The sequence below is a fragment of the Arvicola amphibius genome, chromosome 8 (assembly GCF_903992535.2).
Source record: "Arvicola amphibius chromosome 8, mArvAmp1.2, whole genome shotgun sequence".
Lineage (NCBI taxonomy): Eukaryota > Metazoa > Chordata > Mammalia > Rodentia > Cricetidae > Arvicola > Arvicola amphibius.
The window spans coordinates 106762583-106834671 of NC_052054.1; the positions used below are offsets into that span (position 1 = coordinate 106762583).

General features: G+C 43.0%; 1 protein-coding gene across 1 annotated transcript; it reads left to right on the forward strand.

Annotated features, from left to right (window-relative positions):
• Positions 1–8493: 8493 nt before the first annotated feature.
• Positions 8494–57677, forward strand: LOC119821949 (nuclear autoantigen Sp-100-like). The gene is made up of 19 exons (XM_042055624.1): positions 8494–8558; positions 16005–16164; positions 18181–18349; positions 19230–19304; positions 22071–22136; positions 23819–23908; positions 24234–24368; positions 24743–24850; positions 25639–25792; positions 27291–27421; positions 30049–30188; positions 31244–31315; positions 40564–40611; positions 43865–44015; positions 46127–46189; positions 52676–52780; positions 55303–55480; positions 56238–56355; positions 57441–57677. The coding sequence occupies exons 2-19, from the start codon at positions 16006–16008 to the stop codon at positions 57675–57677; spliced, it is 2199 nt and encodes a 732-aa protein (XP_041911558.1). The 5' UTR covers positions 8494–8558; position 16005.
• The last annotated feature ends 14412 nt before the right edge of the window (positions 57678–72089 follow it).

A 72089-nucleotide genomic window follows, 5' to 3' on the forward strand; every position in this document is an offset into this window, starting at 1 on the left:
TTTCCACCTATACTTCCTGCCCAGCCAATCAGTGTTTATTTAAAACATGATTGACAGATTACAGACAATTCTCCTGCACCACTTCCCCCTCAAAAAAAAAAAAAAAAAGAAAAAGAAAGAAAAATATCCATAGTCCATTTTTTGGGAATGTGGGCATAGTATTCCAGGCTACTTCCGGCTGGTCGGGGGTGCTGATAATCTTATGGAGACCTAAAGAAAATTTAGAGTTATTATCAAGTCCTGACTGACATATTCTGTGAGTCTTGATCATTTCAGGCAGCAGTCTTGAACCTGTTCTGGATGAAGAACTCAGACATCTGGGCCATCTATTCCTGCCAGAGATTTCTCAGGTGGTCTTCCTTGATCAAAGCTGATTTTTCTTAACTCTAAATAAAACAAAGAGCCTCTCATTTTCTTTTTTTCTTTTTTATTTAATATTTTAAAAATTTCCATCTCCTCCCCTCCTCTTTCCCCTTCCCTCCCCTCCCTTCCACCCATACCCCCACTCCCTCCCTCTCCAGGCCAAAGAGCCATCAGGGTTCCCTACACTATGTTAAGTCAAGGTCCTCCCAAGTCCCCCTAGGTCCAGGAAGGTGAGCAACCAAACTGACAAGGCTCACACAGAGCCTGTCCATGCCGTAGAGTCCAAGCTCATCGCCATTGTCCTTGGTTTCTCAGTCCTCCTCCACTGTCAGCCACATTCAGAGAGTCCGATTTGGTCGGATGTTCCATCAGTCCCATTCCAACTGGTCTTGGTGATTCCCCCATTAATTCTGTCCCGCTGTCTCAGTGGGTGAACACATCCCTCATGGTTCTGACTTTCTTTCTCATGTTCTCCCTCTTTCTGCTCCTCATCAGTACCTTGGGAGCTCAGTCTGGTGCTCCAATGTGGGGCTCTGTCTCTATCTCCATCCATCACCAGGTGAAGGTTCTATGGTGATAATGCAAGATATTCATGAGTATGGTTATAGGATCTGGCCTTTTCCGGCTCCCTCTCCTCAGCTGCCCAAGGAACTAGCTGGGGGCATCTCCCTGGATACCTGGGAACCCCTCTAGAGTCAAGTCTCTTGACAACCCTAAGATGGCTCCCTTAATTAACATATATGCTTCCCTGCTCATATGTCCACCCTTCCTATATCCCAAGCATCCCATTCCCCCAAGCTCTTCCCATCCTCCCCTTCACGCTTTTCTCTCCCCATCTCCCCTTGCCCCCATCCCACCCCACCCACAAGTTCCCAATTTTTGCCTGGCAGTCTTGTCTACTTCCAATATCCAGGAGGATAACTATAAGATTTTCTTTGGGTTCACCTTCTTATTATCTTCTCAAGGATCATGAATTATAGGCTCGATGTCCTTTAGTTATAGCTAGAAACCGATTATGAGTGAGTACATCCCATGTTCATCTTTTTGGGTCTGGGTTACCTCACTTAGAATAGTGTTTTCTATTTCCATCCATTTGCATGCAAAATTCAAGATGTCATTGTTTTTTTATCACTGAGTAGTATTCTAAAATGTATATATTCCATACTTTCTTCATCCATTCTTCCACTGAAGGGCATCTAGGTTGTTTCCAGGTTCTGGCTATTACAAATAATGCTGCTATGAACATAGTTGAACAAATGCTTTTGTAGTATGATTGGGCATCTCTTGGGTAAATTCCCAAGAGTGGAATTGCTGAGTCCTGGGGTAGGTTGATCGCAAATTTCCTGAGAAACTGCCACACTGCTTTCCAAGGTGGTTGCACAAGTGTGCATTCCCACCAGCAATGGATGAGTGTACCCCTTACCCCACATCCTCTCCAGCAAAGGCTATCATTGGTGTTTTTGATTTTAGCCAATCTGACAGGTGTAAGATGGTACCTCAAAGTTGTTTTGATTTGCATTTCTGTGATAGCTAAGGAGGCTGAGCATGACCTTAAGTGTCTTTTGGCCATTTGGACTTCTTCTGTTGAGAATTCTCTTTTCAGTTCAGAGCCCCATTTTTTAAATGGGTTAATTAACATTTTGAAGTCTAGTCTTTTGAGTTCCTTATATATTTTAGAGATCAGACCTTTGTCAGTTGCAGGGTTGGTGAAGATCTTTTCCCAGTCAGTAGGCTGCCTTTGTGTCTTAGCCTCTCATTTTCTGTGGAAGCAAAAGCAAAATCTCTTCTCCAAAGTAACATAGCTTTTGACTTCAATTTTGAAGTCAAGGTACTTTCAAAATACCTATCTTGAATTAATTCTGCAGCATTTATAAGCAAATATCTTTTAGCAGCTGTTTCTCCTTCCTCAGCATTCAAGCAATTTAAGAGAGCATAATAGCATACAGTATCAAGATTCTCTGTGTATTTTCCATCTTTATGTGGCTTTATTTTAACCTCTATTTCTTTTATTTTTATTTTTACTTTTAACTTTTGAGACAGGTTCTCTGTATATCTTTGTCCTGGAACTCCCTCTGTAGACCAGGCTATCCTTGAACTCACAGAGATCCATCTGTCTCTGCCTCCCAGGCAAATCCTACCGGCGTGTGCCACCACAACCAGCTACTCTCTTTCTTTCTCTCTTTCTTTCTTTCTTTCTTTCTTTCTTTCTTTCTTTCTTTCTTTCTTTCTCTTTTACTTTGAGAACTTTAACCTTTGGTCTGTATATATTTTTAGCACACTGTAAACCATTTAGAGGTTTTCTTTCTCTTTGAATCTCTCTTTACTGTATATCTCTCTTTTCTGACCATGTGGGTCTTTAATTTGCTAAGGAATATGGAGAAGATTAAAACCGTGTCTTTGACTACTAGATCCAGCCCATTCCTTAGCTTTATGCAATTCCACCCTCATGGTTGAGGTACCGGTTGTAGCCACATTTTTGCCACAATTCTATGGTGTTTTAAAGTCCTTGCCAGCAAGCAAGCTTCAACAGTTTGTCCATAAACAGCACTCAAAAGCTTCATAGTCAGGACTACTGCTTGAAAGAGTCAGAGTTTTTCCTGGCATGATGGCCCAGAAAGCCAGCATTTTTAAGCAGCACAGCTTTTTTTTCCTGCAACAGCTGAAAACTGAAATGCTTTACTCTAGTCTTTCCCAAGCTTTCTCAAGCTTTCTGTGGATGCAGTTATCCACGTGGGCGCCATTCTGTAACATGAGGGGCCTGCTTGTTGGGGTTTTCTGTCCTGCCCAGTCCCCACAGCTGTTTAGCCCTGAAGAAAATCACACAGAGGTCTTCATAAGTGATAAGCTGATTGGCCCATTAACTCAGGCTTCTTATTAGCTCTTGTGACTTATATTAACCCATTATTCTGATCTATTTTAGACATATGGCTCGGTATCTTTTTCAGCTGGCAGGTCACATCCTGCTTCCTCGGTGGTCTGCCCAGGACTGGGAGGAATCAGCTTCCTCCTTCCCAGAATTCTCCTGTTCTCATTGCATAACCTCTACTTGTTGTCTGCTTTTCCCGCCTATACTTTCTGCCTGGCCAGTCGGCGTTTATTTACAACATGATTGACAGATTACAGACAATTCTCCTGTACCAGGTGGGTAACTTAAAGGCTATTAGCTGAAGGTTCGCAAGACCGCGAACCAAACCCATGACACACAAACTTGCATATAGCAACTACTGAATAAGAGGAGGCTTACTTTACCATTAGTGATGGAAATTGGTCTCTGTTTGGGCCAACCTTGGCACGATTATTCCCATCTTTGTAATCTCACTCAGAATCCAATGGCAGCTGGCTTCCTGATCCCACCGGATGACACTTGGTGCAATGTGCCACTGGCATGGCTCTAAGTGTTAGTACCCATGTTTTAAAGCACGCTGAAGATTTCTGCATCCTGGTCCGGTCATAATAGTCTACTATCCTGATGACAAAATTTTTAACCAATTAGAAACATCACCACAATGGGAGAAATGAGAAGTCATTACAACTGTATTGGTACCTACCCTCCTAGGCATCAGCTTAGCTGGGCCATAGGTACTAGAACATCAGCTTTGGCCCTACAAGAGTCAGAACTACAGGACCTTGAGAATGGCAATAGATGCAGATATTGCAGCTTGAGAAAAATCTGTTGCACATTTAGAAGAATCACTTTCCTCTCTAGCTGAAGTACTTCTCCAAAATAGAGGGTGCCTTGATCTACTGTTCCTTCAACAAGTGAGCCTATGCAAGGCCTTAGGAGACCAATGTTGTTTTTATATTAACCATTTTGGAGTTATTAAGGACTCCATGGCTCTACTTAGAAAATGACTGCAAGACAGACAATAAGAAAGACAACAAAACAAAGAATGTTATGAATCCCCATTTAGCAGTTCCCCATGGCTAACTACCCTCCTACCAACCTTATCTGGGTCCTTAATCCTCTTACTGTTGGCTCTAACCTGTGGACAATGTATAATAATGCCTTGTTCAGGTTTATCAAAGAATATATCTCTATGGTTTCACTGATGGTTTTAAGATAACAATGCAAGATCTTCAGTAATTGAGATGATGCATTACTCGAGTGAGGAATGAGAAGGCCAGGGAAATACCATGACATGCTCCTAAAAACTCAGTTAAGAATTAAACCTCAGTTTCTGCCTCTTGAAACTGGACAGACAGCTTCTGAACAAGCCATGAACAAAGGGCAATCAATCACCAATGCCCCCGACAGCAAGGACAAGGAGATAGACCATACCAGGCCTGACCCAGCCCCCACAGTATCTCAAGGCATTAACCACATAAGGACAGAGTCTGGGACTTGTCCAGACTTGCCTGAAAATGGAAAAATAAAGCACTAGCCAGCCCCTGCTAGTTCTTACCAATTAGCAATGTACTAATATGATTGTCATGCACATAAGCCAATCCCAGATAGGATGACCTAACTGCTTTAGAATTCCTTTAGCTGTGTATAAAAGGAGCCTGTGAGCTACTCTTGAAGTCGTCCAATTAGTTTCTGTGTCAGATGTGTGACCCCAGACATGCTGGAACTCCTACTCTAGAGATAACAAATGCTCTTGCTGATTGCTTACATGGATGGTGTTTTTTTTTTCCTTTTTTTGTGGGACTTCTCTAGGACCCTAGCAATGACTGTAACCTGAATCCCTTGGAAAGTGAAGCCTACTTAGTAAGTGTCTCAAACAAGGACCAGACTGATGCTATCACTCCATCTCCTTCAGCAAAGAAGAGGAATTCTCAGGCTTTGCACAACATCTACATCAATTTTGTAAAGATGGCCTGTACTAACTCCAGTTCAAAGTCTAGAGCCATCTGTGACTTTTCCACAGGTGTGTTTCTTACTTACAGAAACTGACTCATTCCTGTGAGTGTGCAAGCACAAGAGTGTGTGGTTCTGAGCTGTGTCTCATCTCCTAAAGGCGTGCTTCACGTCTGCTGCTGCTGGGTAGAGGCTCTTGAGTCCCCAGAGTGGGTAAAGCAGCTCAGAGGGCTTTGTCTGGTCTCCAGAACCAGGCTGGCTGTGGGAATAACCAGGATTCCTATGCTGTGTTCAGTGAGGAATAAGGAAGCTTGGTTTCTTGTTCCTGAAGAAGCACTTGAGACTAGTCTGTTACTTGGGTAGTGATTTTGGATGCTATGTGAAAACACAAACAGTCTGAAACCTCTGCAGAAGGAAGAACTCAGACTGGATTGGGGAGAGAGGTCAGAACTTGTGAGTCAACTGACCTCGAATGAATCCTGTAGGGATGATGGCTCAGTAGTTAGGGTAGGTACAATGGCTCGGTAGTTAGGATAGGGATGATGGCTCAGTAGTTAGGATAGGGATGATGGCTCAGTAGTTAGGAACACTGCCTGCTCTTTCAAAGGACTGGGGTTCAATACTCAGTACCCACATAGCAGCTTACAACTGACTGTAACTCAAGTTCCAGTGGATCTGACACTTTCATATAGACATAAGTTGAAACACAATTAATAAAAATGCAGGGTCAGAAATTGTGGTTCAACCTGAAGAACTGAAATGCAAAACATTCAACCACTGGCTCTTACCTCAACCTCAGTCTGAAATGCCAGATCCTGCCTCCCAGAATCTCAGAAGGGGAGACTGTCTGAGAACTGTCTCTTCACATCTTATATTCCTCTTTAGGGCTGAGATTAAAGGCATGCTCCACCCAATTTCTATGGCAACTAGAGTGGCTACTGGGAATAAAGGTGCATGTCATTGTGACTATTGGAATTAAAGGTGCGTGTTACCAAAATCTGGTCTATAAGGCTAAACAGTGGGACTACTTTACTCTCAGTTCTTTAGGCAGTCTTTATTTATTAAAACGCAACTGAAATGCCACTACAATAAATGCTCGCAAACAGCAATGCATATAAAACAAAAGAAGAAGAGAGGAGGAGGAGGAGGAGGAGGAGGAAGAGAAGGAAGAGGAAGAAGAAGAAGAGGAAGAAGAAGATGATAATGATGATGATGATGATTTTGATGATGATAAAATATATAGGGAAGTCATTAGAACAGTGTGGTGTGCACACAGCCAGCCTCAGTGGCAGAGGTCTGTACAAGAAAGGCATCTGTAATGTCAGTGGGTTGCAGACTCTCTGGGTCTCTCACCTGTACCCAAGAAACAGGAAATCTCTGTCCTTGTCCACTTGATGACACAGAAGCTGAACTGAAGGGCTATGGGTGATGATGCAGACTAGAGGTAGGGACTCCCCAGACATGAGGCCCTGGACCAAATTCCCACCTCCTCCTGAGTGTTAGCAGGACCCTGGGCTTCTTCAAAGGTGTTTTTGAAAGATGGTCCTCAGATCTTCAGAAGATGGCAGGTGTGTCCCTGTCCTTGATTTTATCCTTCTCTGCCTTTGGTATTTCTCCCCTTCACACTTCCAACTAGAAATATGTGTCCTTCTCTATCTCCCCAGCATCTCATAAAGTTTGAGCCCATGACATCCCTTACCTTACTCCATCGGGCTCTAGGCATTGGTTAAGTCTCAATGCAGTCTCTAAGAGCTCAAATGTTGTACCCAAAGCCCACTGGGCCCTGGGGATAATTGCCTCATGTGATGAAATTGCCAGGGCCTCTGGCCTCTGTACTCTCCTGGTTCACAGGTAGAAGGGAACCTGAGGAAAGAGGCAGGCTTAGGCTTAAACAAGTTTAGGGCCTCATAGGCTCAAGCTTACCATTTTCCCTAACGTTCGTTCTGAACCATCTGACAGATAGGCTACATGAAAGGACAGGATTAGGATCAAAATGCTGTCTGGGGCTAGAGTAGGCTCAGTCGTTGAGTGTGTTCCACTCTTACAGAGGACCAAGGTCTGCTTCCCAACACCCATATCTGGTGACTCACTACTGGCTCTGAGTCCAGCTCCAGGCCTCCCACACAATCTTCTGGCCTTGTCAGCCACATGAATTCATGTGTATATACCTCCACACAGAAACATGCACATACTTTAAAAGAAAATAAATTCATTTTGAAATGGTTTGTTCAAAAAAATGGGGTTTGTTCATGAAATAAGTAGAATTGGAGACCTGGCTAAAATGTGAGGCAGTGAAAGGAGCTATGAAATCTGACCTCAGGCCTGGCCTCAGGCTGCTGCTCTCAGTCAGCCCCGCTCCAGCCCCGCACCTGCCTGTCCCTGTGCATTTGAGCTATGGATGAGAACAGAGCCCTGCTGCACAGGCAAGAAGACTGCTGGAGACCTGACAGGACAAAGGCTCACCCAGTCCCCTGGTTCCTCAGAGAAAGTCTTCCCAGAGGGAGCAACAGAGAGGAGCCTGGTGTGTCCTGGTGATCGATCCCTGAGGGTCTTCCTGGAAGGGCTCCCTGGAGGTGTCTGCCCAACTCTCTCCACGTTCACATCTTAGAACGGTGGACAAGTTCTTCGTCCTTATTCCCTGGTGGCCACTGTGGCAGCTTCCTCCCATCCTTGAATTCTAGGCTGGGATGACAACTCCTCAGTCAGTGCTCTGACGGAGAGTGTCTGTCAAGCTGGGGGATCTTCCTCTACAGCTCCACTTCCATTGAGGTCTGAGGGAAAGCTTCTCTTGGTCTAGATCCAGCTCTGGATTCTCCTGCTAGCCTGAGAGAGAACCTGAAAGTGTTTGGCCCTCCTTCCCCATCTCTCTCCCACCCAAGTGCTCTCCCTCTCAAGCCAGTTCAGCCAGGGACAAGATAAAATAGAGATTACAGCCAACCCTGGGGAAATCTGTTCCCGTAGACACAGGGGTGACTAACAGTTTGGCTTAGAATCAAGTTATGTTGTTGCTGTTATTTATTGCCTTTGGGTTGCTGCTTTATTTTCCATTTTTGTGTAAATAAGGTTACTACTAAGACCTGGCCCTGCATGCCCCTGGTGTGCCCCTTTGCAATCCACTAGCTCCCCTTTTCTCCTCCCACTGCCAGCACATTCCAGGAAAGAAAGAAGGGGCAGTATCTCAGAGCAGTCCAAGTGAGGGTAGAGAAATACTTTTGTTTTCCTATTCCCCATCTGGGTGGAGCTCTCCCTGGTGAGTTAGTACTCAGGCTGATTTGCTGCTCTCAGCTGTGGGCCACAATACACAGTCTGGAAGTCTGTGAGGAGACCAAGGATCAGAGCTCACCCTCCCAAGCCCCAAGCAGGAGTTGGGAGACAGAGGTGGCAGCATCAGCAACAGGTGAGTCTTTCTCCCTCTGTAACTTTGCCCTCTGACAGCTTGGGTGATTTCATGTCTTGATTAAGTGGCTGCAGCTTCAGTCAGTCCAAAGCCCTGGACATGAAGAAGCTTTGCACTGTAGTTAGAGAGAGAAACAAAAGAATGGGAAGGAAAGGGAGAGAGACAGAGACACAGAGACAGTCAGAGTGTGACAGACAGACAGAGGGTGACAAAGACACAGAGAGACAGCGAGAAAGAGACAAGCAGACACAGAGACAGAGAGAACACCCGGAGCTTTTGAAACTGAGGAAGATATCTGCTGGCAAGGCCAGCTTGCCATAACCCACAGTCATGATGCTCTTGTGTGCAAGACGGACAGGAGACTCTAGTCACAGATGTCGGGGACTCCTGGTGACCTCTGTGACACGGTTCTGTTGTTATCTCCTGAACTCTGCCTCTCCCTGCTTCCACTAAGTCACCTCAGGGAAGAAATTCAAATAGCAGAGTCTCAGGGTCAACAGCAGGTACCATCTGTCATGGTCTCCTACCTGTCCGGTAGGAGGTTGTCCCCAGGCTCACTCCTGGTCTGATTTTGATCCAAGGAAGAAAAAAGGCAAGAAAGGCCCTGGCTAGCCATGGCATGGCAAACTGCACGTTTTTATTTCCACTTCAGCGTCCTGTCCTAGGAGGGTGACTCCTCTGACAAGGATATGGCCGACCTTTGTCCGTTCCGCAGTGGTGATCAGATGTGCTCCTCAGAAACAGTGCCGGTCACGGTGTTTGCTACTACACAGGAAGTGACACATTTCCAGTACTGCTGTTGAACATAGGGCCTTGAATGTGCTTGACTATGTGTCTCTATCTATTTTAAAGATTTTAGAATCCGTGTTTTGCTCTGTTACTCAGGCTGGCCTTAAACTCATTCCACAGTGCGGAATGGCCTTGAACTTATGATCCTGGTGCCTCAGTCTTCTGAATGAGTGGGGATACAGGCCACTGTTTAAAACTTTATATCTTGTGGAGTTATAGAAAGTATAAAACCACTTTAACTGTCCCCCATACACAATCCCCAAAGCTCCTAGGCTTGGGTTCAGCCTTTACATATGTATATTAGACAGTGTCTCTTGGTCTTTTTGTTATGTAGTGTAGGCTGTCTTAAAACTTGTTATGTAGACCATGCTGGCCTGGGACTCACAACAGAGACCCACCAGCTTCTGCCTCCCAGGTACTGGGATTAAAGGTGTGCTCGTCATGTCTGGATCCTCCTAATCTTCTAAAACATATTGTGAGTGTTTATATATGCATGCCTGTGTGCATGAGTTTGTGCATGTGGGAGAGACAGAGAGAGTCAGTCATAGTGACAGAGGCACAGAGAGAGAGCCATTAGGTCAGGTGCCTTTGGAGGCCAGAAGAGGGTATCAAGTCCCTGTAGTTGGAGTTACAGATAGGTCTGAGCTGCCAGACATGGGTGCTGGGAACTAAGCCTCCATCCTTTGGATGAGCAGTCAGTGCTCTTCATGTCTTTTTATCTTTTCCTATGCTTTTCTGTGCTTAACATTTTCATAAATATGTAATGTGTATTTTCATTTTGTAATACTGTTCTGTTTTGAGTCTTAGACTATGTAAAAAGTAGAAACCTTATCGAAGTTTGCACAGAATGTTTGCACATTTTCTTTATCCTTTTTTTTTTTTACCAGCTACCCACTCTTCAGAGTACTTTTATATGAACCGAGAGATTCATAATATTATTATGCTTATGTGTCATGGAGTCAGAGGACACTGTAGAGGTGTTGGTTCTTTCCTTCTACCTTGTGGTTTGTAGGATCCAACAGATCCTTGGTTGCTGGGTCATTTACTAAGTCATCTTGCCAGTCCTCATTGTGAGTTTTAAATCAGTCTGCTTTTGATGGGTATTTTGGTCACTATCACAGTTCACTGTCACCAACAAGCTGTAAGGACAGTGGCCATGTAATTGATTTTGCTTACTTTCATGATACCTCATTGTGTCTAAAACAAACAAGAATGGAGTTCCTGAGTCAAAGGTCATCAGTGACCACTTGCTCATAGATGCTGCCACACAGTCTGTGAGTAGACAGCGTCAATGCTCTTCCTGCCAATAGCAGATGAGATGAGGAGTCTCCCCTCTCTCAGCCCAAGAATCAGAAGTGACAGAGATGTGTGTTCGTTTTCATTCTCCCTATTAAGTATTATCTTAATTAAAATACTTTATTTTTTGTGAAGAGAGACCATGACACAGGCAACTCTTCTAAAGAAAAACATTTAATTGGGGTGGCTTGAATACATGTTCAGAGGTTCGGTGCATAATCATCAGGATGGGGAACAGGGCAGCATGCAGGGAGATGCGGTGCTGGAACTGAGAGTCCTATATCATGACTCAGAAGCAGCAGGAAGTTCATTTACTGTCACTCTGAGTAAAGATTGAGAAAAAGACCTCAAAGCCCGGCTCCACAGTGACACACTTCCTCCAACAAGACCAAACCAGTCCCTTTGGGAGCCATTTTCTTTCAAAACTCCACAAGTAAAACATGAGTTGCTTTTCCTGTGCACTGGCTGGGAAATTCCCTCCCCTAGGACTAGTTTAGTTTTCACTAACCTTATTCAGATGTTATTCCTTCTTCTATGCATTTGCTAAATATGCTGGGAACTGTGGGTAAGACCCACCTGTGTGACTACATTGCACTTTGTTTGGTGAGTTCTGCCTTCTACAAAATTAAAATTGAAATTGAAATTTAGTATTGATCTTGTAAGAAAGAAGCATCACAAATAAAGCCATACCAAAGGCACTGACAAAAATCAAGCACCTTTGTGGTTTAGCATTTCCACCTGCAGAACCTGGATTTGAAACTAGAGTTCCTTCCTTATCAGGCAAGTTCTCTACCCCTGAGCTATAACCCAAGCCCCCTTTTTACTTTTGAATTTTGAGACAGTTTCAATCAGTTGCCCAGGCTGATCTTGAAACTTTGATTCTCCTGCAACAGCTTTGTGAGTAGCTAGACTCATAGACCTGCCTCACCAGGCCTGGCATGAGGTTTTTCCTTGGTTGGTTTGACCACCTGTGGTCTTCAAGTAATAGATCTTAGTCTATCTTTATCCAGAGAAAGTTTCTTTTCTTGTATCTGTCTCCATTTCAGGCAAAAGTATTCTACACTGGAACCACATTAGCCTTCTCAGTTCTCATTGCCCCTGAAGTTTTCCTCTTTCTGATTTTTAACTTCCCACCCATAAGAGCTGTCTCCAACTCTTCCTCCATGACAAAAACTTAGTTTTGAGTAGGCTTGTTTTTTTGTCATTTCTAAATTTAATAAAGTGTGTGTGTGTATGTGTGTGTGTGTGTGTGTGCACGCACGCGTGTGTGTGTGTGTCATGGTGCAGAGATCAGACAGAGGATACTGTTGGGTGTTGGTCCTCACCTCCCATCCCATGTGAGGCAGGTTTTCTCCTTTGCCTCTGTGCCCACTATGCTGGTTGGATAGTGAAGCTTGCAGGGTTTTTCCTGTCTCCATCTCCTGTTGAGCTGCAGATATGCTGGAACTGCAGATATGCCTGTGGTTTCTGACTTCTATGGGAGTTCAGGGGATTTGAACTCAAGTCTTTACACGAGTGGGCCAAGCACTGAGCCATCTCCCTAGTCCTGACTTCTAATTTAGTTTTTTTTTCTTTTTTTTTTTTTTTTTGGTTTTTCAAGACAGGGTTTCTCTGCAGCTTTGTTAGAGCCTGTCCTGGACCTAGCTCTTGTAGACCAGGCTGGCCTCGAACTCACAGAGATCCGCCTGCCTCTGCCTCCCGAGTGCTGGGATTAAAAGCGTGCGCCACCACTGCCCGGCTAATTTAGTTTTTGAAATTATTTTATTACTTTAGGTGTATGGGTGCTTTTTTAACATGTATATATCCATACAACATGCCATGCTTGGTAACCCAGAAAGCCATAAGAGGATGTTAAATTCCGCATGAGTTATAGATACTTGTGAGTCATCATTTGGATCCTGGGAACTGAACCTGGGTCCTCTAGTATCTTCAGCACCTGAGATTCTTTCTTCTATCTCTTGTATTCTGTTGGTTATACTTTTCTCTGTAGTTCCTGTTCATTTACCCAGATTTTCCATATCCAGCCATCCCTTGGTTTGTTTCTTCTTTATTACCTCCATTTCAGTCTTCAAGTCTTGAACTGTTTCCTTTACCTGTTTGATTTCTTTTTCTTGTTTTTCTTGGGTATCTTTGAGGGATTTATTAATTTTTTCTAACTTTTTGTTTGTCTTCTCTTCCATTTCTTTAAGAAAGTTTTTCACTTCCAGTTTAAGGGTCTCCATCATTTTCATAAGGTTAAGTTTAAAGTCAATTTCTTCTACTTCTTCTGTGGTGGTAGATTTAAGGACCCCACCAATGGAAAGGAGTGCTTGGGGCAAGTTGGAATGGGATAAATCAGAGAAAGCCAGTAGCCAGGGAGACTCCCCTCTGAATGGCCAGAAACGTTTATGGAATTGGAGGGGGCCTGTACTCCATTTCTAGGATGTCCTGCCGGCTGGCAGGCACACACTTACCCCTCCAGATGGATCTCCTCAGTTAAGGAGCAGGGCCACTTGCTGGGCCAAGGACCTCACAGACAAAAGGGCAGGCTTGGCAGGGGCAGGGTTGTATGGAACAAAGAAGCCCCTGAGGCAGAGGCACTTACCCCTGGCTCCCCAAACCCTCAGCCCCAAAGCAGGCTGAGTTGGGGGATCCTAACACCCTGCAGATGAAAAGGAATGCTTGGGGCAAGATGGAATGGGAAAAATAGAGAAAGCCAGTAGCCAGGGAGACTCCCCTCTGAATGGCCAGAAACATTTAGGGAATTGGAGGGGGCCTGTATTCTGTTTCAGGGGCATCTGGCCAACTGGGCAGGCACACACTTACCCCTCTGGATGAATCGCACCAGTTTATCCATGACTTTTAGAAACAAGGCTCAGAGGCTCCTTAGTCACAAGCACCAGAACCTTCCTCTGAAGTTAGCAAAGTGTCAGTTTGGTTACCCATTGTGTCTGTGACACAGGCTGGCTTCTTCTGAACCTGGACCTAGCACTGTATAGGATTCTTAGTCTGTCCGGGTTAGAAGCTATGCTCTCGAGTTAGGCAGATGGCCAGTTTGACTGTTGGCCTAGGTGAGGCCATAGGTTAGGCTCTGACTAGATCGTGTGCCATGCTATTGGACTGCTTGGATTGGTGGAGCCAAGGTTATGCTTTGCTGTGAGGCAGAGCCAGCATGTTGTCCTGGGGAGTGAGCTGTCTCTGTATCCAGACTGGAACGCTGGCTAGGAAGACCTGGTCAGTGTGGTCCCAGGACAGATGGAGGCACAGCCTGGCTTTGCAGATCACAGCAGCTGACTGGGATCTCCCATAGGATGTCACTGATAGTGGAGGCACAGCTCCACCCCCACCATGTCATCCCTGCCCCATTCTTTGTTTCTCAGTGGTCTGCAGCTGAGTCATCAGTGTTCTTCATTGAGGAAAACAGAGGGAGCCTCCTGCAGGCACCTGAGAGTTCTGAGAGCTGTGTGCTCTCATTTGGTTCTGTTTCCCCATTATAGGGAAAGAAACCTTAGGTTCAGGGTCATCATCTTGGTAAGGCCTGTTCCAGCCTGAGCAAGGGGCAATGCAGTCAAAGTGAGACTGCTTCTCTTGTCCTTCTGATATGGGTTTTGTGGTCCATGAGTTAGGTTCAGCCTCATCCTCCAGTTATTGTGTGGGGGGGGATAGTTAGTTGCTGGCTGGTCATCCTGTGCTGGGGATTAAACTCATAGACATCCTGACATCAGCAAGCTGGGTTTTTTTTCACCTAAGTGCTGTCTGTCACGTCCTGACATCCCTGTTTAGACGGTGGAGACATCCAGTCATGCAGTGTTTAAGTTAGAGTTTCTACTGCGGTAATAAACACCAACACTAACACCAGCTTGGGGAGGAAAGGGATTTGTGTCTTACAGTCCACATCACAGTCCTCACCAAAGGAAGTCAGGGCAGGAACCTGGAGGCAGAAATTGAAGCAGAAACTATGGAGTAACACTGCTTCCTGGCTTGATCAGTTTGCTTTCTTGTGTGTACCAGGACCAACTCTCCGGGTGGCAATGCCCTCAGTGAACTGGGCCCTCCCACATCAATCGCCAATCAAGAAAATCCCCCAGAGGCTTCCTTACAGGCAATACAGATGTAGGCCTTCCTTTTTAAAATTAAGGTTCTTCTTTTCAAATAACTTTAGCATTGTCACGTTGACAAAAACATAAAACAAACAAAAATTAAAACCCAAATCAGTTAGAACACAATGTGTATTTGTTATTCAAAATATCCACCTTTTCCTGTACTCAGAGGAAAAAATATTCAGCCTGTCACCTTTATTGATCTGCTCATCTTTTTGAATTTCCACTTCATATTTTTGACAGGTTTTTTTTTTTTTTTTGGTTTTTCAAGACAGGGTTTCTCTGCAGCTTTAGGGCCTGTCCTGGAGCTAGCTCTTGTAGACCAGGCTGGTCTCGAACTCACAGAGATCCGCCTGCTTCTGCCTCCCGAATGCTGGGATTAAAGGCGTGCGCCACCACCGCCCGGCTTTTGACAGGTTTTTTTTAGTTTAATTTACTTGCTATAAAATTTACCCATTTTAATGTACAATCCAATGACTTTTTACAGAGCCTGCAACCAGCACCACAGTTCAAGTTTGAAACTTTGGACTTAGAGTCCCCAGAAGAACCCCTCACAGCTGTGCACAGTCCTTTCTTGGTCCCCTTAGTCTATGCAACCACACATACACCTGTCTCTATAGATTTCATTTCTGGGCATTTTATACATATGGGATTATACATTGTGTGGCCATCTTTATTTGTCTTCCATTAAGAAAAATTTTTGAGATTCATTCACTCATAGAATGTATTAGCATTTTGTTCCTTTTATTCATTGAGGAATAATATTTCATTGTATAAATTGTCCAGTTTTACTTTTCTACACTCAAACTAATGGCCATTTCAAATGTTCCTAACTTTCGGCTATCAATAATGCTACCAGAAATATTTGCATATAAATTAATGAGAATATTCCTTTTCACTTGTATAGGAACACCTAGTAGTGAAATTTTTGAGTCATAGTTAACATTATATTTCACTTTATTTTTGTCTGTGTGTGAATACGTAGTATACATGCATGCATAAACATTCACATGCATGACGGCATATGTGTGCAGATACACATGTATGTGTGTGCACATGTGTGATTCTGGGAGTGACAAGGCAGGGACTTTCTCACTTGGACCCAGAACTTCCCAAATTATTGGACTTGACTCATTGTATTTTTGGGGGTTAACTCAAGACCACCTACTTATGTATGTTAGTCCTTTACAGTCTTTCTTTCATGTATAAAACCTTACATTTTTCACTAGGATATAGACTGATGGACCTGATTATCATTTCCTCATGGTATTTTCCCCTCCAGGATGTCCACAGAAGATGAGGACACAGAGAAGATTCCCTTCAAACCTGTATTCCTGAGCTTCAAAAGACATAAAGTGAGGATTTCACATGCAATAGATAAGCCATTTCCTTTTCTTGAGGTACTTCGTGACAGCGATCTCATCACTGAAAAAATGTATGAAGTAAGTGAGGTTTGTTATAGTCTAACCTTGAAACAAGCCCCAGAGTAAGTTACGCTTTGATATCTTGGAGCCAGACTTAATGATTGGCAGGTTTTTAAAGTTGGACTTAATTTAAAAAGTAAGATTTTATTTCTTATGTGCATGCATGTTTGTGTGCTTTTGCGTGCTCATGCACACACATTTGTGTGTGTGTTCACATATGTGCTGGTGCCTACAGAGTCCAGAAAAGAGCTCTAGATTCCCTGGAAGGAGTTACATGTAGTTGTGAGCCATTGGTGTGGGTGCTGGGAATCACCCTGGGTCCTCTATTACAGTAACACATCTTCTTAACCACGAGCCAACTCTACAGCACCAGAACCTAATTTCTGACAAAGAATTGTTGACAAAGTTTTCATAGCACTTTGCAGAGATATTAGTTATAATAATAAATTCATCAATTATAAGTTAGAATTCTGGACTCAGGTTTAAAACCTGCATTTCCTGGGAGTGATATGTATCGTGTAAATATTTCGAGAAGTCTTCTCTCCATGTATTAAGGGGAGGAGAAGCAGAGGCCTCAGGAGAAGTCCTGCTTCTATCTGAGGGGAAGGTGTTCCATGATCCCTTCTGGATGAGTATTGCTGAAGAAAAGCCAGAGCAGAAGAGGAGTTCTCCACAGATGTGCAATGTCTCAAGCATTTTAAACCGTAGAGTTTGTGGAATTCAAACTCAACTAAACTAAACTGATAAACAAGCTAAAATTTAAAAGTGATTTAAATTTACTGTTGAATTATTTTATTGAACTGACTTAGTGAAATTTCCATGAGGACATTTTATTTTAATTAATATATATTTTTAAAACCTAGATCTGAGAATATTACAAACTACAGAGTTTCTTATTTGGACAAATTTTAAAAAACATTTTATGATTGTTTTATATGTATGAGTGCTTTGTCTACGTGTATGTCTATGCACCATGGTGTCCCTGGTGTCTCTGGAGGTCAGAAGAGAGGGCATCAGATCCTCTGTGACTGGAGTTACAGATGGTTGTGAACATCATCAGGGTGCTGGCAATCAAATCTGGGAACTCTGCAAGAGCACCAAGTGTGCTTAACCACTGGGCCTTCTCTACAGCCCCTCCAGTTGTTGTTTGTTTGACTGTTTGTTTGTTTGCCTTGTGAATATGCCTCCCTCCAGCAGAGTTCACAGTCAGAGGGAATGGACACCTGATTTCCCACAGGAGGACAGGAGGTGTCTGAGTAACAGAACATCATTGGCCACCTACTCTGTTAGTTTACCTTTAAAAAAAAAAGAATGCTTCTGTTTTTATTTTTATGTGTACAAGTGTTTTCCCTGACTGTTTGTGTGCATAACACTTGTGGGCCTGATGCTCATATTTTACAGAAATCAGCACCAAATCCCTTGGAACTGGAGTTACAGGTGTTCTTGCATTGCCATGTGGGTGCTTGGAACTGAATGAGGGTCCTCTGCAAGAGTAGAAAGTATTCTCAACCATGAACAATCTTTCTAGAACCTCCATTCTATAAAATTTTATTGCATATATTATTTATTTACTTATAAGTATGTGTGTGTTTCTATTGTGTGTGCACATGTGTATGAGCCTGCTGCTGTGCTCGTGTGGAAGTCAGAGGCCAGCCTGTGGCTAGCTGCTTCTCCACTTTCACCATCTGAATCCCAGTGACTGAAGTAAGATCATCAGGATTGGTGACAAGTGCCTATAACCCACTGAACCATCTCACCAGCCCCATTGTTAACCCTTAACCCAAGTTTTCCTTTCTTACAAAAAGTGACCCTTCTTACATGTCATAGAAATGAGGGTGGGAGCTCAAAGTCACTAGTGAGTATTTTTAAAGAGAAAATATTTACTTGTTTCATGAAATAGCCATGCAAATATAAAACTTTGCATGAGAAGATATGTCTGTTGGGGACTGAGGTACACTAACTATAATTGTTTCCTAGAGCTTTTCTGTGACCTGGAAGCCTGCACTTACACTTTCTCCTTTAAAACTTTTTAAGGATTTTAAAGATTCCTGTACAAACAAGGTTCCTGTACAACATGTGGTCTACAGAGCCCTAGAAGAACTGGAGAAGAAATTTAACCTCAATGTTCTTCTTGTATTGATCAGTCTAAGAAATCTGAGCGTATACGCTGATTTGGAACCCATTTTAGAAGACTTTAAAAATGGTAATTTGTTTAATACCCCTTTTTCAGATCCCAGTCATTAATACATCAAGCATATATTAAATGTCTACCAGGTGTCATATCATGCAGCACGATTGGGAATATAGTAGTTAACAAAATTAATGCCCGTGTATAATCATAACACTTATATCTAATGGCTAGAGTTGACACGCTCCTGAGGTCTGCTAGGCTGGGTATTTAGACTGAGAAAACAATGAGAGCCCCACCAGCACCAGGCTATGGAGAAGAGGACAGGAAGAACTCAGTCCCAGTAGGGTAGCACTGCTGTGTCTCCTCAGTGGAGCCCTAATAATATTATACACAAGAGTCCATCAGGTTCACTACCCCCCCCCCCAACCTTGAGTGACAGCTCAGCTCTGGGTTGCAGGATCCATCTTAGCTTAGTAACACAGGCTCATAGAAATCAACAATGTGTGAGCCAGTTCTTCATCCTCATCTTGTCCATCTTTAAAGCCTGCCCATCATCAAGCTTCCAGATCCTAGACCTTCTATCCAGGAAAGAACCCCTTTCTTATACTTGTGACAGCCTGGAAGTTATATTTGGCTTCTGTTTTTTTCTGTTTTGACGTCTACCTTCTCTGCCCTCTGAATACCAGAATAGGAACACAGCACAAGTGTGTCTTCCACTTTTTTAGTCTTGACCTTGAGTGTCTCCTTTCTGTATGGGAAGCAAAAGTCTCCCTTGTGGAGTCTTCTCTGTCCCAGGACATGATGGGTGAACTCTGTCATGTGGGACACACTGAACTTGGAGTGATGGGAAGACTGCAAATTCCTAAATGTGTAATGCAGAAATGCTGCCCCTTGTCTCTGCTAGAGATCTCTAATGGATTCTTCCTCTTACTCACTCTCCCTCCCATTTCAGTCTTACTACAGAACAAAATGTGGTCCGAAGAAACTAATAGAAGGGACCTGAACTCACAACTCCATCTTGAACAAGGTAACTATACCTGGAGAGGGGTTCTTATTGCCATAGAGACTATAAAGTAAAGGTGATCCTTAGCAGAATGTGTCTTGGGGAAAAACAGAAAGCAGTGAGGGGAGTGGCTATGAACCTGGTGTTAGCTTTCCTGCACTGGGACAAATTACCCAGAAGAAGCTGGGCACTCAAATTCTGAGGAAGAAAGATTGTGAGCTTGAGAATAGCCAATTACACATAGTAAAACTCCCTCAAAAACAAAATAGATACCTGAGAAGTCAATTAATTTTGGTTCATGATGTTAGGAACTTCAGCGCAGATAGTTTGACCTCCCTTGTTATGGTGGGGCATGACACCAAAGAAAGGGATTGGGGGAAGCAAGGCTGTTCATCTCATGGTGGCCTGGAAGCAAGGAAAGAGAGAATTTGCCTGTGTCCTTCAAGGATACACCTCCAGTGATGTAACTTTCTTCAGCTTGGATCTGCCTGTTAAAGGTAGCACCAACACCTACTAGTGCCATTCTGAGGGACAGACCTCTAATACATGAGTCCTGGAAGGAGGGGGTGCTTGAAATTCAAAGTGATTAGCCTCTAGTGAGATGTAGAATCCACCCAGAGTAACCATGACAACAGACGGTCCACCTGATGCCCAGGATCAAAGAACCAGTATCGGTAACCAGATTGAAAGAGACTCAGAAACAGTTGGTCTTAGAGAAGCCTCTAAAGGAGATGACCAATATGGAACTGTGAAAGGTGAAGTGTGGTCCACGGTGACATCAAAGAGGAAATGCTCTGTAAGAAAGATATTCCTGATTTGTGCTGCCCTTATATGCACTGGTCTCTGACACCAGAAGTGTGGTGAATGGTGTTTTCCCACACCAACCAACTTTCCAGACTTCAATAACATGTCTTATGATGTAATGATATTCTGATAAAGGCTTCAGTGCCACAAGACAACAGTCTACTTCATATGCTGGTTACAAATTCTGGGGTGTGGTCTGTGCTTCTGGTCAACTGAACATAGATCAGAGGTTACCGTGGCCCCTCAGGCTACAGAATTGTTAGCATAGCTCATGAACCTCAAGGAAACGTTAGCTTACAATTTATTAGAAAAGTTATAGCTCAAAAATAGTCAGCTATGGTGAGGGGAGCTGGGGAGATGACTTCATTGTCAAAGTGCATACAAGCACAGGGACTTGAGTTTGATCCCCTAGACTCGTGTAAAAAAACAGCTCAGGACACAGGGGCAGGAGCTGTAATCCTAGTACCAGGGAGGCAGAGCAGACAGCTCCCTTGAGATCACTGCCAAGGAAACTGATGAGCTTTAGTCCAGTGAGAGACTCCATCTCTACAAAAAGAGGTCAGTGTCACCTGAGGAATGACACCCAAGGTCGTCCTCTGCTCTCCACACACATATGCACACGAACAATAACCACATGGGAGAGGGACACCCCAAGGATTAATGGGGAGAGAACACAACACTCTCTTGTCATCCCTGGGCACACCACCCTTCCTGCACTATGGAGTTTGTCAACCCAAATCTCTCTAAACAGAGTCTCTTAGAATCTTTAATAAAAGTTCCATCATATAGGCATGGTGAATAAAATCAGTAGCCATGTGATCAAGTCAACTTCTAGGTCTTCTCACCTTAGAGGTCAGGGTTCCCATGCTGTCATCATGTTTTGTTCCCCCGGCAGCCAGTCCTTCATTACTCTGTGATATACACTGTAGTGGTAATGAAGAAGGCCAGCTATGCTCAAGGGTAGACTGACTCTCTTTTCACCTTAATCACTTGGGAACTCATCCAGGATTTGAGGAAATCTGTCCAGAAACAGGGGATGAAGACCAAAACAACCATTTCTTAGTATGTCACAGTCTCACACTTGATGTTAGAAGAGATGGATTCGATATGAGAAATGTTGCTTGAGAGCAACAATATTGCAGAAGAAAGATAGATAAAGACACACAGCAAGAAAATGGTAGAAGTGTGGGAAGGGCACACAGATTCTTTGAGACAGAGAAAGGAAGAGGGAAGGAGATGAATGAGAGCAGAAAGAAAAACAGACAATGGTAGAAGGAACCATGTGGCTAGTTTCCTGCTTTGGTTATCATCTACTTTTGATTCCTGTCAGCCCAAGCTGGTATGAAGGATGGGCATCATTTAGTTGTTCAGTTTATTGGTGAGGAAGCTGAACTTGGGTAGTGTTCATGGTGTCAAATGAAAGAGCAAGAATTCAGGCACTCAGGAGGCAGAGTCTGTGTTCTGGACCATACACTGCTAATCCGATGGAAAACTTGAAACCAAAGCGGGGGAAATAAGAGAGAAAATATAGGAAGGCATAGCATGAATAGGAGGAAATGGAGGCAGGCTGTTACTGAGTCCTCATGAAAAAGACAGCAGGGATGAGCCATCAGATATATACGGGGATGCCATATATATGTTGCCATTTTATAAAAGGAGATGTGGTCTAGAGACAGCTAGAAACTCAGATAAGGACACTGGGTCAGGAAGCTTTGGGGGCACATGCAGGCATCCTATAGCCATGGATATGAAGTCAGGTCACCAGCAGGTGCTAAAGTGGCTCAGGAAGGACATTCTCAGCCAGAGCTGACTCTTACAACCTATTCTCATGACTGGAGCCTGATCTCTGGAATCATGAGGAGATTGTCAGCTCCAGATGGGCTCTGGATTGATGCTTCAAAGGCTCCTTCAGCTCTCACATGATAAAGACAAAAGAGAGTAACCTGCTTCAGCTCCTGAAATGAACATCTGATTTTTGTTCCTTAGGACCTGGTAACAGCTGCTCTCGAGAAAGCCTGACCTCGTCACCCACAGGTCCCTCCTCATCAAATGGTCTGTTCTCTTTGACTCTGTTAACATTGTTGTCTCCTCCCATGTGAACTCATTTGCTTTCTGTTTCTGTGATGAAACCCCATGACCTAAAGCAATTGGTGAGGAAAAGGTTTAGTTCATTTTACAGTTTATAGTCCACCATGAAGGGCGATCAGGACAGGAACTTGAGGCAGGGACTGAAGCAGAGGTCATGGAGGAATGCTGCTTACTGGCTTGCTCCCCATGACTTGCTCAGTTTGCATTCTTATATCTGAGGACCACCCATACAGGGGTGACACCTTCCAGTGGTGTTATGTCAATCATCAGTCAAGAAAATGTCCTTGCAGATTTGTCTACAGGCCAATCCAGTAGAGAAATTTGTCTCAACTTCAAAACAAATTTGAGTTCCTCTTCCTACATGGGGTGTTCTTTCCTTGTGTTTCTGATGTCCACGACATTTTCTGCATCTGTAGCCTTTCCAAGTTCTGGGTTTGAATATCAGAGTCATGGTCCTCTGGGTTGACTAGGAAAGCTTCATCTCCTGTATATCTTGCCATATTCCTGAATTCACAGCTGCCTGCCTGTGGCTCTCTTGACTGACTAGACATGGCCTACATGCTCTGATCTTCTGTTCAGTGGGGGTTAGAGAGGGATGATGAACATGAACATCCTGGAGGCAGTGAATTTTCCCTTTGGGTTCAGCTCATACGATCATGACACAACTGGACCTCCCAAATGATATTTCCACTTGTTACCAGAGTAACAGCTTGAGAGCCTCTCTCCAGAGAAGATAGACCAGAGGGGGGAAAAACTTTTCATGTTTCATTTATTTACTTGTTTGTTTGTTTCCTTACTTATTTATTCATTTATATGATTATTTGAGACAGGATTTCTGTGTAGTCCTTGACTCTTCTGGAATTTGCTCTGTAGACAAGGTTGACCTTAAACCCAGAGATCCACCTGCCTCTACCTCCTGATTCAGGTACTACCATGGCCTGGCTCCTTTTGGTATTTTAATTTAACCCTTGACCTTCCTTAAATTAATAAATACTTAAGTTATTACTTATTTAGAATATTCTAAATTCAATGCATTGATCATAATGACTATTAGAATATTCTGTTTATAAACAGAACTTATAATTAAATTATAATTATAAACAACAATAAATATATTATAATATAATAATGAATATATAAGAATATTATATTCTTTTTTGATATATTGATATAGGTATTCTTGCAGTAATCTTCTGAATGACGTAAAAATGATGATGTCTCATCGCATTTTCAGAAAATGAAAATTTTCATTTGAGGGGATTCTAATCTTTTACTCAACTAAGTGTTATGATTCAATTGTGCTTTAAGATCCAGGGCAGATCAGGAATGTCTGGGTTCAAATTCTGCCTTTGTGATCAAAAACAGGTTATCTATCCTCTCTGGGCCCTGGTGTCATCTCCTATAAAAGGGATGTGACAGTGGTCCATGCTCCAGTTGGGCATCAATTGATGTCATGAAGAGCATCAATACTTGTGTTTGGTACTTCATCTCTGTTGGATGCATTTCTTGTTCTTTTACTGATTCAATTATCAGTGCTAACTATACCTGCTTCCAGAATCCAAGCTTCTCACATTGCATAAATGGGATTTTTTTTTCTCTCTGGATGTCTAACATGGATATTCACTATGAAATTCATTATTCCTCAGGCTGGAGAAGTAATGATGAAGAAAATACCACCCTCACCCAGGGAAACCAAACTGAGAATCATCAATTCCCCATCTCCCAGATTCACAATGGTATGTATGCAATAGTATTTATTTTTTTATTCCATGACTCATCTTTGCAAACACCTCTCTGGCACTTTGGAAGGGTTACTGTGTGGATTTCAAGTGGGATATGTCATTTTAAAAGAGACTTCTTAAAATTAACACTTTATTTTAAAATGGTTCTGAAAATTCACTTACTTTTGTTTTATCTCTCTGTGTGTTTTCTGCATATATACATACATACATACATACGTGTGTGTGTGTGTGTGTGTGTGTGTATGTGTGTGTGTGTGCGCGCGCGCGCCATGTGTGCCCTGGTGCAAATAAAATACTTACAAAATAAAATCTGTTTTAGCTGTGGTTTTATCAGAAGACCTCAATGAAACAGTAAGGACTAACCACCTGAGAAGAGACACCACTGGCAACGACATTGATGATCTGCAAAGGCCCCAAGCAGCCATACAGCCAGGCCCAGGTTCTGAGCCGGAGGGTAAGATGGACTCAATATTAGCATGAAGGGCCAAGCTCTGGGAGGGAGCAGAGGAAGGCGCTGGTGTCTGATACAAGAAGAAAACCACTTAGGCACGAAGAAGCAAAGAAAACACTTGATGCACTGTCGAGACCTGGAGGAGGTTGTTGGAAAAAGAAACCCTAGAGGGAAAGACTTGGAAAAGTTAAGAAACAAGAGTCAGAGAGGTCGGCTAGGGAGTCGTGAAGCACAAATACCTTCCAGGGCGGGGTGGCCACAGGTGCAGATGGGGCTAGAAGTAGGAACGAGAGATGAGATCGGGGTGAGGGATGAAGGTGGAAACTGAGAAAGAGCGAGGCTCTGTGGGATCTCACCTGTGGCCTCTCCATCTCCAGAGTCCTGTGAACTAGAAGTCCAACTGAGTGACAGAGATGCAGGCCTGGAGCCTCACATCCCATTGCCCTGCAGCAACGAAAGTAACTATTGTTTCCCTTCCCTGCTTTGTTTGTCAATGGTCTATGTGTTTGTTAGAGCTTTGCTTTGTCTGTTTAAAAAAATCTTAACTGTTTTCAAACTTGACTATTGAAAAAAGTGTCATGTATATTTGGGGTTGGGAGTGTAGCTCAGTGGTGGAATGCTTGTCTAGCATGTGTGAGGTCATTGGTCCAATTCTAGCACTACACACACACACACACACACACACACACACACACACGCACGCACTTCATTTCAGAGGCAGCATGCTATTTTACATATGCACTGTGAAGAGGCTGCATCAAGATATGTCTATTACCTCATATACACTTTCGTGGGAAGAATATTTAGAATGTATGACCTCAGCAATTTCTTAAGAACTCAATATATTGTTAGTCTTACTGTGTTGTATAATGGACGTCTTGAACTTATTCTTCCTGACTGAAATTTTATGTCCACTATGGCCTCAGCCCCTCCCCAGTCTTACTTTACTCCCTCTGCCTCGGACCCTTTCCCAGGCCACCTAACGTGAAATCGTGTAGCTTTAGCTTTTCTGGGCCTGGCTGGCTTCATGCTGTGTTCTTGCTCTTCCATGTTGTCTCCGCTGATGCGGTCTCCTTCATTTTAAGACTGTCTGGGAGTCTCCCCCGTGTGAACACCACATTCTCTCCAGATGCTGGCAGCTGTTTACACTGACTCCATGTGTGAAGCTTGTCCAGCTGTAACAGGCGCAGGTGTCTCGTTAACGGATTTTAATCCCCCGAGTTCTGTGTGCAGTAGAGAGGACTGGCTAATCACACAATGGGTCTGTTTTCAGTTGTTTTTGAGGAAACTCCATACTGCTTTTTCCTAATGGCTATAGGCACATACACCCCACTCACACATACAAGGTTCCATTTCTCCACAACACCAACACTTCCTCTTGTGTTCCTGCTTGTCTTTTTGGTGATGGCCTTTCTAACTGGTGTGAGGTGACATCTCTTTGGAATTTCTTGTTTCCTGACCATGGTGCTGGGCACCTGTGTTCCTGTGGTCATCCACAGTCCTATTGAATAGAAGCATTGAGGATGGACATCCTTTGGTAAAGAGAGAGCTTTTCACCCCTGAGCACTGATGTTTCCTATGAGTTCTTTGTAAATGGCTTTGAGTTATAACTGCATATAATTTCTGACTTTCAGATTAGGAAGGTATCTGATCCTGGTCCTTTTTAAAAAAAAAATAGTTGAGTTTTAATTATGAATCTAACCTCATTTGTTGTGGCTTGTCTTAAGTCAGACTGGAGATCTTCTGCCTTCTGCCTGGATATTTACACCTTCCCATAAATTTGGAAAGTTTTCTGTAATAGCTTCAAAGTTTTCGTTCCCTGTTCCTTTACAAAGAAAATACGCCTAGCTTTTGAGGTGAGTCATTGGTCAAGAGCCTAGGACTACAGTCTATAGCAGACTTGGAGGCTCATATCACATTTACTGGCTTTGGCCTCATAGGGGCCTGCTTAGTGCTGAGTTCCCTGGGACAGCACTAACATTGAGGTCGAAGGTCAAACCTGGTTCTTGGCTTCTCTGTCCTCCCTTAGTTGGAAGTTCTCTCTCTCTCTCTCTCTCTCTCTCTCTCTCTCTCTCTCTCTCTCTCTCTCTCTCTCTCTCTCTCTGCTGTACTGCTGGGGTTAGGGATTATTTAAAGTGACCAAGCTCAATGTACCTTTTCTTATTTTCTTGTACCATCTAGGTGGTTTCCTTAGGCGTTAAGAAGTTATTTTCATGCATACGGATGTTCAGTCTGATGTCAGTGAGGTCTGGGTTGGGGGATAATTGCAGGATTGCTCTTAAATCAGCTTTTTCCTGTATTAAAAATACATTTTTATATTGTTCTTTGCTTTTCTAGAATAGTAAACATGCTCTTTTTTTGTTTTTACCCACATTGTCCACCCCCACCCAGACACAGTCTCTTGGTGATTTTAACACCTGTGAGGGGGGAGATTGTTGTTGTTCTCTTTAATAGAGGGGTGCCCCTGGTTAGAAAAAGCAAGGAGAGAGGCACCAACTAGAGAACAATAAGTAGCAATGCGGGGCAGGCATGAAGGGTTTAGAATAGCGTGTAGCCCAAACCTTCCCATGCTGGCTGAGGGATGGAATGACTGGTACCTTTCTTCTTAGAAGTTCAATGGAACAGAGATCCTGTAGGACTCTTCCTATCAGCTTTCAAGGAAGGAGGTCCAGGGGAGAGCCTTGCAGATAAAGACTGGGCAGCGCTGAGGAGAGACAATCAGTGATGCTTAGGGAGCTGGAAAGAAACAGAAGGATGACCTGAGACATCCAGGAGGGGACATCAGGGCAGACACACTAGGTGTGGCAAGGAGACTTCCCCAGGTCAGGAGGCTCTCTCCTCTTCACCTCCTTAGTCTTATGCTCAGAGTACACCTCTGCCTCCCCTTGGCCCTGGACCTGAAATAAAGTGACTTTTCAAGTACAGAGGGGGCTGTGAGGTCGCCCTCAATGCTGCTGACCCCAGTTTGAGCTCCAGGGCGCACTTGGTGACAGGAGAGAAGCCACTCCCACAGATATTCTCTAACTGCCACCCGCTCTGTGGTTCACATGTGCTAAGTGAGTAAACACATAATCAATCAATCAATCAATGAAAAAACATAGAGGGAGAAAAGTATGAAAAATAGGAAAGTAAACAAAGAGTGGGAACTAGGCAAGGCACAGAGAGCCCAATAGAGAAAACTGTCAGAATGGGCTGTAAGAAATGGGGAAACGAGCATGTCACATCTGCTGATCAGGGTACTATGTCCCCACTGTGAAATGACCTTGTAATCCCCTCAGGTCACCAGGGCCTCCCTTATCTTGAGTTTCACTGTAAAAGATCTGCTACTTCTTAAACACACATCTACAGCCCAGGCATCCCCTCTTGGCTCATTTTCCCAAGTGCCTAGAGACCTTCTGAAGACCCAACAGACGTCTCTATGTAGAGACTGTTTTGATGTCTTCTGTTCAATAATATAACAGACAACCCCCCCCCCCCCCCCCCCCAAACTAGTGGTTTAGAGCTTCTCTCACCTCATTTGGCCCTGTTTTAATTACAATTTTCACCCTTCTCCAGCCTGCCCGTGTGTGCATGCCCAAGCCTAGTCACCCTATGTTGAACCCCAACACACTCACTTAAACTAGAAGAACAGGCTTTTGTCTGATTTTGTCCCTCCCATATTGTTCCCTCCAAATCTCTTGTCTTCTACCAAAGAAAAATCTTCCAAGAATGAATTGGAATAAAGACATGGCTCAGATTATGATGACTGGCTGCTCTGGCAGAGGACCCGGAATTGGTTCCTAGCAGCCACAACCATCTCTAACTCCAGCTCTGGAGAATCTGACACCCTTTTCTGACCTCCTCAGAAACTGCATGCACAAACCACCACACGGAGATAGCACTCACCTATATAAAGCAGAAATAAAATAGGTGCAAACCAGTTCATGGGGCTTTAGAGCCCAGTGCCTTCTGCAGCTCTCAGCACTCCGCACTGTCAGAGTGACAATGAAGGTTGAATCCAAGCTCCTGTCCCCATCACTTGTCTCGTACCCTAGCACCACATCCCACCACACCCACTCTCTGTAGGCTCCTGCGCTTGCTATGCCCTGTCTCTGCGGCTTCTGCTGGTTCTGGAAACCGTGTGATTTGGGGAAACAGTTGGATATAATCTCTGAAGTTTGAAAACACACATCCCAGAGTTCAACAATGACATTCCTCAGCAGAGGAGAGGAGAAATGTGTGTTCATCAGAAGACACAGGAAAGGCTGAGTATAATACATGGACTCAGAAGGAGGAAGAGGAATAGCAGATCAGGAGTTCTAGGTCATCCTTGGCTAAGTAATTTGAGGCAAGCCTTGGCTAAAATGCAACCCTGTCTCAAAACATATGACTCAAAACACAAATAAGAAAGAATTCTCCCAGAAGTGTTTATCTTAAGAAACAAATAATTAAAGCATACTGAGTCAAACAAAAAATTAAAGTATAATAAGTCAGCATATTTCTTTCATTTGTTTGTTTTTTGTTTCTTTTTCAAGATAGGGTTTCTCTGTGTATCCTTGACTGCTGTTGTCCTGGAACTTACTTTGTAAACCAGGCTGAACTCAGACTCAAAGCTACAACTGTCTATGCCTCCCAAGCACTGGAATCAAAGGCATGAACCACCACTACCAGCCTAAGTCAGCATATTTCTATAATAACAAACATAATAATACAGGAGAATCTCACAAACATATTAATACGCATGTGTGACTTATATATACACACATGTATATATATCAACCTGGGAGTTTTTGACTTCTTTGAGAACAGAGATAAGTTAACATGGTTATAATTTCTTTCATATTGGTTATATAAGCAACAAAATTAATTTAAGCCTTGAAACTGGAGAGGATATTTAACTTTGAGATTTACTGTAGGGACAGTGGAATGTGTCACCTAGAGGCCTCTGGGGTGTCGGTCATCTGCTTTTCTGATCCAAGAGATAGTTTCTCTTTGCAATCATTTAAATACCGCTTTTATATATGAATGTTAATCTGAAGATAAAATTTTAATTTTATCTTCATTTATTTTTTTTTTGAAAGAGGGTCTTGCTGTGTAGCCCAGGTTGCCCTTGAACTTAACATTCCTCCTGTCTTAGCATTCAGAGTGCCAGATTTGCAGGTGTGTACAGCCTTGCCTGGTCACTTTTTAATCTTTAAAATATCAAAACCAATTATCTATCCAAGGATTCAGTGGATAGAAGGGAAGGGAAGAACGGAGTGGGAGGGAGATTACAAGGAAAGGGTTAATCGGGTATTCAAAAGGATCTTCTAGGGAGTTAAGTGAATATTCTTTGTGTGTATATGTGCATGTTTCTATGCATACATGTGCACTGATCTGCATGTGCATGTGTGCATGTGTGTACTGAGGCCAGCGGTCACCCTCTGGTTGTGTTGTGTTTTGTAGTTATCATGCACATTTTATTTTTGTCCTGGACCTCGCTGACAGGTCTAGACTGCCTGTCTGGCCGGTGATGCCCTGGGACACACCTGTCTCTGTCTCCTGAGTGCTGGGATTGCAAGTGGATGCCACATTTGTGAAAATGTCAGGTGTCATTTTTACGTGGATCCTGGGAATTGAACTCATGCTTGCACAGCAAACACTTTGCAGCCTGAACTGACTCCTCAGTCCCTGAAAATAACTTCTGCATTGTAATTTGGACCAGGAGCAGAGCTACCCAGCCATGGAATCAAAATTCGCCCTTGTTCTGTGAATCTGGTAAATATAAAGCAAGAAAATTCTTCAGTTTCCTTGAGCGGTGAACATCAGATCCACACAAGGACCGACCACAATCAGGCCTCTGAGGTAATAGGTAAGGAGGACTGACCTACTTGCTACAGGATCCCAGGCAAGAGCCTTAGACAAGTCATCAGGGTCCTTTGGGGGCAGCGCAAGTAGCCAGGTGGAGGCAGGAAGGGAAAGAGGCCCACCAAAGCCAGCCTTAAGCTTAGCAGAAGGAGGTGGGGGGAATTAAAGGCAGAATTGAGAAATGGAGGCTAATAAATGGTGAGGCCAGGCTTTCTTTTCTAAATTAAGAGAAGGCAGGTGTATGTGGTGGGGGGGAGGGTCGGTAGGAGTTAAGAAGAGAGAAAAATACCAGGAAACCAAAATACATGTGAGAAGAGATGGGCAGGGAAGCATACCAAGGACCAAGAGGTCCATCGCGGGGAACAGATGAAGAACAGGATGATGAACAGAGCCAAGAAGAAAGCTAAGGAGCAAAGTAGGAGTGAAAAAGAGGTAGGTGAGGGTGTGGGAAAGTGAGAACCAGAATGAGGGTACAGACAAGATGCTTGTCAGTTGCTAGGAGGGACCACCTCTATGACAGTTTGCTCAGTTGTGTTCACAGCCTTAAAGGAATGGTGTACAACCTGGAGTTAGCTATTCAGGTCTTCTTAGTGTTCATGGTCAGGTGTTCTCTACCGTGTGTGCCTGCTGTCACCGCTAAGGTGTTGCGGGATATTTGATCACATTGGGTGAAGATGTGTCACTGTGTTACCTCACCTGCCTAAGCCACCTTTGGATTGATTTAATAAAGAGCTAAATGGCCAATAGCTAGGCGGGAGACAACAGGCAGTACTTCTGGGCTGAGATGGAAACTCAGGGAAGAATCTCAGAGGTGGGGATTTGCCAGCAGAGGAAGTTGAAAGTACTGTACTGAGGAAAGGCAATGAGCCATGTGGCAAAATGTAGATTAAACAGGTTAAAGTTTTATGAGCTGGTTGGGAACACGCTTCAGCTAAGGACAAGCTTTCATAATTAATAGGAAGTCTCTATATTATTATCTGGGAACTGGCAGTCCAAAAAAGTTCAACTACACTAAGATGCTTAAGGCACTTTTCTTTCTTTCCTTCGTGCAGACCTTACCAAAGATAATTCTGATGATGAAAACAGCTGCTCAGAGGAATCCACCTCAGCCACCTGCCAGTCAAGTAAGGAAGCCCAGAGAGCAAGACATGTTGTGGGCATCTGCTCTCAAGCTACTGTTTTATGATGGGTTTTGTTCTGAGCCTGTTCTGTGTGATGGATCCCTGAAACCAGTTCTGTCCATTGAATTTCACTTCATTCTTTTGGAAAATGCAGGGAAATCATTGCATACACTTCCGGGGGATTAATCTTATCCTATTAATAGATAGAGTCATCCATTTTTAACACAATAGAAACAGACATGTGTATGTATATGTGCGTGCATATGTGTGCGCATGCACACTTGGGCATATGTTCATGTGTACAAGTACTGGTGTGTATGTTCATGGAGGTCAGAAGACAATCCCAGGTGCTCATCCTCACCTTCTACTTTGAGACCTAACCTCTTGTGTAGAAAGAAGCGGCGGGCTGTGTCCCGCCACCCGGCTAGCTTTGCCCAAAGTAATTACACGGAAACTGTATTCTTTTAAACACTGCCTGGCCCATTATCTGTAGCCTCTTAATGGTTAATTCTCACATCTTGCTTTAACCCATATTTAGTAATTTATATAGCACCACGAGGTGTGGCTTACCAGGAGAGATCTTAACCTGCATCCATCTTGGAGAGGAGCATGGCGACTCACTATGGAGACTGCCTGAATCGTCTCCTCCTCTTTCCCAGAATTCTGTTCTGTCTACTCCGCCTACCTAATTTTCTGTTCTCTTAAAGGGCCAAGGCAGTATCTTTATTAATAATGAAAGTAACACATAGACACTCCTCCATCACTCTTGTTCATTAACATGTATGCCAGGCTAGCTGGACCACAGTCTTCCACGGATTCTGTCTTGGCTACCTGTCCTGCTGTATGGACCCTAGGATTACAGTCCATTCTACAGTGTCTGACTGCACATCTTGGGTTCAGGTCCTCATGCTTGTACAACAAGCACTTTAACCACTGAGCCATCCCTCTGGCCTCAGTGAGTTTGTTTCTTAAACTAATTATCATGTTTACTAAGCGTTAGACTCATCCAATGATTTCTATAGAAAGCAAAAGGCTTCCCACTCCTTTATTGGAAGATCATAGTTCCTCTAAGCAGAAACTCAGACTAGAGTCCAAAAACAACTCATACAGCTATGTGGTTAAGTAAAAAGAAATAGAAGCTCAAGATAAAACATTCTGAAACCCAAAGTACTGTTCCTAACAAAATTCTTCATCAAGTCTTGGCTTTTGGAGCGATTTTTCAAAAGACTTTACAAATAATGCGCACTTCTTTCTTTATAACATCCTTAAAGAACAACTAGAACACACATAGACATCCTTTTCTCCTAGTTGAAGAAAACCAGTCACAGATGATATGTGTCTATGTATTCTCCAAAGTCTAATGGAGTATGAGACTGTCATCCTGGGTACTGAGTAGTTTCTTTCCTAAACTGTGGGATAGGAAGGTTTCTGGGTGTGATGTCATGAACCTGTAAGCCAGCACTCTGGGGGTGGAGCCAGGAGGATCAGGGGCTCAAGGTCATTCTTGGCTGCACAGGACTCTCTCTCTCTCTCTCTCTCTCTCTCTGTCTGTCTGTCTGTCTGTCTCTCTCTCTCTCTCTCTCTCTCTCACACACACACACACACACACGGGGGGGAGGGGGGGAGACTAGAAAGGCTTGATTATCTCAGCCCTATCTGGGTTGTTGGAAGATTAAGATTCTATAGTGTGCCCCTTGGTGATTCCTTTCCTAGATCAAGAAGACTTTAGACATGTGCTTCCTCAGGGAAAACACACTAGGACAAAACCTGAGGTCATATGAAAACACTTCTCCGTCTTAAGGTTACAAAAGAGCAAACTTTGCAATGCTGCCTTCATTTTAGTTGTTCATGTGTCTTTTGTTTGTTTATTTTTGCTTTTGTTTGTGGGGTTTTTGTTTGGTTGGTTGGTTGGTTGGTTGGTTTTTGTTTTTTCGAGACAAGGTTTCTCTGTAGGTTTGGAGCCTGTGCTGAAACTAGCCTTGTAGACCAGGCTGGCTTTGAACTCATAGAGATCCTCCTGCCTCTACCTCCCCAATTACTGGGATAAAAGGCGTGTGTTACCACTGCCTGGATTTCATGTATCTTTTAAAAGTAGAAATGTGTTTTACGTTTTAGACTACAAATACACTCTGTGTCTATGGTTCAAAAATAAAATAATATTTTTCATAGAAATGTGGGAAGTATCAGATCAATGGCAATTGTTCAACGTAAGATTTTCAAGGTCTCTCTGTGTTTGTGTGTGTGTGTGTGTGTGTGTGTGTGTCTGTGTGTGTATGTGTGTGCATTCACACGTGTGTGTACTTGTAGAGGCCAGAGGTCAGTATCAGGTGCTACTCTTAAAGAGACATTTATCTTGCTTTTTGAGAGAGGGTCTCTCATGGGGGGGGGGGCATTAAAACTCACAAATTTAACTATACTGTCTAGCCAATGAGTCTCTCTAGCTCTGGGATTGCATGTGTGAGTTAGCATGGATTGTACAGATCCAACTCATGTCTTCATGCTTGTGTGTCAAGAACCTTACCAACTGAACTATCTCTTCAGGCTCTTCAACATAAGACTTTCCAAATTTTCCTACAGGAAACACAGGAGATGATGGGAATACAAAAAGATGGGCAGGGGTGGGGTGGGGGTGAGTAGGAAGTCAAGTCTTAGGAAGAAAAAGGCCAAGTGATTTCAGATGGCCCCTTGACATTGAATTGTGTCTGCCTTACACATCAAAATGGAGTTTCACTAACCTACTATTCTGGTAATTTAGAAAGGCAGACCCATGTGCATGGATGGAGGCCAGGCTTTTAAAGCAGATTCAGGGTATTTCTAAAATTTCTTATTAGGGAATTTCCTACTAAATTGATTTTTTTGTTCACAACCAGGGGATTCCAGATAATTCAACTAGTTGGTATAGTGATCAGTATCCATGACTTAGAATCAAATGAGGGAAAGGGGGCCTGTGAAGTCACATGCTCAAGACACTAGATTGTACCAGAAGTTGGCTAGGATTGCAACTTCTAGACGGTGGGATGTCCAAATTGAACTGTAATGGCTCGAATTGTAATCCAAGCATTCTCCATAAGCCTTGATTCTGCAACTCTAGGGTACCACTTTTTGCATTCTTCTTCTCTGATCTTATCAGAAAATCCAAACTCACCAGAGAATGATTTATCCGGACAAGCCCAGCTGAGAGATAAAATAAAATATAGCAAAAATAAATAAATAAATAAATAAATAAACTAGTAAAAGGATACTCTCTTTACTCCATGAGATTGCACCTATTATTACCAAAGAGTTGAAATAGCACATTTAGTTTCTGCAGTGGCTTTATAGTTTATAGAGTATAATAAGAATAGAATTCTTCTGTTTATTGATAACAGTGTCATTTGTCATTAGCTTAGAAAGTCTACAAACAATAATTTGTGCTATTTACATATCAAGCAGATATGATAAGTCTGGGGTTTCTCTGTTCTGTCGGGTCCTGCAGTCGTTCAGTCCCAAAGAATCACAGAGATCTACATCAATTATAAACTGACTGGCTCTTCTATTAACTAATTCTTATAACTTATTTTAGCCCATGTGAGTTAACCACATGTCTTGGTACCATTTTTGGTGAGGCAGTCACATCTTGCTTTCTCTGAGGCTGGGATAGACTTAAACTTACCTCTTCCCAGAGTTCTCATGTTCTCATTGTCCTGCCTCTACTTCCTGCCTGGCGACTGGTCAATCAGCATTTTATTAACAATGATACAAGTGACAGGGTACAGACCATTGTCCCACAGCATAAGGGCTGCAGAGATGGCTCAGCAGTTAAAAGCACTTACTGCTCCTGCAGAGAATTCAGGTTTGGTTCCCGGCACCGAAACTCTCTCTGCAGGGCTGGCATCCTCTTTTGATCTCCAAGGGCGCCAAGCATGCATGTGATGCACAGACAAGCAAACAATCATGTGCAAAATAAAACATTTAAATCTTTTTTAAAATATCAATTTATTCTTGATTTATAACAAAGTATTTAAAAGTAAAGCCAATTTTAGTCCCCATTTAGTTACTTGTTCCATTTCACTCTATGCATACTAAAGTCAAATATGTGACAATACCTGTTAATGCTCAACATTAATATATCTGATTTATGATGCAGAAATTAAACACTCAGTTGGTACATTAATTGTCACTCTTGTCAAAGCAGCTTATTTTTATAATTCAGAAATAAGTTATTAGGACAGTCAAAAGACAAAATTTAAATTCAGGCGCAGACTGTATTTACTTGATTGACTAAAATTTAAAAATCAAACAGCCTTCATTTCTATAATATTTCAAAGAAATTTAATGTATGATTTTTGAGAAATATTTTCAGAGATACCTACATTTCCAGCATTACAATCTGATACTTTTAATAAGAGTTACCCTACACTGCTCATATACCATCATCTTCTGGCATTACATCTGATACTTTTAATCATAATTGTTATAATGATCAAAGAAGTTTAGTTACTAGTTACTATCAATTCATTTAAATATAAGCCAAGTGTGCTCACCCTTTTTCAGTTTGTTGAAACTCTGTTATGTTGATTTTGGTTTATCCTCAATATAAAATTTCTATGACACTAAACATACCACAAATTGACGACACTCTCAGAGCAAAGCAGAAGTGGACAGTGGACAGTCCCCTTCAGTGCTGCCACCACTGAACTGACCACTCTGTCATGCTGCCTGGCTGAACACTGACATTCTTTAGTTACAAGTGTAAAGACGCCTACCTACATGAGCTTAAAAATTGATCTGCATAAAAGAAATTTTAAAAATTATATACAACAAATTGGTTTTTTAAAATACAAAAATAACATCTGTTACTTCTGTCATGCTGACAACTTGGCATATATATGCATGCAGAAAAAGTTCCAACTCGGTCATCTGCATGGCTGTGCTCTAATGTGATAGACAAACTGCCACTACGTTCACACTGACAGAAGATGTATTCAAAATATTTAGTATACTAAATACTGTAATATCTCTGCACGTATAAATGCTGGTTATAATAGTTTTTGCTTTGATTAAAAGTGTCTTAAGCTAGGCCGGGCGGTGGTGGCGCACGCCTTTAATCCCAGCACTCGGGAGGCAGAGGCAGGCGGATCTCTGTGAGTTCGAGGCCAGCCTGGTCTACAAGAGCTAGTTCCAGGACAGGCTCTAAAAAAGCTGCAGAGAAACCCTGTCTCGAAAAACCAAAAAAAAAGAAAAGAAAAGAAAAGAAAAGAAAAGAAAAGAAAAATATGTTGGCATATGTTAAGTTTTTTTAAAATAGGATTTTAACAAGAAAGAAGTCATCTGGTCATCACAGAACCTTAGCAGGGAGCTGTGGGAACTAGGTTGTTGCTCATTTATACTTGAGAAAACTAGAGCTACTGGTGCTTGAGAGCCATGAACAGACGACCACAAAGACTTAAAGCGCAATCCAGGATGGGTTCAGTCTCAGACACAGGGCCTCTGGAACCAGGTTCAATACAAGAGAAGCATTCCTTCAGACTGTCCTGGGAACACAGGCTCATTTGATGCAGAGCCACAAAATTAACTTTGAGTACAAATAACGGTGTTGTTGTTGGTTGTTTTGTTTATTACTTTTTATACTCTTGGATTTTTTTTTTTTTTTTTGCTCTTTTTACTCTTTATTCTTGGGTCCTTTGGGGGAACCGCCACCCAGCTCCAAAATAAATCACACACACACAGAGGCTTATTATTAGTTATAAATGCCCGGTCTTAGCTTAGCTTGGCTTGTTTCTTGCCAGCTTTTCTTAAATCAACCCGTCTACCTTTGGCCTGTGGATGTTTGTCTTTTTCTTACTTCTGTAGTCTCATTTTCACACTTACTGTGTGGTTGGCTGGGGGCTGGGGAGCTGGGGGCTGGGGAGCTGGGGGCTGGGGAGCTGGGGGCTGGGGGCTGGGGAACTGGGGAGCTGGGGGCTGGGGACTGGGGAGCTGGGGGCTGGGGAGCTGGGGGCTGGGGAGCTGGGGGCTGGGTAACTGTCTGCTAGCATCTTCCTCTCCTCCTTTTCCCGCTCTTTCTCCTTACTCTTCCCAGATTTCTCCTTCTGTTTATTCTCCCTAGCTGCCAGCCCCACCTATCCTTTCTCCTGCCTTGCTCTAAAATGTTTTAGGCAGGCAGAGTAACACAGCTTCGCAGAGTTAACAAATGTAACATAAAAGAAGGTAACACATGTACTGAGGAGGCAGGCAGGCCTGCTTTCATCCCGCCCGGATCCCAAATGTCTAGCTTTACACCCGAAATAACAACACACAAACTGTATTCATTTAAATACTGCCTGGCCCATTAGTTTCAGCCTCTTATTAGCTAATTCTCATGTCTTGCTTTAATGCATATTTAGTAATGTGTGTAGTACCACAAGATGGTGTCTTACCGGGAAAGATTCAGCATGTCTGACCTGGCGGCTGGCTTCATGGTGATTATCCCAGAGAGGAGAGGCATGGCGGTTGCCCAAGGCATCTGCCTCACTCCCAGCATCCTGTTCTGTCTACTCCACCCTCCTATGTTCTGACCTATCAGGCCAAGCAGTTTCTTTATTAATTAACCAATGAAATCATCAGATAGATAGAAGACACACCTACATCAAACACATCTTTGCATCATTAAACAAATGCTCCACAGCATAAACAAATGAAACACATCTGAAAATAATTTTCCATGACATAATAGTTTTCTCCTTTTTATCTTACAGAGCCTGAAAATTCCAGAAATCCTACTACATTCATAAACATGTATAGGAGAAGAGGTAAGAGAAAATGAGGCCTCTTTAACATACTTGAACTGTGTGTTCAATAAGAGATTCACTCTTCTTGGCCCTATTCTTCAAAGTACAATACAAGTTTGGTTTTGATTTTAGGTTATTCCTGCTTTAACTTCTAAGTTGATCAGGCATGCTAACTGCTGTATTGGGTGAATCCAAAGATGTTAGTGATTTCATTCATATATTAAAAGTCTTTCTAATATTTAGTAGAAGTTCAATTTTTAGTACAGATTTTTAGGTGGAAGAGTTGCCTGGCCCTGTTCCCAATGGTCATCAGAGAAATAGAAGACCCACCATCTTTATTTAACACTCCCACAATTACCCCAAGAGAAAAGCAATGCTGTCAAAACATGTTGAAAAGATGCAAACGTCACAGGAGACCCCAAAAGGAACAAGGAAAAGAAAAGTGTGGTGTGAAGATTCTCACCTTCAGGGTTAGCTCATAAGATAAAATAGTAAACCTGAGGTAGGATCATGAGCTCCAAGGGTAGGGGCATTCTTGTACTGGAATTTCAGAGCTTTGCAAATTTTTCCTAGTTTCCTCTTTCTAGACTTTTCTTCTTTCATGGTTCCCAAATTGATATTGTCAGCTAGCCACATTTCTACAGTGAGGAGCTGAGCATAACACACTCTTTCTGCCTCTGTCTGTCTGTCTATCTGTCTGTCTGTCTCTCTCTCTCTTTGTCTCTCTCTGTGTGTGTATGTGTGTGTGTCTGTGTCTGTGTGCCTGTCTGTGTAGCTGAGAGATAAACCTGAGGTAATATTCTTCAGGTATCATTTCTCAGGTGTGACCCCTGGTTATTTATGAGACAGAGTCTCTCACTGGCCTGGAGCTCACCAAGCAGGCTAGGTCGGCTGGTCAGTGAGCCCAGGGACCTGTCTGTCTCCATCTCCCCAGCACTGCAGTTACAAGTGCATGTCACCATAGCCAGCTTTTCTTTTTAAACGGGAATTCTGAGTCAAAGCCACTGAGTCATCTGAGTCATCTCCTCAGCTCCGTGATCACAACTCTTCTGAATCCAGAAAGTAACCAGGTGGTGGTGGTGCAGACCTTTAATGCCAGCACTGGAGGCAGCGGCAGGTGGATCTCTGTGAGTTTGAGGCCAGCCTGGTCTACAGAGTGCGTTCCAGGACAGACAGGGCTACACAGAGGAACCCTGTCTCAGAAATAAACAAACAAAAACAAAACAAAACAAAAACAAAGGAAAGAAAATGATTCTATCAGAAGCATGGAGCTTAGTACTAAGCAGTGAGCTGGGTGCAAAGCATAAGACCGGCTCGTCTGCACCAAGGGCATCAGAGTCTCAAGCTCTCTGCTGTGGTTGCTTCTGACCACACAACACTGCATAGCAGGCCCCCTGGGAGACCATTCTCTCATCTGTACCTTTTTTTTATAAAAAGAAATGTGTAATGTGTCAATGAAACCCAAGACAAGTCTCACTCAGTACCTGTGGCTCCTCCCAACACTTATCACCTCACCCCTACCCTAAACTTCTCCCTCCCAGGAACAGGGCCTTGCTTCCCTTCCCCCAGCTTCTGATCCTGTATAGGCGCAGCCATTTTGGTCGCCTGGTCTCTAGCTCTCTTGGTCTCTTGGCCACTGGCCGTCTCTACTCCCGGATTTTCCCTCCCCTCACCCCCAACTCCATGACCTGATTCAGTCTGCTGACCTGGTTCAGTCTGGACCCTTCCAGATGCTTGTGGCTGTTCTCTTCCTGTAGGCAGAGTTGCTCTGTGTCTCAGCAAATCATCATTCAGAAACTTATTATTATTTATAAATGCTCAGGTGATAGCTCAAGCTGGTGACTAGCTAATTCTTACATTTTAAATTAGCCTGTAATTCTTATCTACCCTTAGCCATGTGGCTGTACCTTCTTTACACGCAGCACATGCATCTTGCTTCCCTCTCTGTCTCCCTGACTTTTGAGATTCCACCCTTCTTGCTCCCACCATGCTCTGTCTGGCTGTCCCGCCTATACCTCCTGCCTAGCTACCAGCCAGTCAACTCCTTTATTAAACCCATCGGAAGGTGCCTTGGCAAAGACACATCTTCACCGTGTACAGAAAGGATTATCCCAGAACATCTCCCTCACATTCACAATAAACCTCCTCCTCAGCCTTACCTAGGAGCGGCCATGTCCTCACTTATTCCTTCAAAATCGTCATGAATCGGGGCTTAATGCAATCGCCGTAGATGAGTGACAGTCATCTTCTTCTTTCGTATGGCCACACTCCCCAGCCCCCCAATATTGAATTTGTGGGATGATTTGCAGTGAGGATTAAATGGCTGTGGGTCTCTATCCTTTTTGGAAGGAAAGAAACAGGAAAGATCATGAATGCATCTTTGTAGTTCAAATGCTGTCCATTTAAGGAGATATTCTCGATATTGACTTCTTAAGTCTTCAGGGAATTCCTGTGGCCATTTTGGTTCTACATTGTTGGTTTTCTTTTCCCTTTTCTTTCCAGGTACGTCTCATACTGACAGCTCGAGCACCAGGAAAAGACAAAGGACAAGTAAGAACAATTTAAAATTCTAGATGTAGCAAATACTTCTCTCTGTTGTAGTGAGGAGCTGCGGGCAGGCCTGCTTTTCGTCCCGCCCGGCTTCCGGCCACCTGGCTAGCTTTATATCCGAAATAACAACACCAAACTGTATTCATTTAAACACTGCCTGGCCCATTAGTTTCAGCCTCTTACTCACATCTTGATTAACCCATATCTAATAATCTGTGTAGCACCACAAAGTGGTGCCTTACCGGGAAGATTCTAGCGTACGTCCATTTTGGGCCAGAGCTTCATTGCGTCTATCTCAGAGAGGAAAGGCGGGGCAGTTGCCTCACTTCCCTCCTTCCCAGCATTCTGTTCTGTCTACTCTACCCACCTATGTTCTAACCTATCAGGCCAAGGAGTTTCTTTATTAATTAACCAATTAAATCATCAGATAGATAGAAGACACACCTACATCATTTCCCCTTTTTCTGTTTAAACAAAAAAGAAAGGCTTTCACTTTAACATAGTAAAATTATATATAACAAAACAGTTATCATGCAAGAATTATAGTTACAATATTTATATCCACTCTATCTTTTATCATAACTAAGGAAAACTATAACTATATATTTATTCTTCAGTTCCGTCAAAGAGTCCAGATGGATATAATATTACCTAAGTAAATGAGAAGTAAGCAACTTCCAAAACTCTAGAAATGACAGAGACAACTCACTGCCTGGACAGTCACCCAAAGTTCCTCTGTACCGTTGGGGCATCCATCTTTGGCCTTCAGGCCCATAGTTTCCAGCAGACATTTCCATGAAGCAGGAAATTTCAAAGACAGTTCAGTCATTTTCTGCTGTGTCCTGCAGAATGTCTCACAGACTCTTTCATGAATCAGGAACCCTGAAAGACCATCTCATCTTTAGGCAAGTTCAGCAGTCCTCTTTCTGCTGGTTCTTTGTGTCTAGTTCATCCATCAGTCCAGGCAAGAGCAGTTTCTTGCCCAAATGGCTAACCAACTCCATTAGGAGACTCTTCAATGCCCATCTTCCTCTTGAAGTAGATTGGTGCTGCCAGGAGCAGACGTGTCTCATTGTCATGAAAAGCCCTAACTTACTAAAAGATTTAAATGCCATATAATGTAGTCTTTGAAAGGTATTAGGAATGCCTATCTAACTGAAATATATCTCTATATATCTAGAAAATCTAACATGACTACAAGCTTTACTATTATCGATGATTATCCATTAGCAACCTATATTTTCCAGTTATACATTACATTCTTAAAAGAACTACACAATCACAATACCTTAATCAAGATCAGAAATACATATAACAAGACTGACCTTAAATTAATATCAGTAACCAAAATTCACAACAATCCAACTTATTTATATCTATATCATCTCCCCTTTTAAATGTAATAGAACATTTATAAACAATATTTGGGAATATGGATGCAGTTATTTCTCTCCAAACTTCTTCCTGCTGAATGGGGACGCTGTTAATCAGATCTTTCATGGTGTAACCTGTGAGCCAGGTACATCTCAGTCATCAGTTGGGTGAAATAGTTTTTTGAGGGTGTTCACAGCAACCTTTCAGGAGGGCATGGTCTATCATACCATATTTGGATAGAAGAAATCCACAGGGTCTCATTTTCTGTAAAAACAAAAGAAGAATCTCTTTTCCAAAGTATCATATCCTTAGATCCAAATTCTGAAGTCAAGGTATTTTCAAAATATCTATGTTGGATTAGTTCAGCAGCATTTATAAACAAATATCTTTTAGCAGCTGTTGCTCCTTCCTCAGCATTCAAACAATTCAAAGAGAGCGTAATAGCCTACAGTATCAAGATTCTCTGTGTATTTTCCATCTTTGTGCAGCTTTATTTTAACCTCTATTTTGTTTATTTTTACTTTTATTTTTTGAGACAGGTTCTCTGTATATCTTTGTCCTGGAATAACTCTGTTGACCAGGCTGTCCTTGAACTCAGAGATCCTCCGGTCTCTGCCTCCCAAGCATTGGGATTAAAGGTGTGTGCTACCACACCTTCAAATCACAGAGGTCAATCTACCTCTACCTCTCAAGTGTTGGGATTAAAGGTGTGTACTACCACACCCAACTACTTCACTTTTTTTTTTTACTTTTAACCTTTAGGCTGCATATATTTTTAACACACTGTAAATCATTTAGAAGTTTTCTTTTTGAATCTCTCTTTACTGTATCTCTCTCTCTTTTTCTGACCACATAAGCCTTTAATTTACCAAGCAATATCAGTAGGACTAAAGCTATGGCTTTGGCAGCTGGATCCAGCCCATTCCTTAGCTTTCCAGCCTCATGGCAGAGGTACTGGCTATAGCCATGTTTATCACCACAACTCTGTGGTGGTTCAAGGTCCCTGCCAGCAAGCAAGCTGCAACAGTGTTAAACAAAAATTAAAAGCTCCATAGTCAGAACTGCCTGCTTGAAAGAGTCAGAGTTTGCCCTGGCAGGACGGCCCAGAAAGCTGGCATTTTAAAACGGCACAGCTTTTTTCCTGCTATGGCTGAAAACCGAAAAACACACGTTCAGCTTTTCATCAACACCATTTAAGTGTTTCGTGGCAGGACCTCTTAAAAGAGCTGCATGGTTTTGCAGCTAAAGCTGAGTCAGGAAGCCACTTAGATGAGAGTGCTTGCTAGCCTCTAGCAAGCAGAGCAGACCCGAGAAATTGCTGCTATCAAGAAAACATGCTTTACTCTATTCTTTTCCAAGCTTTCTCAGGCTTTCTGTGGATTCAGTTATCCATTCTGTAGCTCCTCACTACACTCTGTAACTAAAGCCTAGACTTCCTTTCAAGCAAAAGAGTGTTAGCCTGGATGGTGGATCACTCACGCGATGCTTTTGGTTCAGGTGAGTGGGAGCCGTTGGCTGTGGCACACAGGTCTCAAAAGCAGTCAACAGCTTTTCACCCAAGTAAAGAGATGAAGTTGATCCTGGGGGGAGAGGTCACTTCATTTCACATGATCATCTAGGGCCTGAGACCTTAAAGACTGTCACCCATCATGCCCAAGACTCCATAGCAAACAGAAATGGAAGCAGATGGTGCACAAATAACCTCAGAAAGGGCACGTGGTCTAAGAAACAATCACAGAAGAGAATGGCCACCAGAGCAAAGTTGGCCCCAGCCCCAGCGCTAGGGACAGTTTCTGGAGCAAGTTTGACCAACAGCTCAGATAAAGTCAAGGTTGGCCTGCTGACAGCATTGTCTGTATGCCTCCCAAATAAACTGCAGGTCTCTCATACCCTTCTCATACAGGCTGCAGGGTTACCCAACCCCTACCCATCCTCTCCATCACAGGCTGGCAGGACTATCCCTCCCCAGTTACCCTTCAATTTTGCAAGATTGAGCCTTCCTACATACTCATACAGGCTGCTGTTTGCATGTGTGTCTTCCTCTGATATGTGTAGATACCAGGAGTTGATGTTAAATATCATCTTCAATCTCTCTGCCTGTAGTAATGAGGCAAGCAGTGGGCAGGTCTGCTTTTTGTCCCACCCAGCTCCTGCACAGCTAGCTTAGCCCTGGAATAATTACACTGAAACTGTATTCATTTAAACACTGCCTGGCCCATTAGTTCTAGCCTCTTATTAGCTAACTCTCACATCTTGATTAACCCATTTCTAATAATCTGTGTACCACCACAAAGTGGTGGCTTACCAGGAAGATTCTAACCACCATCTGTCTTGGGTAGAAGCATGGCGCCTGCATGATTCTGCTTCTTTCTCCCAGCATTCTGTTAAGTCTACTCCACCTATCTAAGTTCTGCCCTGTCAAAAAGCCAAGGCAGTTTCTTTATTAACCAATGAAATTAACACATAGGCAGAAGACCCACCTATATCATCTGCCTCATTTTGAGACAAAGGTATCACATTGAACCTAAAACTCACTGATACAGTGAGGGTGGCTGGTGAGTAGGCTTCAGAGACCTTCCTGTCTGTATCTCCTCAGCTCTGGGATCATAGATACTCACTGCTGCACCCAAGTTTTTACACAGTACTGGGGATCTGAACTTAGGTCCTTATGCTTAGTGAGAAACACTTTATCAACTGAGCCAGACACACACACACACACACACACTCACAGACACACAAAGATTTAAAGAATACCTATGTAACTGAAATATATCTCTATAATCTAGAAAATCTAACTAACATGACTACAAGCTTGACTATTATAGATGACTATCTATTAACATATATCTCTTATAATACATTACATTTTTTAAATGAACTACACAAACACAATACCTTAATCAAGGGCAGAAATATACATATACAGTATAACAAAATTCACCTTAAATTTGTATCAATAAACCAAGATCCATACCAATGCAAATTATTCACATTTATATCATACCCCCTTTAAATGTAAACAAACATTTATAGACAATATTTGGGAATATGGGCATAGAATTGTCCATACTGCTTCCTGCTGTTTAGGGCTGCTGTTAATCAGGTCTTTAAGTGGTGTATCCTGTATGATAGGTTCATCTTAGTCACCAGTTAGCAAAATAATTTTTCCAAGCCTACATACATTTATCCAACACTGTGACCCATTTAGAGGTCATTTATGTCTGAATCCATCCTATTGTGAATCTTTAGTTCTTTACTGTCCAGGAGCACTTCTTAAAATGCTAAGCACTTCTTAAAAACTTAAGTTGTGCCATTAGTAGGGGTAATACAGTACCACCTGTTTGCCTGCCCAGTCTAAAACTTAAGCTGCGCTGTTACTATGATAAATATGGTAGTGCCTGCTCAGTGCTTGGCACAGTTCAGCATGGCAGAGCTACTTGTGCCTCTGAGCTGCACACCACCCCACTTCCAGGCATTAAACAGTCCACATTGCCATTAAGCAAGCTGTCACACTTTACTCACAAACCCCATCCAAATGATCTGTCTCTTGCAAGAGCCAGAGTTCATGCTAGCAGCATAGCCCAGAAAGCTGGCATTTTAAAACTGTGTAGCTCTTTTTCTTTTGCTATGGCTGAGTCAGGAAAACCTCTCTTAAAGGAGCTGTGGCATGCCACCAGCAAACAGCAAAAAGCTGTGTTAAACTTTGTAATTTTTGTGTTTAAAATTAAACTCTCTCGGGTTTTTAAGTGGATTTAGTCCATCACATTGGCTCCAATTGTTGCAAGGAGACTGCTTGTTCATCCCGGCATCCCAGCTAGTTTAGCCCCGAAATAATCACACAGAAACTGTATTAATAAAATCACTGCTTGGCCCATTAGCTCTATCTTCTTATTGGCTTAGCAAGAAGCCAGAACCACCAAAGTAAAAGCTTTGTTTTACTGGGATGATTGATGCTGGATTTCAGGGGCTGAGAAATTAGAGGTGATTAATAAGAGACCAACATTACTGAGGTGAAATTCAGAAAGTGTTTACTGAGAGTCAGCACAGAGAAGTTGTGTTTTAGAGGTGGCCAAGGTTGTATCTCCCACTGGAAACTGAACTTGATAGTATAAGAGTCAATCAGGTGTTACTGGTTTTGAAGGGATGAAGGGGTCATGGGGAGCAGCTGAGGCTTGGCACTTTGAGAGGCCAGGAGAGGTCACTGGTAAAGATGAAGCCTCAGCAGCAGTTGAGACCTAGGACTGAAGGGATCATGTAGAGAAGTTGAGGCTTGGAACCATGAATACACCCAAGGAGGGACTATTTGTGAAAGTACAGCCCATTTACAGCAGAAGACCCCAGCATTATGGAGATGCCAGTACCATAGGATGATCACCAAGAACAGCAGCAGCAATGATGTAGAGCCAGTCAGAGCCTAAAAGACAAATTGTGTGTGTGGCACAGAGTGGAAACAAGGAAGTGACCAAAGCTTCCTTGGGGGAAACCAGAGATCAAAAGTGGATCCCAGACATTAGATACTGAGATATTTGCAGTTGGAGTTTGGTTTTGCTTTGATCTCATTGTGACTGTGTCCTGGTTTCTTGTAGTAAGAAAGTATATAACTTAATTTTGACTTTTTACAGGAGCCCACAGCTGAGAGGTTTTGAATTTCTTTTTTATTTGCCTTTTCTTTGTTTGTTTGTTTTTGTTGTCGTTGTTTTGTTTTGTTTTTATGAGACAGGGTTTCTCTGTAGCTTTGATGCCTGTCCTGGAACTAGCTCTTGTAAACCAGGCTGGCCTTGAACGTACAGAGATCTGCCTGCCTCTGCCTCCTGAGTGCTGGGATTAAAGGTGTGTGCCACCATTGCCTGGCAGGAACTGGCCATTTTTAATGTTTACATATGTAATCCCCTTGGGATTTTCCTCTTTGTATAAATGTGAAATAAGAATCTGGAAAACAACCTGGCATTTGGTGCATGCCTTCAATCCCAGTACTCAGGAGGTGGAAGCAGATGAGTCTCCATGTGTTTAAAGCCAGCCTGGTCTGCAGATTGATGTCCAGGACATCCAGGACTAGACAGAGAAACCCTGTTAAAAAAACAAAAACAATAACAAAAAAAGAATCTGAAAACCATTCCCTATGCTATTTTGCAGTAGCTGGAGATGCTGCTTGGCCCTCAGTCCTTTACCTGTTCATGCCTTGGTCCCCCACTACTTCCACCTTTGGTGCCTATCAAAACTACAGAAAAGAAAGGAGAGCTCAAGGCTAGGTGACCTGATGACCTGCTGGGGGTGGATTTTAAAATAAATTTAAGGTTATTTCCCCCTGCCCACTTAGTCCATTGGAATCTCTGACTAGAGCTGCATTCATCTTGCAGATTAATTTGAGAAAAATAGAGACTTACTCATTTACTAATATTTTACCTAGTACTCTTACATAATGAATTTTCTTTATATTATTTCTATACAATAAAAGGAATATTTTGAATGATTGTGACTCTATTAACATTTTTCCAGTAACCTGAAAACTGGAATGAATTCACATGAGAGAATTTGCATAGGAAATTTGAAGTCATTTTATTACCTGCCTGCATGAGAGAGAATTACACTTCTGCTGATTTAGTATAGAATCTTACAAGTGTTTATATGGATTAGAGACCTGAGAGTAACTTAATATATCATGGCCAAAAATTATCAAGAAAGATAATATTCCAGAACTATGGGTCTCTCTGGAAATTAGCTTCATGAGGAATAGCATTAATTTCTAATTGCAAGACCCTTTCAAACAACTCTTTCAGTGACAGAATCATATTGGTGGACAGAACTAATTAATACGTTTATGAGTAGACGAGACCACCCATGCTTTACTGGAAAAAAAGACCTAAGCCCTCACTGAGTCTGCTTGAACATTTCACCAGATCAGATCGCTACAGTACATTTATGGAGCAGGATGCTCTCTCTTTCAACATTCATTGGGGACCTTCCCTTGGACTCTTTCTGCAAATACTTTTGTTGTATGAAGACTTACATTTTAAAAATCTAATCTGTGAAATTACATTATATAACCTTACAAGAAAAGCTCAATTCTATTGACAGAAATTAAAAAAAAAAAGTACTGAAAAGGATTTCACCTAAAAGCAGTGAAACAGGAGATGGTACGTGATAGACTGGTGGATAGCTAGACAGACATACAAACATACATACATACAGATAGATTGATAGATAGATGATTGATAGATATAGAGAGATAGATGATAGATTTAATTTTCTATGACAGTCTCTAACCCATGCTGTTTAAGCCCAAGATACCTCACCTTTTTTTCATATTTTAAGCTAGTTACAAAGCATAAACAATTCTATCAATAGTTAAGTGAGAATTCTTATGTTGTTCTTTGTTCTCATTTAGACAAGCCTGCCCATATAACCCAGTTTGGTCTTGAACTTCTGATTCTCCTTTCACCTCCTTTCATCTTCACCTACTCGATCACAGTTCCGAGGAGTAGATCTCATCTTTGTGTGGTCTGTCTGTATTGCCCTAATGGGTTTGCTTTTCAGGCTGCTTTAAGAAACCATGGACTAATCTGAGACTGCAGGGACCATTTTACACAAAGAGAGACAATGAAGTCCATAAAGATGAGGACTGGTAAACAGGCATGGAAAGAAGGTTCCTAATTCCTACAGGGAAAAGGATTTTAATGGTGGTAGGAGTGATAATATTTCTATAAACAGAATTGATGCTTATCAGCATAAGAGTTATATTTTCTAAAACATGTCAGGCTGGGTGTGATGGTGCATACATACTGTCTTAGTCAGGGTTTCTGTTCTGTGAAGACACCATGACCACAGCAACTCTTATAAAGGAAAACATTTAACTGTGTGGCTTACATTTCAGAGATTTAGTCCATTATGATCATGGTGGGACATGGTGGCATGCAGGCAGACATGGTGCTGGAGAAGGAGCTGAGATTCCTACATCTTGACCCATAAGCAACAATAAGTGATATGAACTAGATGTAGCTTAGACATAGGAGACCTCAAAGCACACAAACTTTTGGAGATATTTAAAATCCAAATCAAACAGCCTCACATCGATGCCTTGCACTCAGCAAGCACTAAAGTGTTAATTCTTGTTATTATTATTTTCACAGTGTCCCTTGGGATACAAACAAAACTGCCTAAAGATATTTTCTGTATTAATGTGCGATTAAATTAAGTGAATCAAGGTCAAGGCCATGAAAATGGCATCAGGGTAAACCTAGGAGTCCTAGTTTGGGTGACTGTGGCTGATATGACTCACTAAGGCCAAAGCAACTTGGAGAGGAAAGGTTTATTACACTCACACTTCCAGATCACAGCTCATCAAAAGCAGTGAGGGCAGGAACTCAAGCAGGGCAGGAACCTGGAGATAGGAGCTGAAGTAGAGACCATGAAGGGTGCTGCTTACTGGCTTGTTCATCATAGCTTGATTTGTCTGCTTTTTTATAGAACCCAGTGTCACCAGTCCAAGGATGTTACCACCCATAATAGACTGGGCCCTCCCCATCAATGACTAATGAAGAAAATGCCCTGCAGGCTTGTCTGTGGCCTGATCTTATAGAGGCATTTCCTCAACTGAGGCACTCTCCTCTCTGATTATTTTAGCTTGTATCAAAATGACATAATGCCAGAACAGCAGGTTAAATAACAAAGACTTGATAATTACAAACCTATGGGCTATATATTTCTTACTATGTACTAGGCTTTTTACAAGTTACATGGGAAGTCTGAAAAGCACTACTACGTATATTGCAACCTTTTGGAAGTATCTGGTTTTGGTTTTGTTTCCTATTTTCTCAGGGAAAAAGAGAGATAGACTTGGAGAATACTTAATTTGGAACAACAAAATCCCAATGGAAACAAGCTGGAAAAAAAGGTTAAAAACAAACCATGATACATTTTCAATGCTAAATTTTTATTCTTTTTATTATATACTTCCAATAACAAATCTACTTCTCTGACTGCTCATTGTAGCCATGGTAACTGTTGAGAAACATACCCAATTTAGTCAGTTCCCAAAGTATTTTGGGGAAAAAGACAAAAGATGACACTAACAAGTGACTTGATGTGTCTGTGGTTAGACAAGGTCACTACAGCCTCTGCTTAACTTTTGATGACACAATGAGTCATAAAGCAAAACAAGACAAACACCTGTGAGTGACAGATGGTACCACTGCTTCTCCTCAAGATCAAACCATGAGGTCACTATACAGACCTAAGTCAGCCACTTCTTCCCTTATGTCTCAGCTAAACTCATCTGTAAGTTAAGTAGCATGTTATATTGGCTGTTGTCAAGGTCATCCCAGATCTTTGGATTACTTCACAGTCTATAACTCTCCAAGCAACTTGGTAAGCACATGGATAGCCACCTCTCCAGCCTATGAAGCATCTACTACATTAACAACTAAAAGGTTAGGGAGAGCAGCTAGTACCTCCTTCTCTCCCTCCTTCCTGCCTCTCCTTCAATCGCCTTTCCCCCTCTTTCTCTACCCAACCTGCTATCTCATTATATGTGTCTATATGTGCATATGCATGTATGCATATGGCCATAAATTTTCCACTTAGTTCAGCAGAAGCAGTGCCCAACAGTGACTGACTTGCTTTGTAATTAAGACATACGTTGTCCTTCTAGAAGATCAACAGCCTAGTGTTGTCACCGTGGGCAGTGTATCTCCCAAATACACCCATCAAGTTCCCATCTCCAGAGTTCCTTCTAGGCTACACAGATCATGCTTCTTCATAAATTCTCTTGATGATTCCCACTCAGCCACTAGCCACCCCTGACTGCCTCTAGCCATAAACTTCATCTTTACACAACCCATTAACGAGTGTGATAATCTCACCTTCCCTAACTTATCTACAGACAAGATTTATGACAAGACTTTAGTATGACTTAAAGGAAATATCTGAACAACTGAATTCAGGAAAATGGACCTTCTCTCCTGGGCTACATATTGAGCCCCAAGCCAGCAGGTTATAGAGTAAGACCCTATCTCTATAAATAAAAAAAACAGCAACAATAAGAAGAAGACAGAAAAAGAAATGTAGCTTCTCTCAGGAAGACTGGAATAGGGAAGGCTGACACTGGCAGGATCACACTCCCTGTCCCCTTCTGTGCGCTGTGCAGCACGCTTAGACAAGAGCCCTGACCCAGGATTTGGGGTCCTGGTACACTGTTCACAGTCATCCTGACACCTGATGATACTCTGAGAAAGTCCAAGATCACACCCTGACAACTTCTCTCTCTTAGGATTATAGCATTATTAATGAAATTGTTTGAAATAACATGTGGTAGTTATGGCTGCATTATTATTTTAAATAGTCCATGTACAGTTTTATTAATATTAGGTGGGTATTGAGACTAGAAGAGCTGGGCTAACAGGTGGCTCAGCAGTTATGAGTTCTCTGTTCTTCCAGAGGACCCGGGTTCAATTCTCAGCACCCAAATGGCAGCCTTCAACTACCTGTAACTCTCCCTCCAGGGTATCTGACACCCTCACACAGACACACATATAGGTAAAATACCAATGCACATTTTTTTTAAAAAGTGGCTTCCCGTTTCAGGTGAGTTAAGCTGAGTGCCCTGCTTATGTTGTTTTGAGAGACTGCTCAGAAGCAGCTGTGGGGTGCTCCTCCCACCCCATCCCAGCCCCAGAGTGTCTTTGATGGAAACTTTAACTGGCTGGAAAGGCTGGAGCCACTAATACGGAAGTTCATTTTAAGGACTTCAATATCTGATCCAATGAAATTGAATCCCACACAAATGAGACATACACACAGACTGCCAGACACAGGCGTCACCAGCAGTCACCCGGCATGTGCTGGGACATAGACAGGCAGGCTGAGTGGACGTAGGCACACAAGCCTGCAGATAGACACATACAGGCAGGCAAGCTGGTAAAGGTGGCCTCAAGGCCATATTTATACAGAACAACACAAAAGCGTCACTCTGCCAGAACTGATTATCTAAAACATGATATCACTATTTACTTTGGGGTTTCCAGATACTTGGTGTCAGTTAACTCAGTGTGCTAACTTATTGTCATCTCCCTTCCCACCATGTACAGTGTCAGCCATGTTTGAGCTGACATATCAGGTAGCCATATCAACACCATGTTGTTTAAATATAAACACCCTCACGGCTTTCTGTGTCTAACACAAGCACCGGTCGAGTGGTATGCAGGGCTGCTCTAGAGTTGCAGAATCTTCCAGAGAAACTGCCTGAGGCCTCAGGCAAGCTCAGGAAAGGAGAAAGACAGCAAATCAGAAGAAAGGAGGGTGATGGCATCGCCTCATTGGTGTCCCCTCCATCCCCTCTACCGGAGATGCCTCCAGCAGCAGAACAAAATCTGAGTCATTTTATTCCCATCTGCGGAACTCCAAAGCCATTGCATAATGAGAACTATCTATTCAAAATATTCATAGGAAAGTCACTGTACAGTGGCTGCAGTGACCAAGAAGTTTGAGATTCTGACACACAAGGCTTCAGCCACTATGCAGGAGTTCAAAATTTGGGAGCAGAGCAGGTTGTTATCTGTAAGAACCTAATCATTCATAAAAGAAATACCTTCAAGTCTAACTAATTCCTGGGAATTAGTTGTAGAAACAAGATACCAAAGTGGGTAGAGGGAAGGGCATGCATAGTTCTAGAAAAAAGCAAATTATATCCCTGCAGGTCTGAGAGATCCCAGACAAAACAATGTGGATTTTAGCCGTTCTGAGCTTCCAGTGACCTGTGGTAATGCTAAGGGGACTCTGTATGTGGAGAAATTTGAACGAGGTGAGTTTCAGATCTTTTGTGCTCCTCATCTGGACAATGGCACCATGTAGGGGGTGGGCACCTGTGTTGGGGGTGTCTCATCCCAGAGTCAGTTTACGGGGCTCAGGATATCATCAATGTCACACCCGTTACTGAAGTGAGGGTCTGAGGTCAAGTTACCAATGAGAAAAGGGCATGAGAGGCCAAGTCCAGAGGAGCCAGAAACACTTGACATTGTTCTCCTAGTGGGGACACACAGGGTGCAATCAGCCACCCCAGCAATGAAAGTGTGAAAGGCTTTCTTCCAAGGGGCTACCTGAGCCCAGGATCAGGGCTTCTAAGAGCATAGAGTTATACAGGTACCTATCTCCATAGCGCACACCAAATCCAGATACTCACGAGGAAAATGGGTCTCCTGTGGGAAGTGAGCTGTGTGTAAACGCTCTCGGCATAGAGAGTTATTTTGTGTTTCTGGCAATGACAGAAGCTCTGTCCAAAGTCACATTCGCAGACTATAGCCAAAGTCTGACTGTGTCAGGCGGCATTTCTTCGGAGAGTCTCAGGCCTGCTGTCTTCATTCTTTTCTGCACCAAACACAAGAGAAGAACAGCAATGAGGACATTTTTTAATTTTTTTCTTTTTCTCTTTCTTGTACTATTGGGGTTAAACCTAGGGCCTGTGCCTGTGAGGCAAACACAGCTCTCACTGAGCTGCACCCTAAGCTGCAGTTTTGAGAATTTAAATATCATACATCCCTGACCTATTAGGTCACCTTTCCTCCCCCTGTAAAAAGCGGCCATAAGATGCCTGTTTAGCATCTCATACTAGACTAAGCCCTAATACACCAGGATGGGAAGTATATGTGTCTGAGAAAGTCAGCATCAACCTTTGTGGGTCCCTTAGCTGTAACCTCTGTCAGACTTTAAGCTGAGTAAGAAAAAACAGAGGATGTGGATTGGGATTTGGATACACTCTAACCTCAGCTCTCTTGGTGTATTAGTCCAGTGTTCTTTGTTCTACTGAAATATTCAGTCAGGCTGCTCTATTTAACTTACAGATTTAGAGGTTAAAAGGCTAAGATCAGGCAGCTTCATATGTTGGCCTTTGGAGAGAGACTGAGGGCAGGTGGCATTATGGCAGGGGTATGACATGGAGGAGGAAGAGATCACATCATAAGACAGGAAGCCAGACAGTGACTGGGGTCCCATGAGAACTGTCTTAATCCCTCCCCAAGGCAGCACCCTCCATGATCTAGTGCCACCTCCCATTCCACCTTGTCAAGGACCAGGTTTTCAATATATGACCCTTGGCGGGGGGGGGGGACTTTCAAACCATAGCTCAACCACAAGTCAATTTCTCTGTCATCTGCATCAGGCTCCCTAATACTAAACCTCCTCTATTTTGAATGAGAATAAAACTTCTCTCAACATATTGCTATGATAAAAAAGATAATAGACATAAGATAGTGTGGAAACTGTAATTGTTAGAGTACAGTGCCACTGGTCCTCTGTCATGGTTGACCTTCCTTTCCACAGCACAGTTCTTTCTTTAAGACTTACTTTTACTTTCTGACTATGAGTGTTGGGCTGCATGTGTCTGTGCACTGAGTGTGCCTGGGGACCATGGAGACCAGAAGAGGACATCAGTTCTGGAGTCATGGATGTGAGCCACATGTGGGTTCTGAGGACTGAACCTGGGTCTGCAAGAGCAGCAGTGCCCTTCACCACTGAACCGTTTCCCTAGTGCCAAAGTAGTTCTTTTGTTAGCAACAAGTAAGTGTTTTCCCTTTGATTCCACTGCCTACATGTAATTTAGCTGTTTAATGTAGACACCATTTCCTAAATCACTTTTAAAATCAACTAGTCATAATTCTAAAATATTAGGAATAACCAACTGTCGTGTCCTGGAGTATAATGTTATGGAAGTAGCTGTGGTGACAGCTTCCTCATGGCTGGATTCACAAGAGTCCAGCAGGGAATTTTCTGCCCTCACTCACCTTTCTGAAATGCAAGTTGGTTCTACATTGGGTCACAGTAAAAGAAAGAGTAAGAATCCTGGTCACGTTAAGAGTCATTCCTTTTGATGATCTTTTAACATTACAGTAGAATGCTTTTAAAGGTAATGTCAAAGGCTGGAGAGAGCACTTTGTGGTTAAGCACACTGACTGTTCTTCCACAGAACACCAGGTTCAATTCCCAGCAGCTACACTTGGCTCCCAACCTCCTATTACTACAGTTCCAGGAGATTCAATGCCATGTTTCTGGCTACTGTAGGCAATAAGAACAGATGGTGTACCCAGACACCCTTACAGACAAAACACCAACACACATAAAACAGACGAATTCATTTTAGGAAAAGCATAAAGGATAACATCAGTGGTAGTCATTCTCTGCCCTTGCCTATCAGGATGGGTCTGTGGCCCCTGATGACTGAGAAGGAAATGCACATCCTCCTGAGACTAAACCTCAGCCCCAGATCCATGATATTATGGGCAAGAGCGGGTGTTTTCATAGCTGGCTGCTCAGTTGGTCTTGGTCTTACAGGCACCCATGTGAAGAGTATACAGAGTGAAACTGGAGAGTGGTTTACTCTCAGGGAGTTTGAAATCAGAGGAGACCATGAAAAATCCAAGAACTGGAAGAAAAGCATACAATGCTATGGATGGACCCTGGGAAATTTGATAGAGGTATTCTGGGGGCAGATAGCTTCCATGTTTCCTGGGTAAGATGGTGAATTAAAAGGTTCTCTATGACAGGCAGTTTCAATTATTCTGGGGCGAGACAAGAGATTAGAAGCTCTCTCCATGTGACTGATAACTTCAACCAAGGATTTTATTGTCATAATTCACTGCCACCAGATGTTAGCAAAATGTCACTGTCCACAATACTAGTATGATTCTTCTCAGCCAGGTTCCATAGCATGGATTGTTGCCAGTATGCACTTGGGTGTTACCTGGGCTTGTATTACACTTTAACCTTCTTAAATGCATTAACTTGCATCCTTTGGATGAAAAGACTGTGACCTGTACCATTACCTAGTTGCATAAACCTTGATACCATGGATATAATTTAATTGTGGAGTGTCAGTGATGAAAACAATACAATTACACGTCTGAAAATAATGCACCCATGGGGATACCTGAGTTACAGAATGTTCCAGCAGTGCTTCTCCCAGGTGGATCATCTCACACTTGTTCTTGAACACCCGAGTGTGGTTGCCACACCTGTAATCCCAGCACTTGGGAGACTCAGAACTCAAGGCTGGCCTAAACTGTGTTGTTCCAGGACAACAGAGGTTACAGAGTCAGACCAGCTTCAACTCCATCTACCCACAAATAAGAGTAAATAAATCGAAAATAATTTTTAAATAAGTCCTTTGCTCTTCGTTTCTATTCACCCTCTGATTGGGAAATCCAGGTTTCCTTGGCAACTGAACCTGTTTCTCTTGACACTGTCACATGTTCTGTCATGTATCTCAGATGGCCTTTTCCTGTTCTGTCATGTATCTCAGATGGCCTTTTCCTGTGTCGTTCTCACAAAAAAGCAAAGAACTTTGTTCATCGTGTATCAACTAAGCTGCATCTGAAGCCATGGAGAGTATAGATGTGAGCCCCTGGCCAGGGCAAGGCTGCATCTTCATACCCTACGTACAGTTACTACTGTAGAGGAGAGGCGTCTATAGGAAATGGTGCTGCAGCTAAGGGGTGGGATGGCTATTTCTGGGTTTAGGACTAAAAGCCATGTCATGGAACAGTCTTCCCTGAGCTGGGTCACGGAAGACAGTTCTGACTAAGTGTAGGGTGGGGTTTTCTGCATGGGGAAAGAAGGGCATGAAAAACCAGCTCTCAATGTGTCTGGAAACTGTGGAAGATCAAGCAGCATCTCTTGTCTGAGCTCACTGTGAAAATCACCAGGCCAGAAAAAGGGGTTTAAATGTCTCATTGACTCAGTGTGAGGGCACATGGGGAGTAATTTCCATGACAACTTGTATTTAACAGTGGTACATCCAGACAGAATAACTAGAAAGCAGTTAGAAATACAAAATAAAAGCACAGACTTACCCCATCATTAACATCTCTGTCTTTCAGAAAAAATTTCTACCAAACCCACTAATGACAAAGGAAAAGGTAATTATTCCAAGATCTCCTTCCATGATGTCTGAGGCTATTATCATGCCATGCAGAGTGAGGTTGGATATTTATTTAGTGGGTTATGGAGGGGAAAAGGAAAGGAGGAAGGGGAGAAGGGAGAAGAGCAGAGAGGCAGAGAGAGGGGGAAAGGGAGAAGTGGGGAGAAGAGAGGAAGGCAAAAACTGCCTCTTCAGGAGAAAGAAGGAAAGGAAGGAACTCAGGCTGGAAGCAGAAAGAAGATCTGCTTGCCTCAGTGGAGGTGGGGGGGGGGGGTTGAGTGGGCAGGGCTTGTCTCTTAAAGGGACAGAACAGACCATTATACTGTCTGCACATATTTTGGCCTGTTCCCAAACTTGCCTGCGCTCCTCGGGAAGTAGGTCATTAGATAGAATCGTGTGTGTGTGTGTGTGTGTGTGTGTGTGTGCATGTGTGTGTGTGTGTGTCTGTACATACATGCAGTCCTCAGCTGTGGGGAATTGCCAGAGGTGACTGTCAGCCAAAGGGGCCATCTATAGCCTTGAAGGCAGTGGGTAAGTGTACCCCTGTTTCTAGAACACCAGAAGGATGTTGGACACCCAACAGTCACTCCCATGGGTTCAGGGAAATATATACGCCAACCAGAAGGGAACAAACTCTCCATTAAAGCAGCCTGCATTGTGCACAGTGACCCAGCAGCCTGTCAGATTGGCAGTTGTAGGTGAACCCAGTCCTGGGCAGTGGGGGAGCCTGTTGTGCCTTGGCACCAATGTTATTACCATATGCAAGAATAGACAACAAAACCCACTTTAAGAGATTTTATTCATAAAGAGAAAGGAACGAGGTTGGCGCAGAGGACTGTCTCAAAGAAATGTGGCAAAAAAGAACATGGGGTGGGCATGTTTAAAGGTAGTTCATTTAAAGGTAGTTCAGTGCATGTATATAGGGTTGTACATAGTCATGCATACATATAGATTACATGGCCATGCTGCACATGCACACGGATTACATAGGTCATAAAGCCCTAGAATGACTGAATGCTGAGGACACATGCACAGCTGTGGGGCCCCAGAAATGCTAGCACCTAGACTGACTAAGCATTTTGCCTGAATGCTGAAGGCCAGGAGACCAGGGATGTATGGAAATGACAACAGAGTACATGAAAGACCAACTCAGGGCTACGCTGGCAGCACCCCTTCAGTTCCTCACACAACAGAGGAAAGAAGACTTTCCAGACCTCCCGGAGCACATGTGGATAAACAAAATCAAGAACAGGCTGAACTAGAAGGCATACCACTCGGTACAATGTTTTATGGAGAACATTCGCCTCATCTTTCAGAACCACAGCATTCTCATAAAGTAAGAATCTCTGCTTTGCTTTCTTTTCTCTTTGAGGTGAGTCACTTTTCCTAATGTCAGGTAGATGCTACAATTCCCCTCATCATGGGGCAAGCCCACACAAGTCAAATTTGAGAAAGGATTCGAAAAGTCTCATGATGCAAGTGGGGAAGTAGCAGTGATTCACATTGGACCTCGGGAAGCTCACTTCGGGACAGTCGATTTTCACCCGTGGAGAGCAACAGGCTACAGAGCTGCTCACTGTTGCAGGGAACAACAGTATTTTACAGACAGACAGCATCTCTCATCTATAAAGAGAGAAAATTGAACTTCTCGCATTGCCAAACCTCAAATTTCTTAGTATCTAAATGTCTAGTGCTGTAGCAAAAAGTGCTAAAGAGATGGCTCAGCTGTTAAGAGAACATACTTCTCTTGGAAAGAAGGGAATATGGTTACCAGAAGCCACATCAGGGGCTTGCCTGCACTCCAACACCAGGGAATGCAACACCCTCTTCTTAGCTCCTCAGGCACCTGCAGGCACATGCACACACCACACATAAGCTTAAAAGTAATAAAAATGACAAAGGTAGAGGCAGGCAGATCTCTGTGAACTGAAGGCCAGCCTGGTCTATGGAGCAAATTCTGGCCTGTCAGGGCTACACAAACAAGAAAACATTAACAACAACAACAATAATAAATACGTTTCAATTAATTAATTTTCTATTTTAAAATTTTCTCACACATTTTCATAGTATTCTTCCCCTTCCGCCAAGTCTTCCCAGGTCCTCCTCACCTCCCTACCCATTCAACTGCAGATTTTCTCCCTCTCAAAAAAAAAAAAAAAGATAAACAAAACAAAATAAAAGAAACAGATAAACCAGATAAAAGATGGCAAAACAACACAAAAAGTGTGTGTGCTCCCCCCCACACACACATGAACAAAGAACAAAAACCTAGAGTTTGTTTTATGTGGATCAGCTACTCCTGGGCATGGTGCCTGTCCTGAAAGGCTGGTATACCCAGTGACACTCTGTTGGAGAAAACTGACTTCCACGGTCCCAGCAGGTACTAACTGTGAATGAATAGCTTTCTGATTAGGGGTGTGACTCGGTGTTTACTTCTCAGGGATGATACTTTGTCTGGTTTGAATCTCTGCAGGTCTTCCTTCAGCATCCCGTCACAGTCTCTATGTGTATGTGATGTGGGATTCCCTTCTATATGCTGTGAGTGTCATTAGTTAATAAAGAAGCTGCTTTGAGCCTATTGCAGCACAGAATAGGGCAAGGCAGGAATTCCAAGCAGATAGAGGAGGAGAGAGTAGGCTGGATCACAGAGATACCATGTAGCCACTGCAGGAGACAGACAGGCCAAAACCTTGCCAGTAAACCACGAGGCTTGTGGTGCATGAGCTCTCCAGTGTCTGGAAGATGCTGTTTCTTGGACTCATCCACCACTTCAAGGTCTGACAGTCTTTATGCCACTTCTTCCACTTAGATCCCTGAGCCTTGAGAAGAGGACTTTGATAAAGACATCCCATTTAGCAGGCTGTTGTTGGCCTGCCTTTAATCTCAGTCCTTGGGAGACAGAGGCAGGTGGATCTCTGTGAGTTCAATGCCAGCCTGGTCTACAAGACATTCCATTTACAGCTGAATGCTCCCTAGTCAGTCTCTGGACCTTGTCCAGTTGTGGGTCTGTTAATTCCCATCTACTGCAAGAAGCAGCTTCTCTGAGCAGTGCTGAGTGATCCTCTGCCTTCCCTTCTGACGGATACCAATATTAATAATATTTTAATAAGAATTGTAATGAATAGCAATAAATCTTTTAAAAATTGCCACAGAATTAGAAAATTCCACTTGTCGTTGAATGGGGAGACCTAAGGTCGGGGGCATGTCTTTAAAACACTTTCTCAAAGATCTGAGAGGAGACCAGAAGGAAATCTTTAGCCAGCTTTAGTGAAAAGAAAGTACAGCCAGAGTCTAGAACACCAGACAGAGGTCAAAGTAGACAACTGACAGGTGGGGAAGGAGTTCAATGAACAACTTCATTGAGTCTTTGTCCACTGAGGCATGAAGTAGACGTGAAAACTTCATCTTGTCCAGAGTGACATGAGTTTGGGGTATAGAAACTATATTCTGCTGTCTCTGATCAACCTAGAAAGAGCAATTAATGTCACCCCATTATGTTTTATTTTAGCTCGATATCAGTCAAAGACAGCTCTTTGTGTCCCAAATTCAGGGTGGGTATGTGAGATAAGATACAGCTAACTGAAGTGTTGGGTCAAAAATGAATAAGTAACCTTCTGTCAGTTTACCTTCTGTGGCTAGTTTGAGGTCTTTTAGTTTATTTTTAACTAAGCATGACAAGTGGCTTGCTGAAAGGATACATTAAGAAGGGTCTTGCTTCGTAGACCGAACAGTCTTGAACTCACAGAGCTCCACCCGCCTCCACTTCTCTAGGATGAGACAGAGGGTGTCTCACCACTGCCCTGCTAGCATTTCAGTTGCATTAAGATTCTGCCTCTTTTTCAAATTCCTTATCTATCCTAATGAATTTCCAAGGGATTAAAAGTGTAGGGAAAGGAAGACTCTGCTCATTTCTGCTGTTGTATCTCACCTAGACCAACATGGCAAAAGTGGAAAATCTCATACCATGAAAACTTTGTTTCTTGCAAAATATTTGAAAAATATTGTATAAAATTGCTTTTGGCCTATATGTGAAATATATAAACCAGATGAGTTTTGGATTTTGACATTGATCCCACTCCTGTGGTATCTCATCATGTACAGGCAAATATCCCAGTATCTAAAACCCAAACTACTGCTGATCTCAGGCATCTGGAGCAAGGGATATTAAGCCTGCAATACTAGTTGTATTTCTGTCTTCCCAAGAAATAAATATAACCAAACCCTCAGGGAATATAACTTCTTTCTTTAAAAATAGAAAATGGTTACACTTTTATTCATTGACTTTGTGGGGAGACAGTGCATCAGTGTGTGCAGGGTGCGGTGCTTGTGGAGGTCAGAGGACAGCTTGCTGGAGTCAGTTCCCTTTCCACCATGTGGATCCCAGGGACTGAACTCAGGCTGCCTAGCAGCAGGTGCCTTTACCTACTGAGCAATCTTTAAGCACCCTCCCCCCTCTTAATTGTGTTAAACCTCCCCATTGGAATAGACAGGCTTACCAAGTGATAGCTATCACTGATTTCCTACTTCCCTTTCAGGACAGCAAGCTCAACAATCTTGGAGTCACAGTAGGAATCCCATCTGTGAAGACTTTGAAAAGAAATTTTTCAACCAATGATACAAACCAACAACCTCAACAGTATAAATGATAATGATAAACAAAACACAGTTTTGTTCTCATAGTTCTTTGTATTCCATCCACCACCATCCCTCCAGCCGTCAACTGCACAGTGCTCAGAGAGCCCACCCTCCCCTCTGCCCTTCTATGTAAATGCCCAGCCAACCTTCTACTCCCGACTTTCTGTATTATCCTTCCTGTTCAATTATCTTCCTAAATAAAACTTGGGGATGTACATCACAATGTTGAGCTGTCAGGTGCTGAGGGAGCCCACTGAAAAGGTGACTCTGAAAGCAGACTGTACCCCTCCCCCATTGTAAGCCCACACAGGTTTGTCTCCAAATATCCTCCAAAGTATCTTTTCTAAGAATGGCCTGGCCCCTCTAACTGAGTGACTGGGCAGATAAGCCAGTAAAACAGGCCGGGAATGAACACACTGTCCTTGGGTACAGCTAGAAGGTGAACCATTTCTAATGTTTCTATTAAAACTGTTTATCCTGTGATGTAAAATGGGAAGGAGAAGCCGGACGTTCAGCCCTGGAGAAAAAAAAAAAAAAAAAAAAAAAAAAAAAACCACAACTAACTGGGAACTGTGGTTGACGGCCTGGCTTCCATAGGCATTTTCTGTTGGGTGTTTTGAGCATCCAATTTCTGGTGGATAAATGGGTGGGTTCTGGGAGCCTGGGGGCCCATTCCGGGTCAAGACTGATTGGGCTGGCAGGTACCTACCAGCTCCTGCTTAGGCCAGAAGTAGCAGGCTTTTGTTACAGCAGAGGGTGTATGTGATTATACCAGCTCAGATGGCAATCAGCATGAAGGACAAAGCTTACTTCTCAGTTCAGAAAGAGCTCTGTTTACCTCGTTATCAGCCGGGCCCTTGGCTTTCTCTTTTCTGAAATTTCCTCTTCACTGTCCAGAAATTCTGGTTGTTAGGGTTTTTGTTTTATGCTTTTTGTGTTTCCATTACTCTGCCTACCAGAAAGCCTCCTACCAAAGTTTAGTCTGCCCTGAATAAGGCTGTGGCTGCTCTCAAGGTCAGGCAATTGGAAACAGGAAGTTGATTCTGGGCCAAATGCCTCACAAGTTCATAATTCTCTTCTAAATTCTGTATGAGTTCTTCCGTCTGCAGAGGCCTCAGGCTGTTTGGGTTTTCACATGGCGTTCAAAATCACTACCCAAGTAACAGCCTTCTCTCAAGTGCTTCTTCAGGAGGAATAAACAATGCTTCCTTACTCCTCACCCAACAGCAGCATAGGAATCCTGGTTATTCTCACACCCAGCCTGGTTCTGGAATCACGATAGGACCCAGAAAAAGCCCTCTAAACTTCCTTACCCACTCAGCCAACAGATATGCCCTGCCCAGCAGCAGCAGACATGAAACATGCCTTTAAGAGGAAAGACACACTCAGACCCACACACCCTTGTGTTTACACGCTCACAGGATGAGCCAGTTTCAGTAAAGTAAGTAACACACCTGTGGAAAAGGCAAGGATGGTTCTAGACTTTCAACTGAAGTTAGTACAGGCAATCCTGAAAGAATTGTGGTAGATGTTCTTTGAAGCCTGAAAATCTCTTTTTTTTTTTTTCTGAAGGAGAGTGGATGAGAGTATCAGAGCTGGTCTTTATTATTTAAGACACTCACCAAGTAGTCTTATTTTTCCAGGGAATTCAGACCACTGCCTTCCTTTTGCCTCCTACTATATATCCCTGGGCATATAACTCTGCAAGAAGCAGCAGTTTATCCAAGAGACTACAGAGCTTGTGTTATGATAAAGCAAAATGCTGTGGATCCCTGAGGGGCACTGTTGTTCTTTTTCTAAATGCTATAAAGTCCCAGGAGGCAGCTGTAGGCAGGCAGCGGACTCTGCAAGCAGCCAGTCCCAAGGCAGAGACAGCTGCCGGTCCCAGAACAGGTCGCCCAAGATACCCGGGCAGGTCGCAGCTGGTCCCAAGTGGGCGAGCTGGTCCCGCCACGTGGCAAGCGGGAGAGCCAGCAGTGGGAGTGGACATGTGGCGGGTAAAAGACACATAGACACAGTAGGCAGACATAAAAGTAGACATTTTTACTTAGAAGAGAGGGGGGGGGGAGAAGCGGAGAAGTGGGGAGAAAGGCAGAAGCGAAGCTTTCTCTTCTGAGAGGAAGAAGGAAAAGAGAGTGAGCTCAGGCCGGAAGCTGAAGATCAGCCTGCCTCAGTGGATAGGAAGGGAGTGGGCGTGGCTTGTCTATTAAAGGGACCAGGGACCAAAACCATAACAGGCGCAGTGGCAGAAACACTGCAGGTCCCCCAGGGGTGACAGTGGGCAGTGGGCACAAGACCATGGTGGACCACAAGGGCAGCCAGCCCCAGGCAGGGAGCCCCTGAGTGGCCTACGGGCCATAAAGACCAGAGGGTCCTAGGTAGGGAGCCTAGGCAGGGAGCTGCCTGGTGGGTGAGAGACCTTGGCAGGACAACCAGTCCCATGAGGAGCTGCAGCCACATGGCCAGTGAGAGACCAAGATGGATAGGCAGAGTGAGGTTGGATATTTATTTAGTGAGTTATAGAAGGGAAGGGAAAAGGAGAGAAGGGGGAAAGCAGAGAGGTAAAGAGAAAGAGAAACAGGGAGGAGGAGAGAAGTGGGGAGAAGGGAACAAGGCAGAAGCTGCTTCTTTGGGAGAGAGCTGAAAAGGAAGAAGCTCAGACTGGAAGCAGAAGGAAGATCAGCCTGCCTCAGTGGTGGATGAGGGAGGGAGTGGTTTCAGAGCAGCTGCAGTGGCAGGCACCTGGTCCCAGTCTATGTTGGGACCACTGAGCACACAGTCCAGGCCCAGCAGGCATGGATGGACTGACTCCTCCCGGTTCCAAGTACCCAGAGGCAGTACAGGGCCAAGCAGCAGGGAGTATGTCTTGCACCCCTCCTGGCTCCCAGCTTCAGCTGAGAGCCTAGATCCTGGTTTCCAGCCAGACAGCTGAGCTGCTGAAAAATAGCCCACAAGCAGTCAAGTGTTTATTGAAATGCAAATACACCTTGAGCCAGGAGTCTTTGGAAACCTGTCAGCTAGGGGGGACTTACAGCTTGGATGCTTAAAGAAAGCAATGACCTGAATTCCACCTGGCAGCTTACAGAAGCTGCCCAATATGTACTGGAACAAGTGGAGTATATAATACAGAAACAGCAGGTACATTATATTAATTATGATAAACCTTGGCAAGCATGTATATTACCTACAAAACTTACTCCCACAGTGATTTTATGGCAAAACAGTCTGCTTATGTGAATACAACTTCCTGTCTTACCAGTCAAGGTATTAAACCCTTATTTTGAAGCATTAGCTTGTTTAGTATGGAAGAGCAGAATGGAATCTAGGCAATATTTTGGTAGGGAGCCTAATGTGATCAACGCTCCTTATATTAAGCAACAGAATGATTAGTTATTTCAAAATAGTGATTGTTGGGCAATTGTGCTTGCTCAATTTCAAGACCAGATTAATAATCTTTCCCCAGATGATCAGAAGCTACAATTCACATAACTATATTCTTTTATTTCCCCCTACAGGTTGCTTTGTCAATTTTTACAGATGGTTTTTCCAGTGGACGAGCAGCCTGTGTTGTTGGTGGTAAAAAACATGTAGTGCTAACGGAATTGGCCTCAGTTGAAACAGTTGAGCGGTTGTGTAGTATTCCAGGTATTTTTTTTTTACAAATAATGCATTTAATTTATATACTGACTGCCCTTACATTTTTAAAACCCTTCAGATATTGGAAATTGTTCCATGCATTGGGACTGGCAATAAGCAAGTTAAAATGTTGTTCCAGCAAATTCAAGATGCCATTTATCAAAGGAAATTGCCATGCTTTGTGGGTCATATCAGAGCACATTCAAATCTTCCTGATCCATTGGCAGAAGGTAATACTCTAACTAATAAGTTTACAAAGTTGATTGCTTTATCTCAAATTGAGCTGGATCAATGATCACATACTTTATATCATCAAAATAGTAAGAGTTTAAGGAAACAATTTGGATTAACAGGAGACATTGTTCACCAGATTGTCAAGCAGTATGATATATATATATATATATATATATATATATATGCACAATATTTACCTGTATCTCATCTGAGAGTAAATCATTGAGGCCTGCCTCCTAATCAATTATGGCACATGGATGCTTCTCATATTATATATATATGTGACAACTGATACGTATACATGTTTCTTAATAGCCTCTGCATAGACTGGAGAAGCCACTAACATGTGATAACTCATTGCTTAAAGTGTTCTCCATATATGGGACTCCCTAAAATTATAAAGGCAGACAATGGCTCCAGATATATTAGTAAAACATTTCAGCAGTTTTGTTCCCAATGGAATATCAAACACAAAACTGGCATTTCTTATAATCCTCAAGAACAAGGAACTGTGGAGCATGCCCATGGCTCCTTGAAATCACTACTTCAAAAGATAAAAATAGGGGAACTGTACTCTCAGTTACCACATAATGCCTCAAATCATGACTTTTTTTTACTCTAAATTTCTTGAATATGGATGCCCATGAGCAATCTGCTGTAGACAGATTTTGGCATGATGGCACCAAGGTGACCTTTGGTAAAGTAAGGTGGAAAGACCCTTGCACTGGATTATGGACAGGACCCAAGCCTGTATTAATAGGGGCTTGAGGATATAACTGTATCTGTTCACAGAAAGACGGTGAAGTACAATGGCTTCCAGAAAGTCTGGTCTGATGTGTACAGCAGGAGTCTCTGACTCTTCTGTGGGGACACTGGAGTCGGAGTGGGGTTCCTGAATCTGTGTTCCTTTCTTACAACATCATGCTGCAGTATGAGAAGAAAAGGAAGACTGTGGTGACAACTGGTGACTCCTAGATTCTTGGTGGACTTACTGCACAATTTTCTATACCTTAGTGTGTTCTGTTTATTTTGGAGTCAGTCCAAGAATACGACTGAATGCTTAACAGTTTATCCACACTGTATCTTGGGATACAGAACTCATTTTTGCCAGTATGTTATTCAATCTGCTGTTGAAATAAAGGACCCGAGAACTGAGACCTCAGAAAAATTTCCCCTCTAAGGGAAAGAGACTTGTTAAAGCAATGCAACACTATTGTGGAGGCAAAGAGTGACTGAGCCCCTTGTGAGAGATGAGGAGGGGGAGCATAAAGGCTTTTACTGCTGCTCAGAGGCTGGGACAGTTGAGACTTGTCTTTGAAACTTAGAAGCAGCAATGAAGATGGACTATAGGAGAGAAAAAAAGACCCAAAGCTCACCATCACAGAAACCTTTTCTTGTCTTTTGATTAGAATGGATTTAAAAGAATTGTGATTTGACAAATTGAGTGTTTATGCTAGAATTATGGTATTGACCTGTTAATGTTTGTAGTTCATTATGAAGAAAAGGTAGTTCATTATTAGAAAAAGATTAGAGCTTGTCTGAGAAAAAAAATTGACATGATAAGCCCTTAGAAGGCAATCTCACCTCTGGTCACTCTCCATCCCATTATTAGGAAATATTGTAGGCATAGGAGTATATGTATCACAAAGCAGTATCTGCTTGCATATGTTTAACTCTCTCGACAGAAAATTGGCTTAAAGGTGAACAGCACCTACAGATGCTTTCTCCCTTATCCCTTTATTCACAGAGGTTGATAGTGAGAGATGGGTAAGATCTTCCCTGCACCCACCCAGGCAAAAAAAAGACATACGTATGTAGTGATGACAGGTAAGTTTGGAACATGGGAAAATGACTCCCAAGACAGACACAGTCATCTGTCCTGTAGCATAAACACAGGCTTTATTAAATAAAATAAAAAGGAAGGAATATGTGGGGACACACAAGTGTGAGCCTATTCCACCTTGACTGGAAGTCAGAGAGTTAGAGCTTATTGTTGCTCTCTCAAAGTTGTTAAAAACAGGTGTGGTTACAAACAAAAGAATCTGACTTAGGGTGTGGTTCATTAGTATTTTGGGTATAGAGGTTGATCTGCTCCACATGGAGCAAAGATCAGAGAGTTCAAGTATATTCCCTATGTCATTTTAATGAAGTCTGTTCCATTGCCCCTCCCATTTTGGAGTGAAGTATGTAAACATGTGAAAAATAAATGAGGCAGATTCAATATTCACTGAGTGTCCCTCCCAATGCTATTCTGTGTTTCTGTCTCTTGTTTTTCTGATATCTCTGTTCCTTTTTCTTAATAATTTTAATCCTCAAGCACCTACCTGGAACGTATGAGTTATGTCAAAGTTGGTATTTAACAACCTGCAGCCCTGAAGTTAGGAAGGATGACAGACAGCTTTAGTCTCCGTCATTGCTGTTGACTGTCCAGTAGGGTGGAGTAGACATCTTCCCTTCTAGAACAATGTCCAACTCTGCTTTGCCTGCACAGCACAGGACGATGGAAACAGTGATTCTGTTCCAGCAGACGCAAAGAGCTTAGCTGCTGGCTCTTCACCCTTCACACTGACTTGAAGTTACCACATCACTCCACTGGGGAGCAGTGGACCATCTTGGATGTTACTCAGATTGCTTCCATCCCTCGGCCATGTTTTCCTCTTCCTCAGTTATCCAACACAATAACATACAGAATCCAGACTATATATTCTTTATTCCCTTTTTAAGGACTTTATTATTTTAAAACTATGTATCTTTTTCATGACTGTCTGTACCTTCTCTTTTCTCTCCAAAGCCTATGTACATTTCCAAACACACTATACCCTATTTAGAGGTTAGTGCTGGCTGCACAAATGGCTCTGGCACTTTCTAGAAACTGAGGAAACAATTGCTTGGTGTTTCTGGAGACTCATTGTAGCAGGGACATTACCTGACCTCTTTATGGCCTCCTCTCTCAGGAGACAGTGATAGAGACTTGAGTTTCCAAATATCAGCATTATTAGATCAGATGTTGTGTACAAAAGCCCCTGAAAGAGCCATATGTTCCTTTCACTGGTGGGAAGCAATGTGAATAGATGCAGGGGGGAGGGGCTCCGTCCTTGAAAAGTTTCTGCACCCCATAAGACTCTCCACCAATGCAATAATTTAAGACCAAATCAAACCAAATTAGACAAAGCCTAGGTTTAATAGATACAAATGTTCCCTGATGGCTTTCCAGATCCCAGAGAGAAGATGGGGAAGGAAGACTGGAAAGCCAGTATTTGTTCTCTGGGAGACAGTTTAAATACCCTGTGCCCGTGGTCTTGAGGATCTCTGGGGAGGAGTTACCATTTGGCAGGCTTCCTGGGGAGAGGGAGGGCAGAGTCTGGACTGGGGCAGCTCCAGAGGAGGGGGCTTGGGCTAACGCCCCCTCCTAAACATTCCAGACTCTTTGAATAACTGGATCCCAGGGCATAGGGTGTGTCTCTCATCCAAACAAGCCAGACTGTTTAGATATATAGATGCCAGGGACTGGGGTGAGCTTCCATCCAAACAGTCCTGCTTCAACTGAATGTGCCAGGTTGAATTGACTCCCCATGGGAGGCATTACCCTTTCTAAAGAGTGGATGAGGGGTGGGTTTAGGGGAGGTAGGGAGAGCAGAAGGAGGGGATAGAGGGGGAACTGGGGTTGGTGTGTATAATGAATAAAACATTTAAAAGATAAAAAAAGAACACATCAGTATTGATAATACTGTTTGCCGGTTTAGTATTTCAGATTTTTTTTATCCAGTGTCCACCTGCAAACACAACCTCCTTGCCCCTCCTGTCTGCTGATCTTGCTATTTCTTTGGTGTGTGGCTCCTCTCTCACACCTTGAAGCCCCATCCAGGGCTTATCTACTTGGGTCATCCTTGAAGGCCACACGTAGTCTTCATTCAAGCGAGACGGGACAGAGGTAGCTCTTTCTTCCGAGAAAGAGCAAAGCAATTCTTTCATCGACAAGTAGGTTCAGAGGAAACAAGTTCACAGTTCTCCCGAATAACTATTTCACTACCTTATCCTGAGGTTCAAGAACCCGACTTTGGTACAAGGGACTTTATGAACTTAGAATCCAGTCTTTTCTGGAGTTCTGTCTTTCTGAATGTAAGGGCCTGGGACATGCTTTGCTGGTATCTGAAAATACGGCTGCAGGACTGCGTGTCTCTTTCCTTAATACTTGGGATTCTGTGTCTAAGCCTGTCAATTTTCTTTTTTTTTTTCTTGTCCTTCTTTTTTTTTTGTTTGTTTGTTTCTCAAGACACAGTTTCTCTGTGCAATCACCGTGGCTATCCTGGAACACCTCAAACTCACCAATATCTGCCTACCTCTACCTTCTGAGAGCTGAGAGTAAAGGCATGCATCACCAATGCTTGGTTCCTGTCAATCTATTAGTAAAAAGTACTAATAGCCACCTAATCCCATCATCCTTAGAGTTACTTTTTCTCCATCCACTAGCAAATATACCACTTTGCCTATAGCTCCCACAGTCATTAGTGCCTTCCTACAGGCTAATATTTGCTTCCTGAGCTGGCTTAACACACAAGGGCCTATTGACATGTCACAATCACCTTTTGGTTGGACAGTGACCCAACTCTAGAATCCCACCCTGAGGCTTTGCTTCTAAGACCATCATCTTAGGATGAGACTCCTAGAAAAAGATTCAGAGTTGAGGTCTTTTTTGTCTTATTTGATGAGTTGTTTCCTCTTGAATCAGGATCTTTATAACCCAGAGTAGCTGAAACTCACTATGTAGCCCAGGCTGACATCACGCTTACAGTTATCCTCCTGCCTCAGCATTCCAAGGGCTAGGGCTACAGGAGTGTGTCACCACATAAGTTGAAGTCTTGAAAGCTTGTGGTTTATTGTTAAGTACTCTCAAGAGTAGGGACAAGGTAAGCAACTTATGTGCAGGGGGAGAGCTAAGCCAATTGAATTTGAGGAGCAGAGAGCAGCCATCTAGCACACCCTTCATTCCAGCTGGAAGCAGGAGGATGGACCCCAAGACCTGGAGGTGTGACTCCCAGTTGCAGCTGTCTGCATGTGATCCCAGAGAATACCCTGAAGATGATGGTATCAGTAAAGAACATTCACTGCTGCAGATGGGAAGAACTGGCCGGAAAAGGACATGGCACCAGGACACCAGCGGCATCTGTGACATCAGTCAACTGTTTTCATTTGTGTCCTGAATAGCAAACACTTCTTTGAAATTCTTCTCAAACTCAGACTCCAGTCTAAGTCCCATTTGGCCAAAGTTGAGGTCCTAGAAAACAACAAAGGCAAGAATGATGGTGTTTGTTAGTAGTGAAACATCTTCTTGGCGTTTCTACCCTCTGGCGGAATCTGTGAACTTCATGGTCCAGCCACATGTTAGGAAACTTAGACTTTGATATTTCTATAAGAACTGTGCCTAGGAGAACATTAGAAGCAGAAAATCCTCCGACTGGGGAGATGACTCAGTGGGTTAATATTTGCCACACAAGTGTGAGGACCTAAGTTCAGATCCCCAAACCCACAGAAACCTGTATGTGGTAGCACACATCTGTAATTCCAGCCTCCACAGTGGTGACTGACAGGTTGGCATGTATCAAACCAGGTGAAATGTGAACAAAACCCACGGTTGCCCTCTAACTTGGTCCTCATGTGTATTATGATAAGCATCTGCATTTCCACATGAACATAAACATAAATATTTGTTTGTTTGTTTGTTTGAGATAGGTTCTGATAGTGTAGACAAGGCAGGCTTTCAACACAAGATAATACTCCTAATTCAGGCTTTAGAAGGCTGTAATCAGGGCATGCCCCACTGTGTCTGGCACTCTCAGACTTATTGCTTATGCTACATTCTTACAGGAAGGTGTGGGAAACTAGACTTTCCAGGTAGCAGAAACCAAGGGAAAGAGTAACCCAGTGGAAAGAAGATGCAATGCAGCCAGAGAGGGATGCTGACCTTGAACGTGGTTCTGTGATTGTGGAAGATGAGCCTCATGTCTTGCACAAACTCTTCCACGTGGGGGTAACCCCTCTCTCTGAGCTTTTTCTTGATGATGTCCAGCCACATAGCTTTCTGCACAACCTCGGACATCTCTTTGAACTGGTGACAGAAATAACAATAGAAGAGTGACTGATAAGGTTCAGCTTACCTTCCACAGGATTTCTACAGAAACAACAGAGACTGAGGTTCAGGGGGATTTCATTACAATCCTACAGGTATCCCTCACAGTCATATGATACCATGAAAGCCATTGATGGGGGGCTCACCACCATTACTTACGTAATAATAATATGGCATCTTGGAAAAAAAGGAGCTCTCGGAACAACAATAGACTCTCAAGAGGATAAACTCACACTTCTGCAAGAAAAGGAGACTCAATCAAAGTGACTTAGAAAGACGGAGTCCATCCCACACCAGAGCCATGGCCCTACCTGCACCTACAGGAGTGATTACCAGAGCTGCAGGCCCCAGCTGCACCGATTGGAGGAAAAGATGGGTAGACAACAGGGTAAGAATACACTCAACAACATAAAGAGCAATACAGCACCACCAGAAACTAGTGGTTCTACAACAGCAAGACCTGAATAGTCCAACAAAGATAAAACATAAAAAATTATTGTTAAAATAACTTCATGAAGTTGATAGAAGCCCTTAAAGAGGAAATGAAAAATTCCCTAAAATAAATGGAGA

Coding starts and splice junctions, on each gene's coding strand:
- LOC119821949 (XM_042055624.1), top strand. CDS start 16,006: ATGTCCACAGAAGATGAGGACACAGAGAAGATTCCCTTCAAACCTGTA. Junction 25,793..27,290: donor GCCTTTCTAACTGGTGTGAG/GTGACATCTCTT, acceptor TTTCAAGTACAG/AGGGGGCTGTGAGGTCGCCC. Junction 31,316..40,563: donor CTCAGCCACCTGCCAGTCAA/GTAAGGAAGCCC, acceptor TTTTCTTTCCAG/GTACGTCTCATACTGACAGC.